Source organism: Aegilops tauschii, chromosome 7 (assembly GCF_002575655.3).
Source record: "Aegilops tauschii subsp. strangulata cultivar AL8/78 chromosome 7, Aet v6.0, whole genome shotgun sequence".
Classification (NCBI taxonomy): Eukaryota; Viridiplantae; Streptophyta; class Magnoliopsida; order Poales; family Poaceae; genus Aegilops; species Aegilops tauschii.
The window spans coordinates 598780087-598848639 of record NC_053041.3 but is presented as its reverse complement, the minus strand read 5'-3'; the positions used below and the strand labels follow the sequence as shown (position 1 = coordinate 598848639).

Below are 68553 nucleotides of genomic sequence, written 5' to 3'. Positions count from 1 at the left end.
GGTAGGTTTTGACCATCCTCCGCAAGTGGTGCGTCACCTCCCTCATTCCCTAGATCGACCATATCCTCTAAGGTTGTAAAACCTTATATTAGAGCACGAGGCTCTCATACCAATTAAAAGGATCGATATGGTCGACTAGAGGGGGGGTGAATAGGAGACTACAAATTTTACTCTTTCTTGTTAATTTTAAGGCTTAGCGGATAAAAAGGGTTCACTAGATATGCAACTAGGTGAACACAACCTATATGACAAGCAAGCTCTAAGCTAAATATGCTAGGCAACAAACTAATTAGCAAGCCAACAAGCATACAAGGCTAAGTAAAGTGCGGGAAAGGATTAACCACAAGTGAGACGAGGACGCGGATTTTATCCCGAAGTTCACTCTTCCTTGGGGAAGAGCTACTCTCCGTTTGGAGCGGTGCCGGAGCCAAAGCTTGCGAAACGCCACCGAAGGCTCACCGTAATCTCCTTCGAGTCACCCCCAACGGATGAGCCTCGAATCACTCGGGGTTGGTCTTGAAGGCGACCACCACACCTTTACAAACTTCTCCGGAGCACACCACAAGCAACGAAGCTTCCGGAGGAACCTCTAACCGCCTAGGAGCCCAAGCTCCGAGAGTAACAAGTCATGGTGGATGAATGTTGCGGGGAACGCGATTTGGTTTGGTCAAAGTGTAGATCGGGTCTTGCTCTCCCAATCCCCAAAGTTTCAACAATATTGGGTGGAGGGATTGAGAGTAGTGAGCAAAATGGGGTGTAGCAATGGAGGAGCTCAACAAGACATTAGGGTTAAGGGATGGAGGAGGAAGAAGGGGGCTTATATAGTGTTCTTGGCCGGGAGGGGATTTCTGCCCGTTGGACCCCGTGCGCACGGGCCAAGTCAGCCCCGTGCGCACGGGGTGTCCAGTGAGTTTCGAGGTACCCCGTGCGCACGGGGGTCAGAGACCCCGTGCGCACGGGGTGTCCCGAAATATTCTGACTACCCCGTGCGCACGGGGGTCAGAGACCCCGTGCACACGGGGTGTCCAAAAGATTTCTGATGAAGCATCACAGGACACCACAGAAAAGCACACAATAAGTGGAATATCTGAGGAGGTGTAGGAGGGCTGGTGTATCTGTCTTGGAGGCATTCCCACACGACACTAAATCCACGAAGACCCCTCTTGATAGTGCGGTTTTACCTACGACTCAAATCAAACCAAAACGAAAAACCTTCGAGTCGCCGGTAACCACGCCTTTGATCTTTTTGGACTGGGGGGTCGCACACCTCCATCAATGGACACCTTGGAACCAAAGTCCTGAGATAAACTTTAGCAACCAACATTAGTTCCACTAACCACATTGTCATCACACCAAAATATAATCTAAGTGATACTTGCACTTTCACCAGGACTGGCCGCCCAGTTGGCGCCGCGAGGTTCGGTGATGTAGAACCACTCCTGCTGCCATATCTTGACCATCTCCACAAAGACCCCTTTGGGCCAGGTAACGTTGGGGAGCTTGCTCACCATGGCGTTGCCGCAGTCCGTGTGCTGCCCGTCGACCACCTTCGGCTTCACGTTGAAGACCTTGAGCCATAGGCCGAAGTGTGGGGGGTGCGGAGGAGCGCTTCGCACATAACGATGAACGCCGAGATGTGGAGAAAGGAATTCGGGGCTAGATCGTGGAAATCTAGCCCGTAATAGAACATGAGACCGCGGACAAAGGGATGGAGGGGAAACCCTAGTCTGCGGAGGAAGTGGGGGATAAAAAACACCCTTTCGCCAGGCTCCGGGGTGGGTATGACCTTCTTCTTGGCAGGGATCCTGTGCGCAACGTCCGCACTCAGGTACCCCGCCTCCCGGAGCCCCTTGACGTTGTTCTCCGTCATGGAGGAGCCCACCCACTTGCCTTGAGAACCGGATCCGGACATGGCTGGAAAGGCTGGTGGCGGTGGGGAAGATCGGAACTTGGGTGCTGGAGCTTGAGGATGGGAATGCTGAGGGAGAAAGAAGGCGTGGGGTGAAAGGAAGGGATCTCTATCCGTTTATATAGGTTGTGGATATCAAACGCCCCCCTCTAGCCTTAATACTCGCCTGTTCCCAAGGGGTCGTGCGAACGGCACGGTTAGATTACCCAGACCCGTATTGATGAGAATCCCGCAATAAGGGGACACAATCTCTGCTTTGAAAAGACGTGTCAGTGGAGGCTGTGTCTCGAAACGCAAAGCGGGAGGCCGAAAAACGGTTCGAAATAATAAAGGGGCCAGACGTAACGTTTCGCTGAAAAAGCTGTCAGTAGACATGCCTTATTTTGATTAAGTATTGTGCCCTTGTGGTTGAGAGTTGTAACTGTTATACAGAGCCGGATACAACTCTCTTGCTCAGAAGACTGTTTCAAAGTATTTGGAGGAGGAACCCGCCTTGCAATGCCGAAGACAATCTGCGTACCGAACACATCGTCATCGAAAGACTGGTTCAGGGGCTACTGAGGGACTCCTGGACTATGGGGTCCTCGGGTGTCCGGGCTATGCGATATGGGTCGGACTGATGGGCCGTGAAGATACAAGGTAGAAGGCCTTCCCCGTGTTCGGATGGGACTCTCCTTTGCGTGGAGGGCAAGCTTGACGCCCGGATGTGTGGTTTCCTTTCTCTGTAAACCGACTCTGTACAACCCTAGGCCCCTCCGGTGTCTATATAAACCGGAGGGTTTAGTCCGTAGAGGCAATCACAATCATACAGGCTAGACATCTAGGGTTTAGCCATTACGATCTCGAGGTAGATCAACTCTTGTAACCCCCATACTCATCAAAGTCAATCAAGCAGGAAGTAGGGTATTACCTCCATTAAGAGGTCCCGAACCTGGGTAAACAACGTGTCCCCTGTATCCTGTTAACTTCGATCCTCAGACGCATAGTTCGGGACCCCCTACCCGAGATCGGCCGGTTTTGACACTGACACCCGTCCTCGTCGCCCTGCGGTGACCACCCCTCATAGCAGCGCTTAGGGGAGCAATGGAGTTGTGCTCTCGATGCAAAGAAAAGAGGGTGGACGAGAGAGCTCCAAAGAAAAGATAAGGAGCCGAGAAATAAGGTGGGCCTGGCTTGAGCACATGGCTAGTTGTTCCTCCCGAACGATGTGCGCGTGTGATGCGCTATCTCGACGCAACCGGCCCAATGTTCGTCCGTCCAGAAGGAAACGTTCCCTTTTGGGGAGCTCCTAACGGGTGCCTTCTGCGCCGGTTACCATACCTGGCGCCTACAGGGAAGCTTAGTGGGCTGCTCTTTCGAAGCCCAGTCAGAAGCTAAATCTCGAATAGAATTCAAAAAATTATGCTCCCGCTAGGAATCAAACTCGCACCCTTCGCTATCTACAGTCGTTCGGCTAACCGCTACGCCATGTCGTTACTAGTGATTGAATGCAGCTCGAACACTTTAAAAACTACCTACCCATACATGAGTTTCTTTAAAAAAATGAAACTTCACAGATTTCGGAACTTGCAAAAAACGTTGCCCCTATTCAAGGAAAGTTTATTGAATTTGAAAAACGTTCATCTCTTAAAAAAATAGTTACAAGGAAATGAAAAAAGTTCATGAAAAAATGAAACAAATTCATCAATTTTGATTTTTTTCACAAAACTGAAAAAAGTTCATCAATTTTCGAAAAAAGTTCATCTATTTTGAAAAAAGTTCATTGAATTTGAGAAAAGTTCATCAAATTTGATGAAAAGTTCACCGAATTTGAAAAGAAGTTCGTCGAATTGAAAAAAGTTCACTGAATTTGGAAAAAGTTCATCAATTCCAGAAAAATTTCACAAATTTGAATTTTTTTATTAGTTTTGAAAAACAAAACTCAATGACTTGAAAAAAGTTCACGGATTTTGATAAAGTCCACGGATTTAAGAAAAAAAAAGAGAAAAGAAAGGAAAAGGAAAAAAAACAATCAGACAAGTAAGAAGAAAAGAAGGAGAAAGTAAGAAATACGACAAGAAGCGGTGTGGGCGAGTGGTTAGCACAGGCTATATGGTACAGCGTCGCGGGATCGAATCACCGCGAACGCACGACGGGACTCGCTCTGTTTTACCGGGAAAAAGGAAAACTAAATGGGCCGGCCCAGCTCGTAGGGAAGGTGTGCGCCGCTTTGCGTTTAACACATTAACGGGCGCCAAATAGGAAACGCCTCCCTTTTGATATTGAGAGAATAATTGGGCATAGCTGGCCAAATGGGCCGGCCCGGCACATCCTACAGTACTAATCGTGCCTGGTACGGCACGACGCACAAGGGCACGATTAGTAAACGGACCGTGACGTGTCGGTCCACGTGCACGACCACTTAGCTAATCGGCTGACACACCAGTCCAGGTGTTGTCCGGCCTACTAGGCAGTTTTTTGGGCCACTTTCACAACACACACATATGTCTCTCTCTCTCTCTCTCTCTCTCTCTCTCTCTATATATATATATATATATATATATATATATATATATATATATAAAATAATAAGGATAAGGATAAAAAGATAAGTGAGTCGTGTCGTGTCTTCCCGCGTGCCCTGCCTAGCAGCCGGGGCACGGCCCACTTAGCATGTGTTGTGCCTGACCCGTGTCATGCTGGCGTGTCAACGGGCCGACCCAGCTGGCATGGCCCAGATGGCCAGCTTTGTAACTGGGGCGACAAAATCATTGTTTTGACCTTTATGGCAACTTCAGCATAGAATGAACCCTGTTTGAAAGAATAGCACAATCTGATTCCTTTTTGCCACGCTCGGCCCTCCGTCCCAAAACAGTGAAACATTGATCCCCACGGCGGTGTCCACACCACAGCATTCACATCACACTGCACCATGCCGAAGTCGTGGTTCTCTGTGTTGATAGGCGGCGACTCCGGGTCTCCTTCCGAGTTCGGATCTTGGCGTGCCGCCGGCATTCTCCAGGGCCCTCGACCTCCAGGACGATCGGATCCTCTGAGAAGGAGAAGATCATCGTCTCCTCAGGTGATGAGGAGGAGGAGCCGGCCCTCCTCGCAAAGGCGGCAGTCATAGACAATGAGTACGAGTGGCAAATGGAGCTCATGACAAGCGGCCGCTCCATGACCATGGTCCGCCGCCGCCGCGAACCCACATCAAGGAGGAGTCAGCATCGCCGCCTCTCCGGCGCGTGAAGGCAGAGCCAACATTCCTCCGCCCCCGCCCACGTGCAGCTTCTAAATCCAAATCGGATGTCGAATGAAGGAGGATCCAACGTTGCCGCCGCACCGCCGGTACGGCCACATCGACTAGCCAGCGTCGCCAATGCGCCATGTCTGGCGCGGCAAGGCCACGAAGAAGGAGGTACCACCAGCGATCGCGATGGCGCGAGGCGCCTCCTCCACTACCTCGGTTGTCGCAACAACACAGCTACTCGTCGTCGCGGAGCATCATGGCGGCCGAGGAGAGGACGACCAAGGAGGCGGCGCGGTGGGTTCGGTGCACAGCGACGCGCCACTCGGGTTCATGAAGTCCAACTGGGTGTTGGCCTGGGTCCGCGCAAACCTCGATCTCGCGAAGCTCTGGCCGGCGGCCACAGTGACTATGTTGCCTCGACGAGGAGTGGTCTCTCAACGAGACCGTCGCCGTCGCCAGCCAAGGGCCGCTGCGAGCAGTAGGAAATATCGTCCGGTTTATGTAAAAAATATATCAAACTTATGTCTGGTTGAATGAATTCCGTCGTCTTTGCATGAATTGTGTCCGGTTTATCGTACGGTGATAGCTTGTCCCGGTCGGCATATGGACATTTGGTAGCTGAGATCAAGCATCTTATGGTACTTCATGAGTTTATTCCACAGAAAATTAAGCATGAGCAAAATAGGGTAGCAGATCGATTGGTTTTGTATAGTCGTATTGAGAGTGTGACTGCGGTATGGCTACATCGTGGACCACCGTGTATAGAGGAACTTTTGCCTCTCAATTGTAACCCTATTCTTATGGAATAAAACTCTTTACCCTCGCAAAAAAATGTGTCTGAGGTTTATTTGTATTGCGGGCATACGCTTGCGACGAGCGTTGGATGGGTGACTCCCGTATCATTGTCCACGGACGGGCCCGAACGCGTCCGCGGACAAATGCTATGTCCGTTTTATGAGTCAGTGTTGGAGATGCCCTGACTTGACACCCCTCAAATAGTTTTAGGACTTACTTCCTCCGTTCCTAAATATTTGTCTTTCTAGAGATTTCAACAAGTGACTACATACGGAGCAAAATGAGTGAATCTACACTCTAAAATATGTCTATATACATCCGTATGTGGTAGTTCATTTGAAATCTCTAAAAAGACAAATATTTAAAAACAGAGGGAGTATGTTGTACTTTACTTCCAATTTATATGTGAAGGAATCCGAAAAAAAGGTAAATGAGGCAATCGTAGCTCCGCAGGACTCCTATAGTAGTTTAGCAAACGAACTCTTGCGAGAGTCCTATCTAGGTCGTCGCAAAAAAAGAATAAAAAAAGGAGAGGAAAGAAAGAGTCCTATCTAGGTACGTGCTGCCAAATAAGTTTTAGAGTCCAGCAAAAGGGCAAAAGATACTACTATACATATTGGCCCAATGCTGGTTTCTAGGGCTTAAGCAGAAAATAGCCACCCAATGCTTGCCTATAAATACACGGCAGGTCAAGAGCACCACCAATCCGTGCATATCTCATCGGCAGTTGGAGGAAGGGCAAACCCTCGTTGATGCAAAGCCAATCTACAATTACGAGTTCAATTGAGGTATGAGCCAAACTAGCATGTCTGGTCTCAAATTTCACTAGATTTGTTTGCTTCGATCTGTTTTGTTCCATGAATGCACATGTCTGGTCTCAAATTTCACTAGATTTTGCCAATTAGATGATCTCTCTCTCTCTTTCTCTCTTTCTCTCTTTCCCCAAGAAAGTCTCTCTTTCTCTCCAAGAAAGTCAATTAGATCTGCAAATTGCGACTTTGTCGCATGCCGGATCCGGATGAATCGCCTTCTCCTATATGTCAGGCGTCAAACATCAGATCCAATCTTTGTCGGATGGACATGATGTCTAGTTGTCGCGTTCACATTTAACTCAACTTTACTTTCTCATCGTTTTCTTTGAGCACTCCCCGACAATGATGATGGTCAGGATTCTTCTTATGACTTACTCGCGCGCACTTTGCCTAGTGGAAGGTCAGATGTCATGCGGAGCGGGTACCCTAAGATTGCGACAATGTCATTCCTCGTATATGCCTGACATCCAGGCTCCATCGGGTTTTAGACGTGGATCCAGGTTGCAACTATTTTAATTGATGCTTCATTGGTTCCTTTATGTAAGGTGTATTATTTTCGGCACGGTGATCAAGGCACATAATTATAGAGAAGTTAGGATGAAATTACCCTTGGCAAATTTGTTGGTTAGTGGCAATGAAATCATTTAGTACAGGAAAGTAAAAGATACCTGCAATCGGGAGAGAGATACTTTTCTTCTTTCCCTACAAGAGATACAGAGAATCGGGAGAGAGATACTTTCCTTTTAAAGGGCTAAAAAGGGATTATGAGAAACTTGAACAATGCATATTATATTATGAAATTTTATATAAATAAAATACACCTTATAAAGGAACGGAGAGAGTATTGTGTTGCTTGGGTCTAAACTTACATTTAGGCTTTAATACTTCCTCCGATTCATATTATTGGTCGCTGATTTAGTATTTCCTCCGATCCATATTAATTCTCGCTGATTTAGTATTTCCTCTGATCCATATTAATAGTTGTTGATTTAGTACAACTTTGTATTAAATAAGCAACAATTAATATGGATCGAAGGGAGTAGTACTATATTATCTTTCATGCAAGAGAATAAGAGTTAAGAGCCGGTAGAGAGGGCTGGACAATCCACCAAGACATCAATAGTCTAAGCAGAAGAAGTGTAGTACGATTGTGTCCAAGTTATTGTTTTTCTTGTTTGTTATCAGATCTAAGATGTGTTTTGGGTGTCTTTTTGTTCTAAAAAGTCAGACAATGAGAGTGAAGTTAGAAGTCACTAGGTCGTCGAAGCGGTAGCGTGTTAGAAGTCATTTATCCATTTTTTTTCTTTCTTCTTTTTGATAATGTCTTTTCCATGAGGGATTTGCACACAATAGGTGCATTAATCGCCTTATTTATACTCCCTCCGTTCCTAAATATAAGTTTTTGGAGAAATTTCACTATAGACCACATACGAAGCAAAATGAGTGAATCTATATTCTAAAATGCATCTAGATACATCCGTATGTGGTTCATAGTGTAATCTCTACAAAGACTTATATTTAGAAACAGAGGGAGTAGTAGATTAACTTGCAGTTCAAGCCACCCGGATTTATGCCTTAATTTAAGGAGCCTGTTTGCCTTATTTTCCTTACCTTGCCCGCCATCAGCTCTGTTTCCGCGGGGGCTGCTTTTTTCCTTTCTGTATCGATCTCCTAATTTATTTGCTGCCTATTTCACATCCTAGTAGTTCTTTTTATTCCCTGCTTCTTCCGATCCACCTGATCGCTTGCACCTTTTACCCTCTTTGAACTAGTTTCCCTGAACTCAGTTTCCACTGCTGTAATTTCTTCCGCTTCTCCATTGGCTTTTGTGTCCACTTGCACTTCGTCTCCTAGTGCATGGATTGGCATCTACTCCCTCTGTTTCATAATATAAGAGCGTTTTTGACACTACACTAATTTAAAAATGCTCTTATATTATGGGACGGAGGGAGTACATGTAAGTATGACTATGGTGCGTGTCATAGCATTAGGTTTAATGATGATTGAGTAGTCTTTCTTGTGTTTTGGCTCCATTATAATATGTGTTTAAAATCACCTATTCTTGGGCCAAGACACGAGAACCTTTGACCAAATGACATGTCTTTGTTTGGATTTAACAAATGACATGATATTGTGTCACTGACGTGTAGGGTCCGGGCCCTTGTGTCATTTGGTCACTCTTTTTCTTGGGTAATAGTGTACCTGGCAATATGAGTTAGTAGTATTATGTTTGAACTACATGGTGGAATTTGTCTTTTTAGTTTCTTGAGGTGTGGTCTGAATTTGATGTGAAATTTTGACATGGTATATGCGTGTTGTATGAATTTTGTCAATTTTTTTTTCTATTTTTAAGCGAACTTTGTCTTTTAAAATTCATCGAATTGTGGATAGAATTTGGATATGATTTTTTGTGGCATTCTATATACTATTGTATCAATGCCGTCAACTTCTATAGTTTAGTGGTCATTAATCCCAACTCAAAACAAACAAACCAATTTTGTCATGGAGAAGCTATATGTCAAATCAATGATTTTTTTGGTGCAACTACTGATTTTTTTCATAGCCCTTGGATCGGAAGCAGTTGCTCGACCCACATACCGACTTTTTTTTTTCTTGCAACTAGTAAACTTTTCTGTAACCCTTGGCTCCGCAAGCAGATGCTTGACCCACCTGTTGACTTTTTTCTTGCGACTAGTCAATTTTTGGGTAGCCCTCGGCTTCGGAAGCAGTTGCTTGGCCCACATGCCATCTTTTTTTCTTGCAACCAGTGAACTTTTCCGTAGCCTTTGGCTCCGGAAATAGTTACTTGGCCTGCATGCTGTTTTTTTTCTTTCAACCAGTGAACTTTTTGCTTGGCACACATACCGCCTCTTTTTCTTAGTGTACTTTCCGTAGCCCTTGGCTTTGGAAGCAGTTGCTTGGCCCGAATTTTTCTTTTCTTCCAACCAGTGAATTTTTCCGTACCCCTTGGCCCGCATGATGATTTTTTTTCTTCCAACCAGTGAACTTTTCGGCAGCCCTTGGCTCGGGAAGCAGTTGCTTGGCCCGCATGTCGACTTTTTCTTTCTTCCAACCAGTGAACTTTTTGATAGCCCTTGGCTCCGGAAGCAATTGCTTGGCCCACATGCCGACTTTTTTTTTCTTTGAAGCAATGAACTTTTTTGTAGCCCTTGCTCTGGAAGTAGTTGTTTGGCCCGCACGTTGATTTTTTTCCTTCCAATTAGTGGACTTTTTCCGTAGTCCAGGATGTAGTTGCTTCGCCCACATGCCGACTTCTTTTTGGTGCTAGTGATTTTTTCTGTAGCCTTTGGACCCGAAAGCAGTTGCTTGGCCCACATGCCCATGCTGAAGTCAGGGGTCATATGGGTTAGAGGATCCCAATTCCTTAGATCTAGATCTCAATCTTAACATCACAAACACACCAACTATATATACTTATGCACTAGTAAACCTAGCCCCACCATTCTCGACCCCCTCCCCCTCCCAAATCTCCGGCGGCGTGCCGACAGCTCCATCACCACATCTTTATTCCTGTCGCACGGCCGTTGACCCACTCTTCACAACCTAATTGCTCTCCATTCTTCCTCGACGATCAACCTAGGCCCCCGCTAGGTGAATTTGGCCCCGATTCGACACAAGAGACATCGAGGAAGGCTGAGTTTACAGGGGGCAAAGCAGAACACAAAGGTGAGAAACCAAATCTAATCAATTTGTGGGTGGCAAATTCATCTTTTTCCGTGTGTGTGCCTCCTACGGATACATAGGCTAAACAAAAGAAAAATTCCATTATCATGTTAAAAATTTCTTGAAGAAAAATCTATGTTTTTAAAGAGTATCCACGGTGGGAAAGCTCTTCTTGTTCTTGAGACACGCCATGGGGGTGGCGTGGCAGAGCACAGTGCCTTCCCTAGATATATAATATCCCCTCCGCTAGATTGCGCGAGCAGCGGCTGGTGCCGTGGCCGCCGATTCCAGAGTATCTTCCGCCGGATCCATGTTGGTTCATCTTCCCCAGCTCATTTCTTTGTTCCCCCCATTGCGAGTAACCACACCGTTCATTTCACTCTGCAGAAGAGGAGAAGACGGGAGGTACTCTTGCCGCTTGAAGATTAATACTTCTTTTATTGCCTCACTACTATAATCTCCCGGTATATCTTCCACCTCCGCCGCTTTACCTTCCGGTTCTCATCACGGATACGCCGCCGAGGAGTCTCAGGTAACCTCCCTTCTCCGTCCTCTTCCTCCTCCCTGCGATTTGCTCCGGATTCGGACAGATCCGTTCTTGTGGTCCGGCTCCTGTTTAGATTCGGATTTACAGCTTGCCCGGTGATGCTGTGGGCTAGAGCTGGTGGCAGAGCTAGCTGGCTGTCGGACTGGGAAACTTTGTTGTTGATGGCTGTGTTGGAATCGTGGAGGTGGGGGTCTCCACCCAATTTGGGGAAGAAATATCTAGGTGTGGAGAGGGGAACCCATGCTATTGGGGGGATAACAAAGGGATGGGGAAATTTTGTAACTTGGGTAATCGCAATGTTTGTCGATCCGGTCACCGGCCTGCGGGGAAGGCAAGATCTTTCTATAGGCTCCCCTTGAATAAGGAACCCTAGATCTACGCCGCAAGATGCGCCTGTGTGGCCCGTGCCTCAGATTTATCCGTCGCACAATGGCGTGCCCAGGTCGTGTCCCGACCACTCGAATTGCTTCGAAACTTGTACATTTGAATTTGTGTCAAATATGTGTATAGGATTATAGTTGGCCTTGTTATCAGCGGATCATAAGGTGTTGGAGTCAAACACCTGTAATTGGACCTATAATGTACTCCCTCCGTGCCAAAATAAGTGTCTCAACTTTGTTCTAACTTTAGTACAAATTTGTCCTGAAATTCAGACACTTATTTTGGGATAGAGGGAGTATAAAGGAACCATGGGGTAACAAAATAGAAACATGACACAAGGTCATGAGCGGGGTTGTATGGTCACCGTGGCAAGGGTGTCCAAACCGGCCATGGCGGGTGGTTGGAGACACTGATGAAGCCTTGGTGAGTTTCCTCGTCGGTTGTGTTATGTCGATTTAATGCACCGGGAGGAGCACCCGAGCAAGGGCTCCTAGAAATATAGGATTCGGCCCAACTCCGTCATCAAACATCGTCTTGCCATTGTCTACTCTTTGGAAATCCAATGTCTATTTACCGACATATTTGTTATACACTATGTTCACCGAGGCGCGTGCTAGTAGTATCCGCATAATTGGTAAGGCTTTTACGGATTCGAGAGGGGGGCAAATGAAACTAGAAAAGAGTCAAGGGGCTTTTCTAGCGTATTATGTTTGTTTTCTACTTCTACTTCAGTCATAAGCCCAAGAAATATGTCCTTGCAAATCGTTGGTTGACAAACGGTAATCTTCTAGTTAATTAAATCCTATAAAACTGCAATAGTTAGGACCATGAGAGAAGCTTGGGATTCTTCTAGAGGGCAATAGTATGAGTTGCTAAAAAAATGCAAGGTGGAAATATCCAATTCCTCGTACTCCTCATGAAATTGGTTAGATTTTCTCTTTGTCTTCATCAAATTGATCTCTCTTGTTGTGGTTACTTCGCCGGTCTTCTAGCTACATGGTGTACCAAGTCAAAATGTTGTGACTATTTTATTACATCTTTCGACTTTATAGTGATACAATATTTTCCTTGAAAAAAATGATTTAATGCTTCCTTATCCTTATTGAAGAGCTTGTGGGGCGCCGCAGGAGGGAAGGTTTCAAATTTGTTTTATGCCCAAGGATATTTGAAGTTGTGCTTGTTAAGAACTAGGCTCTTGCAGCCTCTCTATATCCAATTCTACTACTGAGTTCCTTGGCCCAAACATTTTTGTGTCCAAGACTGTGGTAGAGACGGTCTCATTCTTTTTACGGGAGAATATATGACTTTAAAATCTATGAAGAACACCTTTTTATGTCAGAAGGAGAAATCAAAGTCATCAGTAAATTTTTTGGATTTATCCTCAAGCTCGAGTTCGCCAGTTGTCGATGGTGTTTGTTTTGTTCCTACTTCAGAAGATGATCACCATTTGTATAAACGGAGGAGGACGGACCAGAAATGTGATTTTGTTCCGACAAATGCAAATGGAAATAAGAGTAGGAGTACAAACAGAAATGCGATCAAGAGTACAACAGATGGAAATGCGAGGAAAAGTACAACCAGAAGTTCTGCAACTTTTGAAGATATTTCGCCCCCGGTCCAAAAATTTGGGAAAGCACTTATTGTTCCTTCAGATGGAGAAGTTTTAAAATCTGAAACAAGCATTGTTGAATATACAAAAAAATATAAAGATACCGCAGAAGCTTCTAAGAGAAGTTCTTGGAAAAACTCATCGGTGTCACTTTCTACTGTGGATGATAGGAAGTCAATATCCATATCAAGCAGGCCATCTTATATAAAGCACAAGATAGAGGATTCCAGGGAGTCTGATACAGAATCACTTATGGAGTTAACATCAAGGGAGGTTTGCATATCCTTGCTCGAAAGGGATATAGTTCTCATCGAAAAATCAGAGCTCAGCAGCACATCAACTACATTAACCCATGATGATAATGAAAGCAACACTTTATTTGCATGCAAGAGTTGTGGGTCTTTTGAAGATCCATGCCGCATGTTAATATGTGATCGTTGTGAAGAAGCATTCCACTTGCTTTGCTGCCACCGTCGCATCAAGAAAATACCAGATAATGATTGGTATTGCCTGGATTGTTCAAGGAAGAAACCTAAGAGGCAGCGTGAGATGTTGTCGAGTACAAAAGGATCAGCCAAGCATATTCAAAGACCTCTCCAAGTTCTTGGCTCAAAAGGAGATATGTTGACGAATGCTGAACCATATGAAACTCAAGTAAGGATTGGTAGAGACTTCCAAGCAGAAGTTCCAGAATGGTCCGGTCCAATTTCTGGGTATGCTCACTCTTGATCAAATTTTACTTTAAGCCTGTCATTGCTACTGGGACAGGAGTAGCAGCTTCAACTTGAGGAGCAATTTCGATTCATGAAAAATTGTGATTTACGTGGGAAGTGTTATCTTTCCCATGGGTACTAAGCATCATCTAATGAAAGGCTGTTGGTCCAGTCAAGATTCTCCAACTTTATCTTTTGTTTACTAAAATTCCATGATATATATAAATAAACAATAACCAAGACTGTAAATCCTAAAATTGCATTTAAATTGTATGCCCTACTTCAGTTGTATATTTATTGTTTCTTCTTGCAACTTTGCATTATCAAATAAAATTTCTAATAGTAACTCCATCTATGCAGCAGTGATGACTATTTTGTTGAACCTGCTGAACTTGATGCCACTGAAATGCCAAATCTGAGTGTAGGTCTCCGCACACTCTGGACCTGTTTAATGATAATTGATAAAAAGATTTCCTTATTGATTATTTTCAGCCATGCATTTTGACATTCTGTGCTTTAGTTGCAGTTGTCACTAAGGCGTGAGGACAAGAAAACCAGCATTGGTAACTGGATTCAGTGCCAAGAAGTCTTGGACACAGGTGCTATTTGCGGCAAGTGGCGGAGGTAACACAGGTCACCCTAATTTCTTTCAATGTTTCTGTCACTTATGGATTGGTCCATGAGGGCTTGGTTTACCCTCTTGTTGTGTTAGAAGGCTCTTCTGTTTTCTGTGTTTTTGTTAACATCTACTCTCTCCTTTCCCAGTTATAAGATGTTCTAACTTTTTCTGAATCGGATGTATGTAGACGCGTTTTAGTGTGTTTGTTCACTCATTTCAGTCTGTATCTAGTCCATATTGAAATATCCAAAACATCTTATAATTAGGAACGGAGGTAATATCGTTAAGATATGCATTCATGTTTTCATTACCCCATGGGAATGTTTGCAGGGCACCACTTTTTGTTGTTCAGTCGAGCGATTGGGATTGTTCATGTTCAGTTCTTTGGGATCCAATTCGTGCTGATTGTGCTGTTCCGCAGGTTTGTTTCTGTTATATAGTTGCCTCTTTTTTGTGTGCCCTTGTGGGATGTACATGGTTGTCTTGCTTTATGTCATAACCATACACTTTACATGTTGACTGCATTCGGCTAGTCAAGCTCTTCACAAATGATGGTTGGTTATGTTTATATTATTTCTTGACCTCCGTTGTTCAATCTTTTGGATGTATTAAGCATGTGCAAGTATATTTCATTATTTTCATGCATGCATCTATTTGAAGTCGTGTTGAAACCACTCTGTAATAGTTTTTGCACCATTCAGTAATAATTAAAAGCACAATAGAAAACTGACATCTAGATTATCCTGTCCATTGTAGGAATTGGGTACCGCTGAAGTGCTTCAGCAACTGAAGTACATAAATAAGGTATGTTCATCTGATCTTTGAACGTGATTACACCACCAAATCTTTGCATGAGGTTCTTGGGTCTTATTACCCCTACTTTGCATGATAAGCAGTTCTTGGGTGTTTTTCCGATATCATGACCTGTTAGCAAAGAATTTGATTTCCACATGCCTCCAGATTTACAAGATTGATTTTGGCAAAACTAGTTTTTACCATCCCACAGGATGACAGATGATTTGAAACAAACATTCCAGCTACCAACTTATAGTTTTCCATACTCCAAAAGTATCGTCCAAAGAAAACCAAACACAGGCCTCATGCAAGATTGCCTGATCGTCATAGTTTTGCTCCACTGGCCTGTCTTTCACTGTTTGAATTCGAGCTGATCGATTCTTATCTCTGCAGCTGAAGCTGCGTCTGGACAGTTGTAAGAAGAAACGCTGAAAGCTCTACAACCGCCAGAAGTGAGTCGTGCATTTCCTGATACAACTCAGCACTTACTTTACCCTACTGCTCTATGCATGAAATTTGATGGATCTATTTATCATCTTGTACCAGGATTTTGTCGGCAAAGAAACCTGCAGAGAGGGAAATCGCCGCACCAGTCCCAGCCCCAGTCCCTCCTTCGCTGTACCGCTGATGGTTGAATCTCTAGCTCAGTTATCCCCAGTTGGCCTTGGAATGAGGAGAGGTTCTGTGGTGTCGCCTCCGAACATCTAGTTCTTCCTCCCAGCAATGTCTCCTTGCTTTGAAGCAAATGATCTTGCTGGTCGAGCATTAGAAGCGAGATTTTTTTTCTGTTCTTTTAGTGAGATGTAGAACTTGAAGGCTCCGTGACCGTCAGGCGAGTCTAGAGCCTTTGTCGCCTGGAGTGAAATCGTGATGGAATTTGTGTTTGACCCTGAACAGCAGGGGAGCCCCTGTCGAGTTTATTGATGCACTGATTGAATGGAAGAATCATTATGCATCACATTTGTTTGTTTATCGTGTGAATTATTGCATGCCGCAACTTGTCGAAAAGGAGAAGAATCTCAACCAGGCAGCCCAGGCTGCCAGCTTCATCCCAGCTCAGTTTTGTATTGGTTTAGAGTCTAAAGATTCACAGAAGAAATCAAGCAAGCAAACATTATTTTTGTTGTTTTCAAGTTTGAAACGTTCATCAGGATCGTTTGCTGCTTTACCAATGGTTTGTCGCAGTTTTAGTTATTGATCTTGTTGAATTGAATTGTTCCGGGACCGGCGACCATTTTGGTTTGTTTGTTTGATGATTTCAGATATATGATTACGACTAGGTTATATGATTACCAATGGTTAAAGAAGTCCCAAATGAAGATGCAGATTTATTTGTAGATCTTTTAGACCAATATTCTGTAGGTAAGAAAGTCTTTTAGACGAATATTTTGTAGGTAAGAAATGGAAAAGGTGCCGTTAGTACAGGCAAAAAAATAAAAAGAATTTTATGTCTGTCTATATGATTACGACTAGGTTATATGATTACCAATGGTTAAAGAAGTCCCAAATGAAGATGCAGATTTATTTGTAGATCTTTTAGACCAATATTCTGTAGGTAAGAAAGTCTTTTAGACGAATATTTTGTAGGTAAGAAATGGAAAAGGTGCCGTTAGTACAGGCAAAAAAATAAAAAGAATTTTATGTCTGTCTATATGATTACGACTAGGTTATATGATTACCAATGGTTAAAGAAGTCCCAAATGAAGATGCAGATTTATTTGTAGATCTTTTAGACCAATATTCTGTAGGTAAGAAAGTCTTTTAGACGAATATTTTGTAGGTAAGAAATGGAAAAGGTGCCGTTAGTACAGGCAAAAAAATAAAAAGAATTTTATGTCTGTCAGACAACCACTGGGCCACCCTGTTCAGGCGTGGAAAAGGTGCCGTTAGTACAGGCAAAAAAATAAAAAGAATTGTGTCTGTCAGACAACCACTGGGCCACCCTGTTCAGGCGTCAGCCAGGCAGGAACGATCATCTACAGCCGTATGATCCATCCATCAAGATGAACCCTGGCCGTTAATCACGCTCTGGCCCAGTGGTCAGAATGCATCAACCAGATTGAAGTGCTTGCCTCCTTATTGGTAAAGGATGCAGCGGTACGAGCCTATAGAACAGATCCTGTTCAAGTAAGGTCGTGCAACCATTCGCAGCGCCCCACATTATAAACCGGTTCGGCGCGCTGTAAACTTCCGAGGTGGGACTAATGTATGGCAAGCAACGCTGAAGCGCAGCGCAGCGCCTGGGGGATGAGAAGGGCTCGTGTGGGTCTCGGCCCGTGAAGCTGGGCTGGAGAATGAACGGAGCCCAGCCCATCTAAGAAACAGCCGTCGTCTCGTCTGGACTCCAGGGAGCTCCGCCGATCTTGCAGCAGCAATGGCCGGAGCAGGAGAAGATGACGACGAAGTAGCTCCTCCCCCTCCCTAGCCCAGCAAGTAAGCAGCAGTATGGGCGTTCCTGAGTAAATCGGTCAAGTGCGAAATCCCTTCCCCCTTGACCTGCCGTTCCTCCCTCCCTGCAGCCCATGGGCGACGCGGCGGCGGAGCACCACCACGGCGTCGGCGACGAGCCGTCCTTCCGGATGGAGAACCTTCCTGGGTAACTGCCATTCCGCCGGTCGCTCTCTTCACATTCTTCTCCTCACATGACAGGAGGGGGAAATAATATTATTACCCTAAGATCCAACCACTGCGTGAAAATTAGTCTTTTGATGTGATTCCTGGGGTGTTCCCCACGGATCTGAACCTTTGGGGCAAACAAAAAAAATCTGGTGTTTTATGGGGTTGTTGCCTGGGGCAGGGGCAGGGAGCTTAGGTTATGGCCCAATCCATGTCTTTTACTTTTTCAGTGAGCCTCAGTTTTAAGGTTTATTGCTCAAGTTGTTTGCTACACCAACAGGGAGGGTATCGGCTTGCTTGAGTTGCTAGAGAAAGGAAAATAATTGAATTACTTGCTGCCGAATGAGCGTATACACTACACACTTCTTCCTTGGATAAAAGGCGCAACGGCCACCTAATTTCGTTACTGAAATTGTTTCGATTTCGGTACCACAGGTTCCACAATGCAAACCAGGCTCCACAAGCCGCGGCCTAACAACAGCGTTGGAACGGCCAGAAGCACAACTAAGAATTGACACTGAGAAAACTAGTAGCAAAACTAAAGGCTTCATCAGGACACCACAGACTGGCACCTTTCTTCCGGTCTTCTGACCACCGGCCTACTACAGGAAGTAATTCAACGATTTTCCTTTGTCGAATGTGTTTCTTGTGTTCGTTCTTCTGGAAGCCAGCTCATAATTTCATCGGTCAGACAGATTGGAAAAGCCACAGTAGTAGGACCCCTAGGAAGAATACCTCAAAAACATGCTTCATTCCCCGTTTTCCAAATAGCCCAAATGGACAAGGTCAGGCACGCAACCCCTACTGCCAAATTGCAAAAATCCAAGAGGTACACTAACGATAAGTGAAAGCAGTAACAGAATTACGCCGAAATGGACAATAGACTGCACTCCATGTGTACTTGGCACCACTAAATTGTTGCAAAGAAGACTGCAAAACACCCATTGAAACTACACTACAAAAAGTTACAATTTGCATCTGGTTTGATTTCTCTTTTGTGCACTTTCAGGTCATTGTGTGTTTTGATTTGAGTAATTAGTGGCTATTACTCGTCTACCAGTTAGTTTTAGTTAAAATTGAACCTGACTAAATATCCAGGCCCTTTGCTGTCACATGAGTTTCAACCTGTTGTGATGTCACTGCTTCCACTTGAAGAGGCTGTGAGGACAAGCGTTGTTTCGATGAGTTGGAAAATGCTCTGGACATTCCACTGTAATCTGTGTTTTTATGGCCCAAGTGATCTGGATTTACAACTGATGAATGATCCATTGATGATCTTCTCAAAATAAAACGACCTAAGTTCATTAAGGCTGTAAATTGGCCTATTCAGTGGCATAGTGGGATAGGGATCGATAAGTTCTGCATCAGTTGTGGCTTGCACAAAGAGGACTTTTATAATCTTGACAGGTGGATTCACTTTGCCGCTTCATCGAAAACAAAGATCATAGCTTTTGGTCTGAAGAAAACTTATTCGCCATCCGAAGAAGTTCATCACTTTCCTCTTGAGGCCTTGGGTGTTCAAGGCAGCTCTTCTGTGCAGTCCTTGTCTCTCGCTGCTGTTTCTATAAAGCCACACCCGGTATATGTGGCTTTACAATATTCAGAAGACTTAATCTGGAATGTGTTCAGATATCTGAAGACTTTCCAGGCTTGCTAGCAAACTGTTCGGCACTTGAGGACATAGAGATCAGAGAGTAATTTGGTGTCGAGATGGTTGACGAGCAAACTTTCCAGGCTTGCTAGGAAAGTTGTACTAAAGCAGTGACAAATAATATGGGTTTGAGGGAGTAACTAATTTAAGCATACCACACCAACTTGACGAGCTTCAACATTTACTAATTGACAGAATGAATGTCGAGATAGTTGAGTTTCATGTTGCTGATCTTGCTCATTTTGAGTACGAAAGACGAGATTCCTAAACACTTCATGGTTGCTCAAAATTAGTGAAGGCTACAGTAATGTTTAAAGGCAGCAAAGGACTGGCCTGTGTATTCACTCACTGTTTCTGGCAGCGAAGGCTACAATTAGTTCCAATCATTTTGCCAGTGATGATACTAAATGTGCAATCTTATATGCATGGATATGAATAGGTTAGCTGGTGTTTATTTATTTATTCATTCTTGTTTGCGTACATTATAGTCCTGAAACTGGTTTTAGTGTCATGTTATTTGTCCTTGTCATGTTTCAGTTGCAGAAGCTGACAACGAAACCACATGGCATGTTTATGCATTCGAGGCATCTGAGTTGTCCAATTAAGTGTCTTCTCTAGACAGCCAAATGTTGATAATGAAGTTCTTCAGCTTGCCCGCTGCTTGGGTGTTGCACCCCGACTGGAGACGTTGCATTTGGATGTGAGTGCCATTTTATTAGTTTAGATAAACAAATACATGGATCTCAAGTATAATGATGCTGCATGATTGCATCATTCTTCAGGAAAGACCTGTGCTTGGACTACTTGCTCCGATTGATCGCAAACTTTGAAATGTAGATGGTATATCTGAACCTTGACGACGTTGGGAGTGATGGAAGGCTCCCATATGCGTCACCATGATCATCTCAAGACGGTCCACATGAGCGTGTTTCGGTGCTACATTGCTCAGGTCAAGCTGGGGTGCTGTATCTTACAGCCAAGGGTTGCGGCCAGTATGTTTCCCATCCAGGATCATGGCGTCGGGTGTGCTGCCCGGGAGGTCAGCAGATGGGCACAGCTACCTCGGAGCGCTTCCATATAAGGTGATCAGAGTCTCAGGTGCCCCTTCACAGTGAGTGAGTAAGCCGATCCTTTGACTGTCCCCATCTGTGTACTATGTGCTGTGACCATGCCATCTTTTTTTTCTTTTTTCTTTTTGCTTACAAGAGGTCATTATTTGTCCCTGTCAGGTGCCGCTGAAGCTACTACTGACTGCTGAAAGAACTTGAGTGATGAATGCTCAAACAAAGTTTGGGGTCGATTGGGGTCAATCGAGTGCCGATGGAGGCATCATGTAATACTGATGATGGCGGGTCCCGTAAGCCAGTTCGCTGGGTTCTTGAGAGCCTGTCGTGCAAAGAGATAATGATGTCAATGTGATGGTTAAACTGGCTGTGTTTTATTCTTCTGGGGCAAGGATCACACTAAACACACATCTTAAGTCTGATATATAGAAGGAGCACTGGTGAACCATTTGTCTGGCTGTACTGACTGCCGTTGCAAAAAGTGAATCGGAGCTGTGTGATTGCAAAAAGATTCTGTGGTTGGAGAAGCTAAAAAATGAATCAGATTTGTGACTACAAACACCCTCTGACTACAAATAGATTATGCGGCTAAAGAAGTTAAAAATACATAACTGCAGATTGTTTGTAGGTGCTTCAAAACATAGATTCTGTAAGGAAAATGAGCTAGATTACGTGGGTAAAGAAGTTCGAAAATGAAACTGCAGATTATTTGTAGATGGTTTTGAAGGTGACTACGTTGGTAAGAAGAAAAATGTTGCACACAAGAAAGAAAATAAAAAAGATTTTTTTGTCTGTCAGACAACCACTGGGCCACCCTGCACAGGCTTGCCAGGCAGGAACGATCCTCTACAGCCGTCGGATCCATCCATCAGATGCATCCTGGCCGTTAATCACGCTCTGGCCCAGTGGTCAGAATGCATCAACCAGACTGAAGTGCTTGCCTCCTTATTGGTAAAGGATGCAGCGGTACGAGCCTATAGAACAGATCCTGTTCAAGTAAGGTCGTGCAATAATTCGCAGCGCCGCGCCTTATAAACCGGTTCCGCCCCCGGTAAACTTCCGAGGTGGGACTAATGTCTGGGATGTAACGCTGCAGCGCAGCGCCTCCCCCTGGCGAGGGATGAGAAGGGCTCGTGTGGGCCTCGGCCCGTAAAGTTGGGCTGGAGAATAAACGGAATCCAGCCCATCTGTCTCTCCCATTGCTTTCCTTTTTCGACTTCACTAATTGCTCCACGGAGCTCCGCCGATCTTACAGCAGCAATGGCCGGAGCAGGAGAAGATGACGGCGAAGTAGCTCTCCTCCTCCTCCCGCTCCCTCCTCTAGGTCAGCAAACAAGCAGATCGATCGACTGCGAGATCCTTCCCCCTTAACCCGCCGCTCCTCCCTCCCTGCAGCCCACGGACGCCGCAGCGGCGGAGCACCGCCACGGCGTCGGCGACGAGCCTTCCTTTCAGGGTAACCACCATTCCGCGAGTCCCTCTTTTCTCTTTCTTCTCCTTGAACCACAGCAGGGGAAAAAAAAAATTTGCTTAAGCATTTCACTGTTACCCTGAGGATCCATTCCAATCAGTGCGTGAAAATTAGTCCTTGATGTGATTCCTGTGGCGTTCCCCACGGATCTGTACCTCTCGGGAAAAGTAATAAATTAAAAATAATTGTGTTTTATGGGGTTTGTTGCCTGGGGCAGGGGCATGGAGCTTAGATTATGGTCCAATCCATGTCTTTACTTTTTCAGTGAGCCTCACTTTTAAGGCTTATTGCTCAAGTTGTTTGCTAGACTTGCTTGAGTTGTTGGAGAAAGGAAAATCGTTAGAGTTACTTGCTGCCGAATGAGCCTCTACACCACAGACTTCTTCTTTGGATAAAAGGCGCAACTGCCACCTAATTTTGTTACTGAAATCGTTTCGGCTTCGGTAAGACGGTAACACCACATTCGGGTTTTATTATTCAAATCAGACTGCACAAGCCGTGAACTGACAACGCCAGACGCACGGCCCAAAAAAAATTGACACCAAGAAAACTAGCAAACTAAAGGCTTCATCAGGACACTGCAGACATGACATACATACATCCTGACGCGGTGACGCCCTCAGCCTGCTTCCGGTCTTCTGACCACCGGCCTACTGCAGCCGTGCTGGCTAGAGAAATCTTCAGACGCCACCGGGGACAGCTTGCCGGGCTGCTTCCTGTGTTGGTTCTTCAAGAAGCCAGCTCATGGATTCATAGTAGGATCCCTTGGAAGAGTACCTCAAAAACATGCTTCATTCCTCGTTTCCCATATAGCCCAAATGAACAAGGTCGGGCACGCAACCCCTACTGCTAAGTTGCAAAATCCAAGAAGTACATTAATGATAAAGTGAAAGTAGTAACAGGATTGCACCGAAATGAACAATAGACTACACTCCACGTGTACTTGGCACCACTACAAAACACCCATTGAAACTACACTAGAAAAAGTTGCAATCTGCATCTGGTCTGATTTCTCTTGCACGTAGTTTCAGGTCATTGTGTGTTTTGATTTGAGTGATTAGTGGCTATCGCTTGCCTACCAGTTAGTTTTAGTTAAAGTTCAGCCCGACTAAAAATTCAGGCTCTTTCTTGTCACAGGAGATTCAACCTGTTGAAGTTGGAAAATGCTCTGGACGTTCCACTGTAATCTGTGTTTTTATGGCCCCAGTGATCTGGATTATCACACTGATGAACAATCCATTGATGATTTTCTCAAATAAAACGAGCTAAGTTCCTTGAGGCATAGTGTGATAGGTATTGATAAGTTATGCATCAGGTGTGGCTTGCACAAAGAGGACTTTGATCATCTTGACAGCTGGATTGGCTTTGCTGCTTCATCAAAAACAAAGCAAAGATCATATCTTTTGACCCGAAGAAACTTATTCGCCATCCGAAGAAGTTCATGTTCATCACTTTCGTCTTGAGGCCTTGGGTGTTCAAGGCAGATCTTGTGTGTAGTTCTTGTTTCTCGCTGCTGTTTCTATAAAGCCACACTCAGGTATATATGGATTAAGTATACCACGCTAACTTGACAAACTTCGACATTTACTAATTGACAGAATGAATGTTGAGATGGTTGAGTTTCATGCTGCCGATCTTTGCTCATTTTTAGTAGGAAGGACAAGAGATCCCTATAGTACTTCATGGGTGCTCCAAATTAGAGAAGGCTACGATAATGTTCAGAGGCAGCAATGGACTGGCCCCTGTATTCACTTTAGTTCCAAGCATTTTGCCAGTGAAGATACTAATTGTGCAAGCTTATATACATGGATATGAGCAGGTTACCTGGTGTATTTATTTATTCATTCATTCTTGCTTGCGTACATTATAGTTCTTGATTGAAACTGGGTTTTAAACTCATCTTATTTGCCCTTGTCATGTTTGAGTTGCAGAATCTGACAACACCACCACATGGCACGTTTATGCATTTGAGCCATATGACTTGTCAATTAATTGTCTTCTCTGGACAACCAAATGCCCATAATGGAATTCTTCAACTTGCCCGCTGCTTGGATGTTGCGCCCCGACTGGTGAAGTTGCATTTGGATGTGAGTGCCATTTTATCAGTTTAGATAAACCATTAAGTATACTGCTGCTGCATGATTGCGTCATTCTTCAGGAAAGACCTGTACTAGGACTATTTTGGACCGACTGATCACAAACCTTGAAATGCAGATGGTATATCTGAACCTTGACGACGGTGGGAGTGATGAGGTGATGGAGGAGGAGGAAGTGGTGAATGCTCAAACAAAGTTTGGCGTCGACCGATCGCCGATGGTGGTATCGTATATTCATATGTAATACTGATGATGGTGGGTGCTGTAAGCCAGTTCGCCGGGTTTCTTGAGAGTCTGTCGTGCAAAGAGATAATGATGTCAGTGTGATGGTTAAACTCGCTGTGTTTTATTTTTCTGGGGCAACTATCACACTCAACACACATCTTTAAGTCTATGATATATACTAGAAGGAACCTGGCTGTACTGACTGTTCTTGCTGTATCATGATTCATGAACCACTTGTCTGGCTCTACCGACAGTCCTTGCTGTATCACGAAGTGAATCACTGATAACTTCAGCTATATGATTGCAAATAGATTATGTGGTTGGAGAAGCTCAAAAATGATTCAGATGTATGACTATATAAATACATTATGTGGCTAAAGAAGTTCGAAAATATAACTGCAGATTATTTCTGATAATACATAGAAGGAAATTCTGTAGGCAAAAAAAATAAAAAGAATTTTTTGTGTCTGTCAGACAACATAAATACATTATGTGGCTAAAGAAGTTCGAAAATATAACTGCAGATTATTTCTGATAATACATAGAAGGAAATTCTGTAGGCAAAAAAATTAAAAAGAATTTTTTGTGTCTGTCAGACAACCACTGGATAAATACATTATGTGGCTAAAGAAGTTCGAAAATATAACTGCAGATTATTTCTGATAATACATAGAAGGAAATTCTGTAGGCAAAAAAAATAAAAAGAATTTTTTGTGTCTGTCAGACAACCACTGGATAAATACATTATGTGGCTAAAGAAGTTCGAAAATATAACTGCAGATTATTTCTGATAATACATAGAAGGAAATTCTGTAGGCAAAAAAAATAAAAAGAATTTTTTGTGTCTGTCAGACAACCACTGGGGCCACCCATGGCAGGAACGATCATCTACACTACAGCCGTCGAATCCATCCATCAGATGCATTCCTGGCCGTTAATCACGCTCTGGCCCACTTGTCAGAGTGCATCAACCAGACTGAAGTGCTTGCCTCCTTATTGGTAAAGGATGCAGCGGTATTAGCCTATAGAACAGATCCTGTTCAAGTAAGGTCATGCTATCATTTGCAGCACCCCGCCTTATAAACTGGTTCTGCTCCCTGTAAACTTCCGAGGTGGGACTAATGTGTGGCAAGCAACGCTGCAGCGCAGCGCTTCCGGTGGGAGACGAGAAGGCCTCGTGGGTCGGCCCGTGAAGTTGCGCTGGAGAATAAACAGAGCCCGGCCCATCTAAGAAATACATGTCTCGCATTGCTTTCCTCTTTTGTTTTCCATCTGTTGCATCGGCTTTATTTTCCTTTTTGTTCAACACATCTGTTAAAATGCTCAGATTAAAAATAAATAAATAACATCTGTTAAAATGCTGCCTTGTCTATCACTGCTCGTATTCTTTTGCTGGTTCTTAATTACTCCTCCGTTCGATATTATTTTAAAAAAAGTGCGGGGTCTATATTATTTGAATTGAAGCTTCTAAATTTTTCAAAAGTTCTCGTCTAGAACGAGAAAAAAAGGCCAACGCTGTTACACTGGTTCTGTGCCAAACAAATTTATTTGAACTGAGGCTTCTAAAAATTTCAAAGTTCTAGTCTAGAAAAAAAATGCCAACACTGTTACACTCGTTTTGTGCATGTGCACACAACACTTAATTTGTAGGTGACCTGTACAAATTCTAGTCAATTTCTAATTTGTTTAAATGAAATCTTTTTTAAAAAATGGATTTTTGAAATGAACTCTAATCTGTTTTTTTTTTCAGGAAATTCTAACCAATTTCTATGGAGTTTAGTTGTACAAGTTACCCTGCGAGGTAAATGAGGTAGCATGATGCCGACGATGGCGGCACCGGTCAAGAACAACATCAAATAATTATATCCTTTCTATCCATGGGCATGTAAGCTTTTTGTGATGAAACCACACCATGGATTTCTTCCTTCGTTCTTTTCATTTGGGATTGGTGGGTATATCCATCGATTAAGAAGAAGATAATTGCCCATTTAATTTTTGAAAAAAAAATTAGGAACTGGTACGTCATGCCCATAAGGCAAGGCACCTAGCCGATCCGGCTACCCATAAAGACCACACACCATCGAAGAGGAGGAACTTTGTCGAGTCATTACCTCTCCTCGAGCAAGCGGCCTTGATTTTATTATAAATGGCCAACAACGGGCCTTCATCGTGGATCTTTCATCAACCCGAAACAATAGTGGAGGCGAACCTGGATGCAGAGATAGATGGATGAATGATCTACCCACACATCCTATGCCAAACAATCGACGAGACACATGGAGGATTAGGTGGCTCCAACTTTGGAAACGGCCTTTCTCACAAGAGAGAGAATCACACCTTCTATCAACAACGTCATCTATGGCCATCAAGTTGCCAAGCATTGAACCAACCTTTCACATGGCCAGATATGGCGCCCTATCACTGTCGCTCTGCGGACCAGAAGCCACCTTGAGCGGGAGCACCCCACCCCATCGAGACAGAGCCTTCAAATCCGCATCGACTGAGCAGCCATCAGTCGGGCATACAACCACAAGACTCTTGATCTTGAGGACCACTTCCTTGAGTTTGACTTCTGCTGCGCCTCACTGATTCACTATGACGCTAGGACTAGTCCCTCTTTAATCGCCGGGGTTAGCTCCATGATCCTGTGGAATTTGGACCCCTTGACCCACAAATACACAATTATGTTACACCAGTAGAAAGACTTCGTAAATGACTCTGCCTCGATTTGAATGTGACATCATGAATGTGCGAAATGATTCATCATTCAAACGCGAAGTTTCCAACTCTTCACGCCATCTCTTACAACTACTAGAAGAGAATGGCAGGCTCTTCCCTTGCCTCGTGGGATATCTAGATAGAAAATAAGGCCTTGTTCGGTAGATCCCGAGCTGTCAACTCCTCTAACTCCACGGCTGCGAAGTGAAGATGAAGAAGTTGGCTGCCAACATAGTGCAAGTTCGAGGGAGTTAGGGAAGCTGATTATCTGGATCTCTCATTTTCATGAGGAGCTAGAGTTGGGATATTTCCACCGCCAAGTGAATCATGTCTTGTTCGAGCGCACCAACCCCAGCCGATGACTTGTCCCCTCCTCCTCCCACCCACACTAGTCATCCCCGACCCTAGATGCCATGAGCACCCGATGACGTGGGGCACCGGCCACCTCCCTTCCCATTCACCGCAACCCAGTCTATACCCCCGCCATCACCCTTTGTCGATGCCCTCCCGGACAGTGTAGGACTTCGCCAGCAGCCTCGACCTCCCTGACCATCGGAGCTCGTCCTCGACATCCCCGACCATTGGAGCACGTCCCCTGCTTTGCTAGCTCGTTCCCCGACCAACAGAGCACCTGCAAGGCCTCGTCTCTTCCAGTAAGAGACGAGCCACATCGAAGGAAATAGGTTGTCAGCCTGAGTAGTTATTGAGTGAGGATCTCTCTTGCTGAATGCTTTTCAACTCCAGTCTTTTATGGTTAAAAGTCGACGCTGGAAGCTGGCATGGATTGTCAAACACGCCCTAAACGTACACTTCAACCTGACTTTTAGTACTCCATCCGTTTCAAAATGTAAAGTGTGTTATTTTTCACAAAGTCAGGATAGTTTTATTTTCGATCAAGTTTATACAACAGATCAAAGCCGGATGGTTTTCCCTCGATTTTTTTATTTACAAAAGATCAATATCTACAACCAGACAAACGAAATATAAAAACACATTTTTGGTGGATCTGACAGTAATTTGGTGGTGCCTGATCAACAAGCATCGTCGGAGTACTCACGGCACAGCAGGCCCCACCCGACTGTTCGTCATCGGCGTCTCCGGCGAATCGGCGGCGCACCCGCCGCCCCCAGAGCTCCAGCTCCAGCTCGCCCCCGACACCTCCGGCCCGATGCCTCCCTCCCTCCCCGCGCGCGTTGTGGGCGCCGAAGTATCCGGCTCCTCCCCTACGCACACCTTTTTTTTTTTTGGCCAACGCGCGCCTCCCCTCCCTTCCCCTCCTCCTCTCCCTCCATTGGCGCCCCCTTGCTAAAATTGGCGCACCGGGCTAACTTCCATCGTCCGTCGTGCGTGCGCGCGCGGCTGCCGAAGCTGGACCGCGGGCGCGGCGGGGCGGGGCGGAGCGGGGGCCGGAGCCGGGGCGAGGGCGACGATGGCGGTCATGGGGTCCGGCACCTGGCGCAAGGCCTACGGCGCCCTCAAGGACTCCACCAAGGTTGGCCTCGCCAACTTCAACAGCGAGTACAAGGTAAGCCCCGCCCGTCCTGCCGCCAACACCTCGCCTTGCATCTCCTCCCGACCTGCATTTCAACCTCTGATTGTCCTGCAAATTGACACATCAATTGCCAGTGCGCCCTCTGTAATAATTTCGTGGTCGTTGCAGGATTTGGATATCGCCATCGTGAAGGCGACGAACCACGTGGAGTGCCCGCCCAAGGAGCGGCATTTCAGGAGTGAGTGGTTTCCCCCTCCCTGACCATGCAATGCAGCATCCATGCGGCCTTGGTGAAATCTTTTTTGCTGGATGCAGGGATAATGTTTGCGAACTCGGCAAATCGCCCGCGGGCCGACGTCGCCTACTCCATATGTACATTGGCCAGGAGATTGTCCAAGACCAAGAACTGGATAGTGGGTCTTGTTCCCTGCTTCCTTATCTATGTTGATTGATAATCCTTGATTCAGTCATCTCTATACCGTTTATCTTGGTTCTCCTAATTTTCCTTTCTGTCCATTGTGAGATGCATGAACAACTAGCAAGGAGTATTCATTTGGTGCATAGAAAAAGGTGTGCATTGACTAATAATGTTTGCTACAGGTTGCGCTTAAAACACTGATAGTGATACATAGGTTACTGAGAGAAGGCGACGGGTCATTCAAAGATGACTTCCTGAGCTATTCGTACAGAGGAAACATTTTGCAGCTTCCAAATTTCAGGGATGACTCGAGCCCATTAGGTTTGTTCTATCGCGCATCATTCTGAACTGCAGCAACCAACGGAAGCTCCCGCTCTTCTGTTTCGGTACCTGACGCGACGCTCTCCTCCACCCCCTTTTGTCAGCATGGGATTCCTCTGCTTGGGTTCGCCTGTATGCATTCTACCTACATGAACGCGTCGAATGCTTTAGGGTTCTAAAATACGACGTCGAAGCCGATCGTCTGGTGAAATTACCCCAGGCTTCTGGCAAGGTAAATACTGATTTCTCATACAGTCTCAACAGTCGACACCCATTATGGTTTGCTGATTTGGTTGTCATGACTGTAATGTTGGAGTGTTGGCACATTTACCCCAGGCACACAGTAGAACAAGAACCCTTCCATGTGAAGATCTTTTAGATCAGTTGCCTGCATTGCAGAAGCTACTACTCCGGCTTATTTCTTGCCAGGTTTGATTATAGGAAGATCGCACTCCTTTGATACCATTCTTTCCTCTTGTTCATCTTCTTCACTGTCGCAGCCTGAAGGTACAGCCTGCACAAATCACCTTATACAATATGCATTAGCCCTTGTAAGTACCAAATTTGTTATGCTTTTCTCCTTTTAATTCACAAATAGTATGTATTTCCTATTGATCGTATGTACGTTTTATGGGCCTCAGGTTCTGAAGGAGAGCTTCAAAATATACTGTTCGATAAATGACGGCATCATCAATCTTGTTGATATGGTACTCTATACAATTCTTCTGGATGTCATCCTACGTGTTCCGTGTATGCCCATAATCAATTTGTGAACATAAGTTCAGTTCTTTTTCTCTTGTCTGGATAGTATTTTGATATGGCAAAAATGGATGCTATCAAGGCCCTTGAAATTTATAAAAGAGCTGGCCAGCAGGTACAGAAAGTCAGGTTTTTTCTTCTTCTTCTCCTCCTTCTATATTGTTGGTAAACTAACCAGTTCATGTCACTCCATGATTTGATTTTGCCTATTTCACAGGCAGAAAAGCTTTCTGCGTATTATGACTACTGCAAAAATCTTGAGCTCGCCAAGACATTCCAGTTTCCTACTTTGAGGCAGGTGTGCTTATTCATCCATTCAATATTCATCAATGTCTTAAGAGAATACAGAGGGAATATTTATGTATATAGCAGTCAATAGCTCCCAATTGACCACGACCTATAGTTGTATTCACAACTACTCCCTCCGTTCCTAAATATTTGTCTTTCTAGAGATTTCAGTAAGTGACTACGTACGGAGCAAAATGAGTGAATCTACACTCTAAAATATGTCTATATACATCTGTATGTGGTAGTCCATTTGAAATCTCTAAAAAGACAAATATTTAGGAACGGCGGGAGTATTATTTTCTTGGATACTCCTGATTATACATGTCAATCAATTCATGTGCACTAAATCTCTGGGTGCGAGGATTTAGACATATAGTGATATATGTTGATGCGTTACTGATATGCAGCCACCTTCTTCATTCCTTGCAACTATGGAAGAGTACATCAGAGAAGCACCCAGTGTCAGCATCACGAGAAAGAGTGTGGTGAGTGCGTTCACTGTCAGTAAAATTGTAAACAAAAAGGAAATCAAGATACTCAACATAAATCTACTATTGTTCTATTAATTCTTGCTGTTGCTAGCAGAGTTCACCTAGTGACCACGAAGATGAAGCTCCACAGGAAACCGAGAAACCGGTTGAAGAGGAGAAAGAAGAGCCAGCAGAAGCTGCACCTGAAGAAGAGCCACCATATACCACTCTCTCGGAAGAAGATGAACCCCCACCATTGCGGCCAACCACTGGGGATCTACTAGTAATTCCGGTCCACTATGTTCTGCCTTCATGCCAAATTAGTGCCTGCTTCTTTGAATCTTACACGCTTGCTCCTATGCCGCTCGCAGAACTTGGATGAAGAATTGCACCCCATGATTGCAAACCTTGAACAAAGCAACGCACTTGCTCTTGCCATCGTGGAACCAGGTATGTACTGGATGTAATCAGCAAAACCACAAGTAGCAGTTATGTTGTGATCCAATAAGTTTCACCTGCATTGGTGCTATTTTATATTTCTAGAATGTTTATAATCTTTAAGGTTGTATCTGCTGCTAAATACCGCATCATGACGTCGTGAGTAATGTAGGGAGTGAGAACAATGCCTCGGCCCCTCTAGACTTGTTTGCCATTGACAAAGCTGGGTGGGAATTGGCACTGGTCACTGCCCAGAGTAACCACGCAAGCCAACCAGCTGTCAGCCAAGTGGTATGTATATCTTGCTATATCTTTAGATTCAATCTGTTTATAAGATTTTACACAACTCACTAGTAAGACTATGGCTCAGTTTGCGTTTGTTGAGCTGTGATGTGCTGAGCTGCAGAATCTAGATAGTTGCGGGCAATTTTATCGGTTCTCGTGATATTCTACTGTTACATTCAAATTAGTAAAAAAAATCTTTCAATCCTCAAAAAACAGAAATTATTCAAATTAGTAAAAAAAAACTTTCAACCCACAAAATCAGAAATGAAAGAAGTGCTTTTGAAAAGGTACCACAATGCCGAACGCAGCATATAACTGAATGCAATTTTACTTATTCATCTGCATTTGCTCAGCAAGCCGGAGGGTTCGACAAGCTGCTGCTAGACAGCCTATACGAAGACGACGCGAGGAGGCAGCAAATTGCCAGTGTGACCTACACCGGCGGCGTCACGGTGAACCCATTTGACCCCAATGACCCGTTCGCCATGTCCAACAGCTTCGCGCCGCCATCAAACGTGCAGTTCGCCATGATGGGCCAGCAGCAGCAGCAGTACTACCAGGCACAGCAGCATGGCTACTTCCAGATGCAGCAGCAACAACAACATCAAATGCTGGCGATGCCGTCACAGACATACCAGCAGCAGCAGGCTCAGTACGCCGTGAATGCCGGATTATCCAACCCGTTCGGCGATCCGTTCAGTGCTCTCGTCACGACGGCGAATCCGCCAAAGCAAAACAATCAGATTTAGCCTGAATTGCGCAATCTTTGCTGTATCTTACTCTAATCAGATTTAGCCTGAATTGCACAATCTTTGCCGTATCTTACTCTAATTTCGGTCAGTCGTATACCCCTCTTCTAATTCTGAGGAGCAACTTGTATAGTTTGAACTTTGTTGACACTGTAAACCTTATGGAAACTGTGTAGCATGTTTGGGAAATGATAAAATCGTTTAGATGTCATGACACAGTTTCGACCATCGAGCACATCTCAGCAAACACATGAGCATGTTTATCATCATCATCACACAGCCTAGAAAAATCACCAGTAACTGAAACTGTTCAATTCACCCAAAAAGTCAGGCAGTAGCACAAGAGATGGTGATCCAAGACACAGTACTACTGATCTCGATATTGACGAGTGTTGCACATGACAAGAAAAGGTTACACGAATTCAGTTAAGTTCTTATTTCCTCATGAAAGGGCATGAATTCATGTGTTCTACATATGTACAGTAGCAAGAAACCATAGATAGGTAATAATAAAAACATAAAACAGACAGGTCTTTCTTGATCCCCCACTTCACCCAGTGCAATGAAACTAGTGGTTCCAGTTCAGTCCTCTTGAGCTAGATCTGCATCCTCTACGAATCCCTCCGCCTCTTCATCCGGAAAGCGTCCTGCATAACGATTAATCCAGGTTTAAGCAAGGATGCAAGTGCAAGAACACAGTCTGTGATCAACTGATAAATGTTTTGTTTACAATTTACAATGAAAACCGTCACTCCAAGAACTCAGAGTCAAAGCATCTGGGTTTGATGCCAGGATGAGAACTAGAGATGGAATGCGCGTGATTTATACTTTGTTAAATTTGTCGCAGCAATGGCTTCGATCAATAAGCCCGGAAGAACTGAATTTTACAGTAAATTGCTAAACAGGGGAGCCGCATGAGCTTGGATTGCAGAGCAAGACTATTGTGGGGCTGTCCTTGCGCTGCAAATACGTGCCTATTCCGGGGAGTTTCGGGAATTGTTTTTATTTTTATTTTTTATTGTTACTTGGAGAGGGGGAATGAAATGGGGGATCTGGGACGGGACGGCCGCTCACCGTCGACGAAGTAGGCGGAGCAGGGGTAGCCGCGGGAGGAGGAGGCGACGGCGCGGGCCTCGTCGTCGGAGAGCGGGGGCGGGAGCACCCCGATCCCGCCGCCGCGGGTGACGAGCTCGAGCAGGCCGAGGGCGGCCCCCGCGGGGCGGGGCGGCGCGTAGTAGGAGGTGCCGGGCCGGAAGGGCGCCCACTCGGGCTCCGACATGCGGGCCATGGCGCCGTCGATGGCCTCCTCGAGGCGCCGCTTGAGCGCGCCCGCGGAGCCCTCCGCGGCCGCCGGCGACGCCCCCGCCGCGTCCAGCTCCAGCACCATCGCGCCGCCCGGGCGCCGCGTGTGGTTGGCGCGCCGGCCCAGGGCCGCAGCCGCGGGCCGGGCCCCCAGCCGCCGGGTCAGGGTCGCCGCCGCCCGGGAGGAGAGCGCCCGCGCCATGCGACAGTCAGGCGCCGGTGGTGGCCGGAGGGGAGCGAGGCGTGACCGGTGGAAGAGGCGCGTGGGTGGGGTGGGGTGGGGTGCGTGGTGGTCTCGCGAAGGTCTGGGAAGGTGGGTGCGGAGCCGGAGGTAAATATAGCTCTCGGCCTGGGGGCCTATCCGCGAATAGGTCGGCGCGGTTCCGTCTCGGGCTGGGAACTGGTTTAATTTTTTTAAGACGGTTTTGCCCACCGGAAAAGACCAAACCACGGGCAAGTGGGCGTCGCCGACTGTTTCACGGTTTTGACGCGTTTACCCCTGGGAATCTCTTTTCGTAAATGTAGTGAATTTTCTTTTAAAAAAACTTCATATCTACTCCGTTCGTCCCATAATATAAGAACATTTTGTACTCTACACTTCCTTCGTCCCATAATATATGATAAGAATGTTTTATTTTTTTTAAAACAAAGACGCAAGGAACGTCCGGCTTTAACTTAATAAAGCCCACGAATAGGCAGCATCCAACAAACATGACAGTCTAAAACAAAAGGAAATGCGGCCGAAGCCTAAATTTGAACATGCAACCGGTCTAGGCCTGAGAATGATAAGGCAAAAGTCTAAACATGCCAACACCGGTAGGAACGGAAACGATCCTCAACATCCAGTGACGGGCAACAATCTGGATCAGTCGAATCCGCTCCATCGCCTCCTGCATCCGCTCAGCGTCCCGCCGTTTCCCCAACGGCATCCAAGTCTGGAGGAACAAATGTCATTTGAAAATAATGTCAGCGGATAAGAATACAAAACGCTCTTATATTATGGGACAGGGAGTATTCATCAAACATCAAACATCATGACGGTACAAAGAATAAGAGAAGTAACAAAAATTACATCCATATATGTAAACCACCTAGGACATTTACTACACCAGAACGAGTAGAAGGCGCGCCGCCATCATCGCCCCTCTCGCACCGGAGCCGAGCAAACATTTTTGTAGTAGACAGTTTGGAAGTCGTCGTGCTGAAGCCTCAAAGGACCAGCACACGACAACAACAATCACGGTCAATGAAGAGAGGCATACATCGAAAAGATCTAAATTGTAAACTTATGAACACAGACGAACAAAGACTGGATCTACACAGATCAATCAAAAACAAACACCAACCAAAACACGAGATCCGTCGGAGACATACCTCTACATGTCCTCTGGTGACGTGAGACGCGCCGTCGGGACGGGGGCTGAAGGAAATTTGCCCTAGAGGCAATAATAAAGTTATTATTTATTTCCTTATATCATGATAAATGTTTATTATTCATGCTAGAATTGTATTAACCGGAAACATAATACTTGTGTGAATACATAGACAAACATAGTGTCACTAGTACGCCTCTACTTGACTAGCTCGTTGATCAAAGATGGTTATGTTTCCTAGCCATAGACATGAGTTGTCATTTGATTAACGGGGTCACATCATTAGGAGAATGATGTGATTGACTTGACCCATTCCGTTAGCTTAGCACTTAATCGTTTAGTATGTTGCTATTGCTTTCTTCATGACTTATACATGTTCCTATGACTATGAGATTATGCAACTCCCGTTTACCGGAGGAACACTTTGTGTGCTACCAAACGTCACAACGTAACTGGGTGATTATAAAGGTGCTCTATAGGTGTCTCCGAAGGTACTTGTTGGGTTGGCGTATTTCGAGATTAGGATTTGTCACTCCGATTGTCGGAGAGGTATCTCTGGGCCCACTCGGTAATGCACATCACTTAAGCCTTGCAAGCATTGCAACTAATGAGTTAGTTGCGGGATGATGTATTACGGAACGAGTAAAGAGACTTGCCGGTAATGAGATTGAACTAGGTATTGAGATACCGACGATCGAATCTCGGGCAAGTAACATACCGATGACAAAGGGAACAACGTATGTTGTTATGCGGTCTGACCGATAAAGATCTTCGTAGAATATGCGGGAGCCAATATGAGCATCCAGGTTCCGCTATTGGTTATTGACCGGAGACGTGTCTCGGTCATGTCTACATAGTTCTCGAACCCGTAGGGTCCGCACGCTTAAAGTTTCGATGACAGTTATATTATGAGTTTATATGTTTTGATGTACCGAAGGTTGTTCGGAGTCCCGGATGTGATCACGGACATGACGAGGAGTCTCGAAATGGTCGAGACATGAAGATTGATATATTGGAAGCCTATATTTGTGTTGGAAATATGCCCTAGAGGCAATAATAAATTGGTTATTATTATATTTCCTTGTTCACGATAATCGTTTATTATCCATGCTAGAATTGTATTGATAGGAAACTCAGATACATGTGTGGATACATAGACAACACCATGTCCCTAGTAAGCCTCTAGTTGACTAGCTCGTTGATCAATAGATGGTTACGGTTTCCTGACCATGGACATTGGATGTCGTTGATAACGGGATCACATCATTAGGAGAATGATGTGATGGACAAGACCCAATCCTAAGCCTAGCACAAGATCGTGTAGTTCGTTTGCTCAGAGCTTTTCTAATGTCAAGTATCATTTCCTTAGACCATGAGATTGTGCAACTCCCGGATACCGTAGGAATGCTTTGGGTGTACCAAACGTCACAACGTAACTGGGTGGCTATAAAGGTGCACTACAGGTATCTCCGAAAGTGTCTGTTGGGTTGGCACGAATCGAGACTGGGATTTGTCACTCCGTGTAAACGGAGAGGTATCTCTGGGCCCACTCGGTAGGACATCATCATAATGTGCACAATGTGACCAAGGAGTTGATCACGGGATGATGTGTTACGGAACGAGTAAAGAGACTTGCCGGTAACGAGATTGAACAAGGTATCGGGATACCGACGATCGAATCTCGGGCAAGTAACATACCGATAGACAAAGGGAATTGCATACGGGATTGATTGAATCCCCGACATCGTGGTTCATCCGATGAGATCATCATGGAACATGTGGGAGCCAACATGGGTATCCAGATCCCGCTGTTGGTTATTGGCCGGAGAACGTCTCGGTCATGTCTGCATGGTTCCCGAACCCGTAGGGTCTACACACTTAAGGTTTGATGACGCTAGGGTTATAGGGAAAGTATGTACGTGGTTACCGAATGTTGTTCGGAGTCCCGGATGAGATCCCGGACGTCACGAGGAGTTCCGGAATGGTCCGGAGGTAAAGATTTATATATGGAAAGTTGTTGTTCGGGTTCCGGGAAAAGTTCGGGTTTTTCGGTATTGTACCGGGAAGCTTCCAGAAGGTTCCGGAGGATTCCAGAGGGGTCCGGAGGTCCGGAAAATGTTCCACCACGTCCAATACAGCAGCATGGGCTGTAGGTGCCCTAGCCTTAATGGGCCAGGGGCACCAGCCCCCCCAAGGCCCATGCGCATGGGAGAGGGGAAACCCTAAGTGGGAGGGCCTCCACTTGACTTGGGAGGCACTCCTCCCCCCTTTGGCCGCCGCCCCCAACCCTAGATGAGATCTAAGGGGGCCGGCCCCCTCTCTCCCCACCTATAAATAGTGGAGGGGTGGGAGGGCAGCGATGACCCAAGTTCTGGCGCAGCCCTTCCCCTCTCCCAAGTCCTCCTCCTCTCCCGCGGTGCTTGGCGAAGCCCTGCGGGATTGCCACGCTCCTCCATCACCACCACGCCGTCGTGCTGCTTCTGGACGGAGTCTTCCCCAACCTCTCCCTCTCTCCTTGCTGGATCAAGGCGTGGGAGACGTCACCGGGCTGCACGTGTGTTGAACGCGGAGGCATCGTTCTTCGGTGCTTAGATCAGAATCAACCACGATCTGAATCGCTACGAGTATGACTCCTTCATCAATCCCGTTCTCTTGAACGCTTCCGCTCGCGATCTACAAGGGTATGTAGATGCACTCCTCTCTCTCGTTGCTAGATGACTCCATAGATTGATCTTGGTGATGCGTAGAAAATTTTGAATTTCTGCTACGTTCCCCAACAATTTGGATATCGGAAGTGTTCCGGGTGAAATCAGGATTTTACCGGAGTACCGGAGGGGTTACCGGAACCCCCCGGGGGTTAATGGGCCATAGTGGGCCTTAGTGGAGATGAGGAGAGGCGGCCAGGGCAAGGGCCGCGCGCCCCTCCCCCCTAGTCCGAATAGGACAAGGAGAGGGGGGCGGCGCCCCCCTTTCCTTCCTCTCCTCCACCTCTTTCCCCCTTCTCCTATTCCAACAGGGAAGGGAGGGAGTCCTACTCCCGGTGGGAGTAGGACTCCTCCTGGCGCGCCTCCTCCCTGGCCGGCTGCACCTCCCCCTTGCTCCTTTATATACGGGGGCAGGGGCACCCCAAGGACACAACAATTGATCGCTTGATCTTTTAGCCGTATGCGGTGCCCCCCTCCACCATAGTCCACCTCGATAATACTGTAGCGGTGCTTAGGCGAAGCCCTGCGTCGGTAGAACATCATCATCGTCACCACGCCGTCGTGCTGACGAAACTCTCCCTCAACACTCGGCTGGATCGGAGTTCGAGGGAAGTCATCGGGCTGAACGTGTGCTGAACTCGGAGGTGTCGTGTGTTCGGTACTTGATCGGTCGGATCGTGAAGACGTACGACTACATCAACCGCGTTGTGCTAACGCTTCCGCTTTCGGTCTACGAGGGTACGTGGACAACACTCTCCCCTCTCGTTGCTATGCATCACCATGATCCTGTGTGTGCGTAGGATTTTTTTTGAAATTACTACGTTCCCCAACAGTGGTATCCGAGCCTGGTTTTTATGCGTAGATGTCATATGCACGAGTAGAACACAAGTGAGTTGTGGGCGATACAAGTCATACTGCTTACCAGCATGTCACACTTTGGTTCGGCGGTATTGTTGGATGAAGCGGCCCAGACCGACATTACGCGTACGCTTACGCGAGACTGGTTTTACCGCCGTGCTTTGCACACAGGTGACTAGCGGGTGTCAGTTTCTCCAACTTTAGTTGAAACGAGTGTGGCTACGCCCGGTCCTTGAGAAGGTTAAAACAACACTAACTTGACGAACTATCGTTGTGGTTTTGATGCGTAGGTAAGAACGGTTCTTGCTCAGCCCGTAGCAGCCACGTAAAACTTGCAACAACAAAGTAGAGGACGTCTAACTTGTTTTTGCAGGGCATGTTGTGATGTGATATGGTCAAGACGTGATGAGATATAAGTTGTTGTATGAGATGATCATGTTTTGTTGAAGTTATCGGCAACTGGCAAAAGTCTTATGGTTGTCTCTTTATTGCATAAGATGCAAGCGCCAAATAATTGCTTTACTTTATCGCTATGCGATAGCAATAGTTGCAAGAGCAATAGTTGGCGAGACGACCATGTGACGACACATTGATATAGATCAAGTTGATGGAAATCATGGTGTCATGCCGGTGACGATGGAGATCATGACGATGCTTTGGAGATGGAGATCAGAGGCACAAGATGATGATGGCCATATCATGTCACATATTATGATTGCATGTGATGTTTATCTTTTATACATCTTATCTTGCTTTGATTGACGGTAGCATTATAAGATGATCTCTCACTAAATTATCAAGGTATAAGTGTTCTCCCTGAGTATGCACCGTTGCAAAAGTTCTTCGTGCTGATGATCGGGTGTGATAGGCTCTACGTTCAAATACAACGGGTGCAAAACAGTTGCACACGCGGAATACTCAGGTTAAACTTGACGAGCCTAGCATATAATAGATATGGCCTCGGAACACTGAGACCGAAAGGTCGAGAGTGAATCATATAGTAGATATGATCAACATAGTGATGTTCACCATTGAAACTACTCCATCTCACGTGATGATCGGACATGGTTTAGTTGATATGGATCACGTGATCACTTAGAGGATTAGAGGGATGTCTATCTAAGTGGGAGTTCTTAAGTAATATGATTAATGGAACTTTAATTTATCATGAACTTAGTCCTGGTAGTATTAGCATATTTATGTTGTAGATCAATAGCTCGCGTTTAGCTCCCATGTTTATTTTGATATGTTCCTAGAGAAAACTAAGTTGAAAGATGTTAGTAGCAATGATGCGGATTGGATCCGTGATCTGGGGATTATCCTCATTGCTGCACAGAAGAATTATGTCCTTGATGCACCGCTAGGTGACAGACCTATTGCAGGAGCAAATGCAGACGTTATGAACGTTTGGCTAGCTCAATATGATGACTACTTGATAGTTCAGTGCACCATGCTTAACGTCTTAGAATCGGGACTTCAAAGACGTTTTGAACGTCATGGACCATATGAGATGTTTCAGGAGTTGAAGTTAATATTTCAAGCAAATACCCGAGTTGAGAGATATGAAGTCTCCAACAAGTTCTATAGCCAAAAGATGGAGGATAATAGCTCAAGCAATGAGCATGTGCTCAGATTGTCTGGGTACTACAATCGCTTGAATCAAGTGGGAGTTAATCTTCCAGATAAAATAGTGAGTAACAGAATTCTCTAGTCACCATCACCAAGTTAGTAGAACTTCGTGATGAACTATAATATGCAAGGGATGACGAAAACAATTCCCAAGCTCTTCGCGATGCTAAAATCGGTGAAGGTAGAAATAAAAAAAACATCAAGTGTTGATGGTTGACAAGACCACTAGTTTCAAGAGAAAGGGCAAAGGGAAGAAGGGGAACTTCAAAAAGAACGGCAAGCAAGTTGCTACTCAAGTGAAGAAGCCCAAGTCTGTACCTAAGCCTGAGACTAAGTGCTTCTACTGCAAAGGGACTGGTCACTGGAAGCAGAACTGCCCCAAGTATTTGGTGGATAAGAAGGATGGCAAAGTGAACAAAGCTATATTTGATATACATGTTATTGATGTGTACTTTACTAGTGTTCGTAGCAACCCCTCGGTATTTGATACTGGTTCAGTTGATAAGAGTAGTAACTTGAAACGGGAGTTGCAGAATGAACAAAGACTAGTTAAGGGTGAAGTGATGATGTGTGTTGGAAGTGGTTCCAAGATTGATATGATCATCATCGCACGCTCCCTACACTTTCGAGATTAGTGTTGAACCTAAATAAGTGTTATTTGGTGTTTGCGTTGAGCATGAATATGATTTGATCTTGTTTATTGCAATACGGTTATTCATGTAAGCTAGAGAATAATTGTTGTTCTGTTTACATGAATAAAACCTTCTATGATCATACACCCAACGAAAATGGTTTGTTGGATCTCGATCGTAGTGATACACATATTCATAATATTGAAGCCAAAAGATGCAAAGTTAATAATGATAGTGCAACTTATTTGTGGCACTGCCGTTTAGGTCATATTGGTGTAAAGCGCATGAAGAAACTCCATGCTGATGGGATTTTGGAATCACTTGATTATGAATCACTTGATGCTTGCGAACCATGCCTTATGGGCAAGATGACTAAAACTCCGTTCTCCGAAACAATGGAGCAAGCAACCGTCTTATTGGAAATAATACATACTGATGTATGCGATCCGATGAGTGTTGAGGCTCGCGACGGGTATCGTTATTTTTTGACCTTCACAGATGTTGAGTAGATATGGGTATATCTACTTAATGAAGCACAAGTCTGAAACATTTGAAAAGTTTAAAAGAATTTCAGAGTGAAGTGGAGAATCATCGTAACAAGAAAATAAAGTTTCTACAATCTGATCGTAGAGGAGAATATTTGAGTTACGAGTTTGGCCTTCAGTTAAAACAATGTGAAATAGTTTCACTACTCACGCCACCTGGAACACCACAGTGTAATGGTGTGTCCGAACGTCATAACTGTACTTTATTGGATATAGTGCAATCTATGATGTTTCTTACCGATTTACCACTATAGTTTTGGGGTTATGCATTAGAGACAGCTGCATTCACGTTAAAAAGGGCACCATCTAAATCCGTTGAGATGACACCATATGAACTGTGGTTTGGCAAGAAACCAACGTTGTCGTTTCTTAAAGTTTGGGGCTGCGATGCTTATGTGAAAAAGCTTCAACCTGATAAGCTTGAACCCAAATCGGAGAAATGTGTCTTCATAGGATACCGAAAGGAAACTGTTGGGTACACCTTCTATCACAGATATGAAGGCAAGACTTTTGTTGCTAAATTTGGATCCTTTCTAGAGAAGGAGTTTCTCTCGAAAGAAGTGAGTGGGAGGAAAGTAGAACTTGATGAGGTAACTGTACCTGCTCCCTTATTGGAAAGAAGTTCATCACAGAAACCGGGTCCTGTGACACCTACACCAATTAGTGAGGATGTTAATGATGATGATCATGAAACGTCAGATCAAGTTGTTACTGAACCTCGTAGGTCAACCAGAGTAAGATCCGCACCAGAGTGGTACGGTAATCCTGTTCTGGAGGTTATGTTACTAGACCATGACGAACCTACGAACTATGAGGAAGCGATGATGTGCCCAGATTCCGCGAAATGGCTTGAGGCCATGAAATCTGAGATGGGATCCATGTATGAGAACAAAGTGTGGACTCTGGTTGACTTGCCCGATGATCGGCAAGTCATAGAAAATAAATGGATCTTCAAGAGGAAGACGGACGCTGATAGTAGAGTTACTATCTACAAAGCTAGAATTGTTGCAAAAGGTTTTCGACAAGTTCAAAGTGTTGACTACGATAAGATTTTCTCACTCGTAGCGATGCTTAAGTCTGTCCGAATCATGTTAGCAATTGCCGCATTTTATGAAATCTGGCAAATGGATAACAAAACTGCATTCCTTAATGGATTTATTAAAGAAGAGTCGTATATGATACAACCAAGAAGGTTTTGTCAATCCTAAAGGTGCTAACAAAATATGCAAGCTCCAGCGATCCATCTATGGATTGGTGCAAGCATCTCGGAGTTGGAATATACGCTTTGATAAGTTGATCAAAGCATATAGTTTTATACAGACTTGCGGTGAAGCTTGTATTTACAAGAAAGTGAGCGGGAGCACTACAGCATTTCTGATAAGTATATGTGAATGACATATTGTTGATCGGAAATAATGTAGAATTATTCTGCAAAGCATAAAGGAGTGTTTGAAAGGAGTTTTTCAAAGAAAGACCTTGGTGAAGCTGCTTACATATTGAGCATCAAGATCTATAGAGATAGATCAAGACGCTTGATAAGTTTTTTCAATGAGTACATACCTTGACAAGATTTTGAAGTAGTTCAAAATGGAACAGTCAAAGAAAGAGTTCTTGCCTGTGTTACAAGGTGTGAAATTGAGTAAGACTCAAAGCCCGACCACGGCAGAAGATAGAAAGAGAATGAAAGTCATTCCCTATGCCTCGGCCATAGGTTCTATAAAGTATGCCATGCTGTGTACCAGATCTATTGTATACCCTACACTGATTTTGGCAAGGGAGTACAATAGTGATCTAGGAGTAGATCACTGGACAGCGGTCAAAATTATCCTTAGTAGAATAAGGATATGTTTCTCGATTATGGAGGTGACAAAAAAGGTTCATCGTAAAGAGTTACGTCGATGCAAGTTTTGACACTGATCCAGATGACTCTAAGTCTCAATCTGGATACATATTAAAAGTGGGAGCAATTAGCTAGAGTAGCTTCGTGCAGAGCATTGTTGACATAGAAATTTGCAAAATACATACGGATCTGAATGTGGCAGACCCGTTGACTAAACTTCTCTCACAAGCAAAACATGATCACACCTTAGTACTCTTTGGGTGTTAATCACATAGCGATGTGAACTAGATTATTGACTCTAGTAAATCCTTTGGGTGTTGGTCACATGACGATGTGAACTATGGGTGTTAATCACATGGTGATGTGAACTATTGGTGTTAAATCACATGATGACGTGAACTAGATTATTGACTCTAGTGCAAGTGGGAGACTGAAGGAAATATGCCCTAGAGGCAATAATAAAGTTATTATTTATTTCCTTATATCATGATAAATGTTTATTATTCATGCTAGAATTGTATTAACCGGAAACATAATACTTGTGTGAATACATAGACAAACATAGTGTCACTAGTACGCCTCTACTTGACTAGCTCGTTGATCAAAGATGGTTATGTTTCCTAGCCATAGACATGAGTTGTCATTTGATTAACGGGGTCACATCATTAGGAGAATGATGTGATTGACTTGACCCATTCCGTTAGCTTAGCACTTGATCGTTTAGTATGTTGCTATTGCTTTCTTCATGACTTATACATGTTCCTATGACTATGAGATTATGCAACTCCCGTTTACCGGAGGAACACTTTGTGTGCTACCAAACGTCACCACGTAACTGGGTGATTATAAAGGTGCTCTACAGGTGTCTCCGAAGGTACTTGTTGGGTTGGCGTATTTCGAGATTAGGATTTGTCACTCCGATTGTCGGAGAGGTATCTCTGGGCCCACTCGGTAATGCACATCACTTAAGCCTTGCAAGCATTGCAACTAATGAGTTAGTTGCGGGATGATGTATTACAGAACGAGTAAAGAGACTTGCCGGTAACGAGATTGAACTAGGTATTGAGATACCGACGATCGAATCTCGGGCAAGTAACATACAGATGACAAAGGGAACAACGTATGTTGTTATGCGGTCTGACCGATAAAGATCTTCGTAGAATATGTGGGAGCCAATATGAGCATCCAGGTTCCGCTATTGGTTATTGACCAGAGACGTGTCTCGGTCATGTCTATATAGTTCTCGAACCCGTAGGGTCCGCACGCTTAAAGTTTCGATGACAGTTATATTATGAGTTTATATGTTTTGATGTACCAAGGTTGTTCGGAGTCCCGGATGTGATCACGGACATGACGAGGAGTCTCGAAATGGTCGAGACATGAAGATTGATATATTGGAAGCCTATATTTGGACATCGGAAGTGTTCCGGGTGAAATCGGGATTTTACCGGAGTACCGGAGGGGTTACCGGAACCCCCCGGGGGTTAATGGGCCATAGTGGGCCTTAGTGGAGATGAGGAGAGGCGACCAGGGCAAGGGCCGCGCGCCCCTCCCCCTAGTCCGAATAGGACAAGGAGAGGGGGCGGCGCCCCCCCTTTCCTTCTTCTCCTCCACCTCTTTCCCCATTCTCCTATTCCAACAAGGAAGGGAGGGAGTCCTACTCCCTGGCGCGCCTCCTCCCTGGCCAGCCGCACCTCCCCCCTTGCTCCTTTATATACGGGGGCAGGGGGCACCCCAAGGACACAACAATTGATCGCTTGATCTTTTAGCCGTGTGCGGTGCCTCCCTCCACCATAGTCCACCTCGATAATACTGTAGCGGTGCTTAGGCGAAGCCCTGCGTCGGTAGAACATCATCATCGTCACCACGCCGTCGTGCTGACGAAACTCTCCCTCAACACTCGGCTGGATCGGAGTTCGAGGGACGTCATCGGGCTGAACGTGTGCTGAACTCGGAGGTGCCGTGCGTTCGGTACTTGATCGGTCGGATCGTGAAGACGTACGACTATATCAACCGCGTTGTGCTAACGCTTCCGTTTTCGGTCTACGAGGGTACGTGGACAACACTCTACCCTCTCGTTGCTATGCATCACCATGATCCTGTGTGTGCGTAGGATTTTTTTTTGAAATTACTACGTTCCCCAACAGTGGGGTCTCGCCGGTTAATTTTGACATCACATGGGATATTTGGGGTCAATTTACTACTAGTAAAAATATGGTTTTATGACTAATAATAGTAACTCCAAAAATGTGATCTTTTTTTTTGCCATGTTCCATAAAGTTGGGGTTATGTGAAATTCGCTCTCGTAAATAACAAGATAAGCAAGGGGGACAGCAGAGAAACGTCCTCCACTTTGCCCCCTCGCACGCGGCCTCTCGCTTCCTTCCTTCCTTGCGCTTGTGGCGGCGGCGCGAAACCATCGGAGGACTTTCTGCCGGAGCCAGCTAGGGTTTGGGCCGCGGCGGCGCGCGACGATGTCGGCGTACGACGAGGTGGAGATCGAGGACATGGAGTGGAGCGAGGAGCTGGGGGCGTACACGTACCCGTGCCCCTGCGGCGACCTCTTCCAGATCACGCTCGCCGACCTCCGCCTCGGGGAGGAGATCGCGCGCTGCCCCTCCTGCTCGCTCTTCCTCACCGTCGTCTACAACGAGGAGGACTTCGCCGACGCCAAGGAGCCCCCGCAGAAGCCGCCGGCGGCCCCGCAGCCCGTCGCCGTCGCCTGAGGAGCGCGCCGCACCCCCCGTGGGTGGCTCGTCGGCATGGACGGTAAGCTTTTTGGGCGATTGAAGTTTTAGGAACTGACTGCTTCCGTTGGTTATCAGAAAGAAATCATTTGGCCGTGTAGTTCGTGCCGAGGGTTTCCGTTGATCTGCTGTATGATTTTGGATTTCAGTAATTAATAACTGTGCTGAGATTTTAGCTTTTCATGAAGGCCATGGGTGTATGTTTCAGTTTGTCCAAGTGGGAACTATGATCTTGGTGCTTGGTACCATGCCAATACATACTACTTTCTTCAGTTACAAAGAAGTATGGATATTTTGTTTCCTGAAAGTGTAGTGCTAGGCTTAACCGACTGCTCATCTATGCCCAATATTTTGATCGGTCGAGGAGGAAGGGGCGGGGAAATTGAATGCTTGGGATTTGGTGTGCCCTTCAGATTGAATTTCCAATTCCTCGCTTTAGTAGATTCATTTTTTTTGCATTACCCGAGTAAGTCAAGTATAAATACACTGCAAAGCTGGAACTCTGGTTATAAGTGGTAGGTTGGTGGTGAGTCCCAGAGGCTTCCACCAGCCGATTGGTTGATTAGCATAATAACTAATAGGTTCCTGTTTGGAAATATGTTGGTGTGATTAACTGAGTATTAGCCTTTTAAATTGTTATTATCCCCTGGCATATCCTGTAGAATTAGAACAACTATGTTGTTCAGCAGCTTTTGGTTTGTGTGTGACAAGACACATTAAGAACTTAGATTCTAGTCACATCTCAACTTAGATTCCTCCTCCAGTCTTTTGTCTCTGGGAAGAATAAAAATGTATGATGTTTGATACCTGTTAGAGGAGCAGTTTGTATGCCACCTTTGGATGTTTCTGTTTTCAAACTCTGTTGTAATCTGGTGCTGGGACCTGCTTTGAGCCCAGGCCTTAGATCTCTTGGGGGTCCTGCTTTGGGGGCTAATGGGAGGGGAAGGGATGGCTTCCCCTCTTCCTCAATAGCCAGTGATCTCCGAGAGATGCCATAGTAGCTTTCATGTTTCTTTTTTACTTCTGTAAGACCTGGTGATTTCTCTTAATGGAAATCGGAGAGAAAGCTCTCTTTTATCAAAAAAAAAATAATAATTTAGCTATAGTTTACCTAGGAGGCTGAGTTCACTTGAATCGGAGCCTTCTGAGAATTCATTTTTGTACTTGTCCTTATGTGTTGTTCTTTAGAGGTAATTGTAGTTCAGCTTTCCTGGTTACTCATTCTCAGGGGCAATCCCTGTAAGAACTATCCTGATGCATCCATGTATTGAGAGCTTTTATGAGGACGACCTGCTGTTTATCTACGATTGCATATTGGACATAGGTTGTTGGAGCTGGGAGACCATGCCAATGTCCCTCACATGCTTCCAAGATCACTAAGAGATGTATAATCTGCCTAGTTTGATTTATACCATGAACTTCAATAGTAGCTTTCCTCAACTAGTTTGGCCAACGCAAAAATCAGGGTCTGCAACTTCCGTTCCATAAGAATCTTTCGGTGGCATCTGTCATGCTTCATCTTGCAATCATTTTGGACAGAGTTGACCTTTGCATCCACTGCTTGCAGGACGATGGGATCAGAATCATAGCTTGGAGAGGAAGAAGATTGTTTGGCATACGCGGGAGCATCTGTACTTGTACTTGTAGAATGAGAAAAATTGCAGCATCGTATCAACTTTTGGTTGTTTAACTGAATTTATCTGTGTGTACCCACTCAGTTGTTACAAAGGCACTGTCCATGACTGGTCCTTCGAATTTTTGCTATCCCAGTTTTTGTAATCCCGGTGACTCTGATCTCATTGCTGCGCCTTGTGGGTAACCTGTGAATCTGTGGTGTGGCTTGGATGAGAAGTGGCTTAAACATGCTCTTTTTTACAGGAGTCATTAAATGATTTAAATCAAACCATCTTGCCATATGTGTCCAAGCTCAATGTTTACAGAACAAATGGCTTGTAATGCCTGCTAGCACTAGTTTCTTAATTTTGTTCCAAATAATCTGATGCGGCCACAATGGCCACCAGCAGCAGGTTCTTAGTTCCCCCAAGAATCAGATACATATTTTTTAATAAAGACACCCAAAGGGCATCTTAGATCTGATTAATATCGAGAAAAATAAGCCAGTGCAATGGATAGACAACTGGACTGATGAACAATGTAACACTTTTTGATAATGAATAAAAGCACCATATTGCTTTCTCTCAAAAGAATATGAAATGGAAAAGGACACCGGCATTTTTTTGCAAATCCATCATTGGTCAAGAGCAGGCCAAAGAAAAGCTGAGCAATAGAGAAAATCATTGCAGCTCCACTTATTTACAGCCAGCCAAGATTTGATCAAATGTACAGTCATTATTTACAGCCAGCCAAGATTTGATCAACTATACAATTATGTTTTTTATCAGGTTACTGGATCATGTACACACTACTTAGAAAAGATGTATTCTGCACCACTAGCCAATTGATTTGGAGGTCTTGTCAAATGAAAGTTAAACGTGTACAAAAGAGATAGTTATACTGTACTAGTTAAGATCCAAAACAGATAAACGTTGTACTAGTTAAACACGACGTAAAAGATCACTGATCTTCTTGAGTTCCTCGAGGGCTGCAAGCGCCTTGGCTTGCTCTGTGCTTCCGGGACCATTTTGCACTGATGCCATGTGTGAATTTGGTCGAAAGTGTAGTTCAATAACCTGTTGAATAAAAGCACATTAGAAACAGATGAACACACTTATTATTCAGAGTGATATTCATGATCTGAGCTTCGGGTTGTAAACTTAACAACAGATACAATTCAATTTTATTATTCTGTATAAGAGACTCAACAGGGGATTTATAGATGAAGTGTACTGTAAAAATGAATCCACCACTATCTAAAATTAGCAGAATATAGATCTATAGAGCACCAACATAAAGTAGGAGCTTTAGCAAAACCTTCAATTAGGTATGAGCTATATATGTCATTGACTCGTTACGAAAATAACAGTGATGTGTTGCAGTAAGTTCAGGTGGCAGTAACATACTTTAAATTTTACGATCAGCAGCTTTAGTCAAGCATGCTTACCTGAATATTTTCAACCATTGATTCGCCAAAAGACCTTAATGTTCCGACCAACTCCTTATCAGCCACCTTCAAACTTGGGCCTACGTCAGAACATATGCTATGCTCCTGATTTGGTTGACAATCCACCGATTCAAATGTTTGATCTGTAATTGCTGATTCATCAGTCTTACCATCACTCTGACAGGGTTCGTCAGTCTTATCATTATGCACAGACAGTGGGTCTGGCTCATTAACCACCTTGGCGCCATGGGAAACGCATGGTTCTTCCTCATGACGGGTATCATGGTCATGATCAGTACGACGCCGAAAGGATGGAGGCCTATTCCTTGATAAATACTCACGAGCTCCATCAATACGATCTCTAATTTTGGCAGAAGTTGTACGGTAACCATCATGCGGGCCTGCCTCACATAGACTGTTTGAGGTACTTCTAACGATCTCTGCAGTACCTTGACCAACACAATCCTTTTGGTGTACTATAGGCATGGTTGGTAAACTGTTTATCAATTTGACAGGAACTATATCAGTGGTGTTCAGTTCATCAATAATAGGCTCAGGCTGGCTAGTTGAAGTTGAATTGCTGTTATCAACATTGGCACCCTTTGTTCTAGAAACATTTGATTCGGTGTCGGACACGCTTCTTCTTAAAAATCCCCGTCCTTTTATCCTAACAGTTGAACCACCACTTCGTTTGTCTCCTGACATCTGAAGCATCTTCCATGTCTCTTCCCAATAATTGGGTGGAGTCAAGGGAGATTTTCCTGTCAGAGGAGACAACGGAAGATTTGCTTCTAGAGCTAATGACTGCAATAACTTGGCCTTCTCAATCAAGTTCTTCAAGTCAATATCTTGAGGGAAATTTAATAATCTCACCAGGCAAGAAGTCGCATGCTCACTTCCCAGCAAGGAGGATCTGAGATGAAGCATCATTGAGACTGCCATTGACAAAATCAGGGCACCACGGGGAGAACATAAAACCTTAAACTGATAGTCTCCCCGATTTTTTATGTCTGTACAATATGAATGGTTTGGAGAAGAGAAGATTTCATCCCAAATAAACAGAAGATTGTCGAGTGTAAATTCACGACCAAATAGGACTCGAAGCCATCGGAGTGCAAAGTACTGAGGTTCTACTCCCAACTCCACAAGATGACTGTGAAGAGAGGAATCCACACTAGCAAGCAAGTGATATATCGCAGCTGATGCCTCCCTTACAGGTGTTAAACCCGTGCTTGATTCTGATGCAGGACTGAGAGAATAGAAATCAGTAATAGCAACCACACCTTGTGCACCATTCATCAACCCGTTCATCAAATTCTCAAACATACAATAGGCATCATGCTCCATGAACTTTTCAGATAAAATGATACCTAGCTCACCCTCTGCTCCATATGCATCATTTATCAAGAGGAGGTCCCTAGTACCAGCATCAAGCTCGTCCAAACTTCTAATTTTAGCTGCACCACCCTCAGAATTGTTAGCCCTGTCACTCCTGTTCAGCAAAAACCTATCTGGAAATGTCTGGCCATCAAAATCGTCACCAAGAAGCTCTTCATGAAGCTCCTTAACTTGTTTAAAGTGCTGCACATCAATGTGAAGGACATAGAACAGAGGAGCTAAGAGTTCATGCATTCCTGTAAGTGAGAAGTGATTTCTGTTGTCAATTGTGCAACAAAAATAGATGGGTATTAGTGCAATTAGGAGGTAACATGAGGAACCCCTAGTAAGTTAAAACATTATGTAGCAGCTAAAATAGCATGCTGAGTTACACATGTGGGAAAGATGTGCACCTACACAATTATTACCTATATGGCAAAAATAATGCTACTTAATTTAATAAACAAACTTAAGTTCAATGTGCTTATGTCATGGAATCTACCAGTATTACATCATCAATATATTACAGATATCTAAGAAACAGTTTGTGGTTGCAAAATATCTTGAAAAGAATGGCTCAGCATTAAATACTACTCCATCTGTACCAAAGTATAAGATGTTTTTTTGGTTTTGCATAGGGCATAAAAAACGTCTTACATTTTGTCACGGAGGGAGTAATAAATAAGAGCCCTGTGAAACCAATTCTCTTAGGTATAACATATTGTAGGCTCTGCAGCCTTAGTTGGATTCCACAATGTTAGGCCATATGAGAAGTGCACGATAGCTGAATACGCACCGATGACTTACCTTGTTTATATCCAAACTCTGGGTATCTAAGGCTCCATACTAGCAGTATGCGTTCAAGCATGGACTGACATGTGGTTGTTTGGAAAAATTCCCCCAATTCAGGATAGAGTCGGGACAGGTCTTGGTTCAGCATTTTCTCTAGTTCCGCATTCCTGAAATATTGACCCCAAGTGCTTTCTGCATCCATGATGTACAAAATGATTAGAAGAAGAAAAAAGAGCTGATGCAACTGAATGTTTTCATGCTATTCGTGAAAATTGCAGAGAACGCGTGAAAGATATATTTTTCTTGTATTGCCGAGGATACACGTGGAACCAAGAAAATGAATAACTGCTGAGAAGAACAACAGCATGTTCTGTTGGTTGTAACCGGTCAATTATCAGCTGAGGGCTTGCGGTGAGACATGGTTGTTGGCAACTCAGATAAAAAGGGCTATCTGAATTAACACGTTACCACTTTATCATCCTGATCCCACCCTGCCTCCCCTGAGTCATCTAGCACCAACCATTTAACCAGAGAGATGGTGACAGATCATCATCAATTTTTATCAGCAACCATTGTGGTGTGAGCAAGGTGCTCCAGAGTATCTGATGTAACAGCCTAAATCTACAGGAATTTAAGTGGAAGCTCGGTGCCGCAAGCAACGTCAAGTTGAGGAAAAGCTTACCCACCTGGGTTCTGTGATAGTGGGTTCTCCACAACAAGATTAGGAGCACCGTCTTCATCCTTGGAGAGATGGGGATCTATCAGCAGCCGCCGCCGCAAATTAGCATATCTACAACAACAAGCACCAATTGCAGGCCAGGAGTCAAAACCCTCGAAGCTCCCTCGCAAAAAAAAAAAAAAAAACCCTCGAAGCTAACAGACTTGCACATTTCCCCCCTACGATAACAAGTGATCTACAAATTCCTTGAAACAATAACTAGGTAAATGAATCTTCAGAGAAATGTAACTTCTCACGATGAGTAGCACGTATATAAAGCCTACGCACGTAGCTTCACTACAGTCCAGCACCGCAATGGCGAGCTCCTTAACATTGAGCCGAATCAAACACTGAGGCAGGGTAGCAATAGCCCGTTCCCAGAAAGACCGGGCCAATGCCTGAATTTTGATCTTCTTCTTTTTCTCATACGCGCCGATCAAAGCAGAGGATTCGGTCGGTTGATCTGACGACCACAGGCGCCGTGAAACGGAAGCGGACACACTCTCCGCGTAGCCTAGCGTTTCAAGAAACCGAGCCTTCCGCCGGCCGTGACCGGAAGCATTGCGGGAAACGGGGAGGGGGGGCTGACCTGCGGCGGGAGTCGGCGGCGGCGCGGCGGAGCTCGGTGGTGGGGACGTCGGGGGAGCCGGGCAGGACGCCGAGATCGGCGCGCCACCGCGCGCCGCGGAGGCCCGAGAAGCGCTGGCCCGCCGGCGGCTCAGGCATTGCCGCCCGCCTCGGCCTCGGCTGCACCCCGGCCCTCCGGGCGAGCGCCCCGCGGCGAGGGGAAGGCCGGGGCGATGGCGGGCGCGAATGGCCGATCCGCGGCCGCGGCGGGGGCGGGGATCGAGCGGGGAGGGGCCGGGAATTCGGATCGAGGAGGGCGGAGGGAGGAGACCTTCTTGGCGTGACCGCCCGAGGATGATGGGAAAGGGGAGGGAGCTGACAGGGGGAAAGCGAGGGAGGGAGGGAGAAAACGTCTCGGCGTGTTGCAACTGTCGCTCGTATGCGCAGTGCAACGACCTTTTCCAGTTCGATCCGTTCCCTATGGCATATGCTTTTTTGTCTCTGTGTGGCAAATGCACTAAAATCTCTAAAACATCATCAATTTTTGCACAAAATCAGTGGTGTCTTTAAAAATTCCTGACTCACAACTAACACATAGAACCGTCACCGGGGCCGTTATGTTTCCCCGCGGAGTGTCCGGTTACAAACAATTTACCGGATGCTTTTCACGGTTCGAAAAAGATTGTTCAGCTTTATCAATCTTTATTTATAGAGGATTCGGCTTGCGTTCCTCGGTACGTCCACAATGCAACAGATGATGATCTCTGAAGGCCTCTGATACCACATGATCCCTCTCATGATTCATAACCCTTGTTCAGTTTTACACTTTCAAAAATATTGCCTGGCCCATTTCCTCTCAACCCCGGCCCTCTTCCCTGACGCAACACGACATGCGCTGGATCAAACTATCTCACGACTAGGCGCTTGCAATGACAACAATCTCTACGACGTTGTGTGGATTTAAATTTTTTTGATCTGATTGTAACCCATCGTCAACCGCCCCTCCTTCTCCCGACAACATGGATTTGGAGGTGGTGTGGCAGTGGCTAAGAATTGTTGAGTAATTAGGAAACACTAGTAGAATGGCCGTGCGTTGCTACAGGCTCGTAACATGATCATGATACAATATTATTGACAGGTAAATCACAAGCTAACGTATTACAATGTTTAGCAACGCACGGGGCATTGTTCTAGTACAATTATAGTGACGCAGCAAAGCGCCTGCCCGTTTCCAGTAATATTTGTTTACAGAGGGTGTATTTTTGAATAAGCATCCGAGAGAAGAAGATGGAGGAGCAAAGGTGAACTGAGTTGTCCTTGGCGGGGACCTGCATAAAAAAGGCCACTCACTCCCCCGAGACTCCCCCCACCCACACGGCCACAGCTACCACTCCGCCGTCGTTCGCCTTTGACCGGTTGACCCCATCCGCGCGCGGTCTCTGCCTCGACCCGACGCTCGGGCCGGCGGCGCGAGCCACCCGGCCTCCTCCTCTCCGTCCCGTCGAGCTCCTCTCTCTGACCACGCGCAGCTAGAAGGCCGGCCCACCGCCGAGCGCACGGGGCAATTTCTTGGCGGCCGCGGGACGGAGATGAGCGAGCGGAAGTTGCTTTGCCGATTCTCTCCACACCCTAGATGAATGCCGAACTCTGGACACGATTTGGTGAGTCCAGATCTTTGGGCACCGGCTGGATCTGTGTTTTGGGGCACATGTCCTCCTGAGCTCTCCCTCTGCTCCCTTGGTCCAACTCTTCTTCCACCTTCAGCGCAGCCCACCCCAGGTAGGCAAGCTCTTGCTTCGGCTGTACCTTGTTATGTCATAGAGTACATACCATGCCCATTGTTGTGGACCAGTGGTACAATTTCACCATGTTCTTAGTTATTAGCTTGATGCTACATCTGTCTGAATTGCTGAAGAATCACTTCATTTTTAAGCTACCGCGACATGCCAATTCCTTCTTGTCTTCCGATAATACATACATCTGCTTTGTAAATGTTACTTAGAGTAAATGAAAGTTTCACCCTTAAAATACTTATTATACCACTTACCCCAATTAAATTTTTATCACATTTTCACATTTGTGACACTACCGACCATTTTTTATACTACTTGATACATTTGAGAAATTTATTGCATGTACCCCTTATCCATATGCGTACACATGCACTTACCACATGCTCCAAGTCTTTGTGGTACTAGGAGATAGAGAATACAATGTTGAACAGCACAAGTGGGGCGACATCGCCATTCTCGTTCGAGTTGTTAAGACAGATTACTGATAATTTTTCTGACGACCGCGTAATTGGTCATGGTGCGTATGGAGTGGTTTACAAGGTATCATTGTTACTTGCTTCTTTATATTTGGGAATTCTATTTTATCAAACAAGATGTCCGCTAGTTACAAGAGCCCATGCACGATATTAATAAGAGATCTTTACCAGGGAGTATTGGACAACGGGGAAAAGATTGCTGTGAAGAAGCTTAAATACATGCCTCCAGAATACGACAGTGATAAGCAGTTTGAGAATGAGTGCACTAATCTCATGAGAGTCCAACATCACAATATTGTGCGGTTAGTTGGCTACTGTCATGAAACACGGCGTGAATATGTTGAACACGGTGGAAAATACGTTTTTGCTAGCGAGGACAAACGAGTTCTCTGCTTTGAATACTTGCAGGGTGGAAGCCTTGACAAACACGTCTCTGGTAAGATTGTGATTCACTTAGACAATATTATGGTGCAGAAAGAGAAATACTTGTTTCCCCTAATTTATGATCTATTTTAATTAATCTCTTCATTTACTTTTTGGTAATACACTTCATGTTTATGTCTGCAGACGAGTCATGCAAACTTGATTGGGACACGTGTTACAAAATAATTAAGGGAGTCTGTGAGGGTTTAAATCATCTTCATAATGATTCCATTTTCCATTTGGACTTGAAACCAGCGAATATATTGCTGGACAACAACATGATGCCCAAAATTGGCGATTTTGGTTTATCAAGATTCTTTCCGTCAACAGAAACCTACACCACAACAACATGTTATGGAACACTGTGAGTTCATACCTACCGAGAAGTAATCAACTTCTATATAATTTCCTTACAAAAGTAATTGTATTTGATACCATGCAGCGGATACATACCACCAGAACACATCAACAACCATCAAATCTCGCCAAAATATGATGTATTCAGTTTGGGTGTTATAATTATACAAATAATGGCAGGACGCAAAGGCTACAATGATCATGGAGATACTACTTCACTCAAATTCATTGAGTCTGTAAGAAAATAATTTCTGAATCGTGACCACTTGCTTTTCCATATAAAGTTACGCCGTGACTTACTCTTGCTCTCTAGGGATGCAACATGTGAACATTTCGTTTCATTTTGCAGGTATGTGAGAAGTGGCAAAAAAGGGTACATGCAACGATGTGGTCACACATATCACAAGAAGTTAAGACATGCATCGAAATAGCTTTAAGCTGTGTGGAATCTGATCGGCAGAAAAGGCCTACTATAAGCCAGATTGTCAATGCACTTAAGATGATTGATATTGAAAAATTGTCACTTACGTGTGAGGTATTGAAAAATAAGCGATGTTTTCTTTTTCACTCTAGCCATTGCAAATTATTTTGATGAACAATTTTTTAATGAACCTTTTGGCTAAAAATAAAGCTACCCTGGTGAAAAATCTCTTTTGGTCATACTCCATCCTTTCCAAAATATGAGGTGTATTAATTTTCGGAAAAGGCACTTCTCTATGTTTGACCGAGCTTATAGAACAAAATATGAATAACTAGAATGCCTAATCTATATTATTAGATTCGTCATGAGATATCTTTTCATATTTTATTTGGTCAAATGTAAAAACTTTTGACTTCTAAAAAAACTAATACACCTTATATTTTAAAATGGAGGGAGTATTACTTTTGCATATTGTATTTGATATTAGGGTTTTACAGTATTTATATCTGTAAGTAAGTATATAATAGGGTTTGTACTAATTCAGCGTAACATTTTCTCATGACTAAACGTGGATCTCTAGCTACTGTAGCTTAGATAGGCATCTAGCCAGGTTGTGCTATAGTCCACGGGAGCAAGGTTCATTGTTTGGTTGCGAGATAGACGAGCATGTTTGACTCGGTTAGTTGAGATGTTTAACAATTAAAATTATAGATAAGACATGTGGACACCTATACGCCTTGGATGCATAGCAAAACCAGATGCTTTGTCCGTGCTTGCCCACATGAGACAGCCAATTTGGCTCGCATCATCAGCAACCTTTTTTTGCATTTAAGGGCAAAAATGCCATAAAAAACTAGGATTTTTTAGCAATACCAAACAGCAAGTCCTTGCCTGAGATCCAAACGCACCCTAAATCGTGTTGTTTTCATGGCCCATAAAAATTATACAAATTAGTAACCTTAATATAGAGTAATATAAATGCAAAATTCATTTATGTACATCTCCCATTAAATATTTTGTAACTAGCGCGCTAGCATTTGTTTGGTGTGCCAACTTCCAATAAATAATTGATTATCAAAATCTGATTTATGTGTCTCTTAATACATTACTGGAGTATATGACTACAAAATTTTCAAAGAGTTTTGCTACATGTATATCACTCCATTACTATTTTCTTATGATGGATGAAATCAGCTCGTTAGCTGTTTTCCTTGGTGCAACCGGTGTGGTGCAGATCCCCATGGTAACAATATCATAGTCCGAAGTATCAAACACATAGCTATTACTCCTAAACCTTTGCAATTTTGTTGTTTGTAGGCCCAAAGCATGCAGGCCTTGGTCCACAACCAATATACGACCTCCTCAGGTAAGCATCTCATTTAAAACATTTTTTTGTCTGTTTAGAAAATATTCAAATTTCACTACGGATCAAATGGAGGGGATTCTAACCCTCATCATCTATGGATTATGTTTGGCTTCTAAGGATGCCTACTCCTCTGAGGCAACCAGGTTTCAGTGGGGATCAACGTGCCAAAAGAACGATTTTATGCAAATCAACAAAATGTGCGGGCACACACACACACAAAATAGCACTTAGTGTTGTGTCATTCAAAATTCCCAACTACAGATTTTGAAAAGATATAATTATTTGTTTTCAAATTATCAATATTACAAATGATTTTCCAATAATATGAATTTCTAAACGAAAATACCGTAAGCTGTACATTTTTCAGGTTTATGTTTTGATAATCAAATATTTGAAATACCTTCAAAACCAAGTATTTTGTCATAGTAATTTTGTTTGAGTGAGGAATTGACTATTTTAAATGGCTTGTCCAGCGTATTGCAGTAACATAAAGGAATACTCCCTCCGTCCCATAATGTAAGACGTTTTTTGAGTAACGTCTTACATTATGGGACGGAGGGAGTACCATTCTCCTTTATCTAAAAGGTTGTGATATGTTGGTGATCTCCTCAGCTTCTATGGGGGTCCATGATGGTGGCACTAGATTTGAGTCAACACCTGACGAGGTGGGAGGGGATGATAGATCGACGCATGCAAGTATGTACCAGGAAACTGCTGAACCCATCGACTATGAATACAAGCCTATCATTAGGTAAACATATTATATCTGCCCCTTTTCCTTTCCAAGGAGTACATATCATGTGATTTTACTCACCCTATACTTGTCATTTGAATGTTTTAGGAACCCAGCGCCTAGTGCTATTGGAGGGCATGCAGATAGAGATATTTGGGAGCTTCAAAATGTGACCCAGACAAGCAAGGAGAACATCCTTGACTATGGCCCGAGGAACTCAAATATAAGGTTATCTTGTGACACAAATTTGCCATTTAATATATCATGAATTAGAGCATTTTCATTTAGCATTCTTACTTGGATGTTTGGCACTACTCGTGCCAAATATGTAAGGTTGTATTTTAGAGTGTTGTCATATTTCAGTTATGGTATGCACATTATTTCAGCCTAAAAATTATTACTCCTTCTGTTTAAAATTGATCATAATTTAGAGAGGATGTACAACTATTCAAGTTTGTTACACAAATATTATTATCACAATCAGATGATAAGTAGCTTCAGTTTCTTTTTGCAATACGTATTTCACTTATTTGTGTAAATATATGATGGTCAAACTTTGCGTAAATGAGATTGGTAAAATTGTGAAAAATCCTATCCACATTCTAAGCAAGGGAGTGAAGGAGATTTGGACTAGAGAGGAGAGTGAATATACAACTACCATTTTTAATATCTTGTTATTTCTTTTAGAAATTGTAGAATAATAAGTTTTCTAAGTGTGCAACTAAATGAATCGCCCCGTATGACATGATACAACTAGCACAAGGAAACCACAAGATATGCAAGCTAGCAACACCAAAACGAAGTAAAGGCTTGGGAACGAAATAACTGTATGATGGAGACAAAGTTTTTATCTCGAAGTTCACCTCCTTGGAGGGGTGTTAATCTCTATTGGGAAGGGGGAGGCCAACAAAGCACCTCACGTCGCCTTGTCTCTTCCTTCTTCTCCTCGAGGCTCGGCCAACACTAGTAGTTGAGGTTGAGGTGGTCACAAAACTTCACAATTTTTCTTGGAGCACAAATCTCCAATTGGAAGCTTTCGGGCAACACCAACCGTTTAGGGGTTCCAAAGGGGTTGGCTCTTTCATTTCCCCTCGAAGGCACGAAGGCTTTAGAGCACCGGGGGAGGATCTCATCAAGCTTTGAAGATTCAAAAATGGTGAGAAGAGGGAGTTCTTTATGGCTCAAGTTGGACTCCAAGTGGGGAAGAAGGCGTGGACCATTTGTATGGTGCCACTGAATCTGCCATTTTGCTCTCTGCGAACTAGTCTATAGTTTCTCTATGGAACTTCTAGGTTGAACTCCTGCCTGAAGTTCCAGAACGTATCCGGACCGAGCCTCCGGACGAATCCAGAGGCTACATGCCTCATCTAGAGCCCCGTTTGGTTTACCAGATGAACAATCTGGTCACCCGGAAGTCCCATCCGGGACCTCCAGGTTCAGTAGGAGTGCAAAGACCGGGTTAAAACCGTGGCTTCTCTCTAGATCTTCTCTTGGGGTTCTCTCTTTCAAGCAAGATATGAATCTCACACCCTTGTTCACCACGTAAACCCTCCTCAATAGTCTGGCTTTCCTTTTACTCAAGCATAATATAAGATGCATAATTTAAACTAGCTATCTTTTTTTTCTTAGGGGGTCCCTGACAGCCTTTTCTTTTCAGCCATGGGACTAACACCTATTCATACAACTTGTAAACTTCACTAGTCCGTTAACCACTTGTCATTTACACCAGAATCCACATAGGGGCTTAGATGTCCCTTCAGAGAGTGTATTAACACATATAGCTTATGCATGCGTATGGGTTATTGACCACTATTGCAAATTTCTAGATGCGTATGCGTATGGGGACAAACCTTGGAATCGAAAGGGTTTAGGCTTAGTAGGACTAAAACCGAGTACATGATGTGCGATTTCAATACTACTAGGTGTGAGGAGGAGGAGGTTAGCCTTGATGGGCAGGTGGTACCTCAGAAGGACACCTTTCGATATTTGGGGTCAATGCTGCAGGAGGATGGGGGTATTGATGAAGATGTGAACCATCGAATCAAAGCCGGATGGATGAAGTGGCGCCAAGCTTCTGGCATTCTCTGTGACAAGAGAGTGCCGCAAAAGCTAAAAGGCAAGTTCTACAGGACGGCTGTTCGACCCGCAATGTTGTATGGCGCTGAGTGTTGGCCGACTAAAAGGTGACATGTTCAACAGTTAGGTGTGGCGGAGATGCGTATGTTGAGATGGATGTGTGGCCACATGAGGAAGGATAGAGTCCGGAATGATGATATGCGAGATAGTGTTGGGGTAGCACCAATTGAAGAGAAGCTTGTCCAACATCGTCTGAGATGGTTTGGGCATATTCAGCGCAGGCCTCCAGAAGCTCCAGTGCATAGCGGACGGCTAAAGTGTGCGAAGAATGTCAAGAGGTTGGGGTAGACCGAATTTGACATGGGAGGAGTCCGTTAAGAGAGACCTGAAGGATTGGAGTATCACCAGAGAACTAACTATGGACAGGGGTGCGTGGAAGCTTGCTATCCATGTGCCAGAGCCATGAGTTGGTCGTGAGATCTTATGGGTTTCACCTCTAGCCTACCCCAACTTGTTTGGGACTAAAGGCTTTGTTGTTGTTGTTTGTTGTTAGAATTTTTACCTTTTGTCATTGGGAATTTGGGATATTTTTGAATTGTTGCAACTTAAGTACTTACAATATTATAGCTTGAAGAACGGTTTACCGAACATAATCATATATTAATCAAATGTTGAAACCATAATATTATTGAACTGAGAAAGTAATTTTGGGTGCATAGCAAGTTATATATCAGGTACTGCCATCATTTCAAAATATAAGGCATATCCTTATTCTTATATACATGTCATATGTCCATATTCCAAAGAAAAAACTAAGTGTCTGACATATAGCTCTAATAAATATATAATTAGTTTTACCTTAATATTTCCTACATGAATCTATTGAACATGTTATTGTAGGGATCATTTCATTGTAAAGTTTCGGTATTTAGTTCAAAATTTTGACCTAAATAGGAAAGATTTACCAAGCAATACCCCTCCAAAGTCCAAACTGGCCCTAATGGTGCTGTCACCCAACAAGTCCTTGCTAACATTTTGGGCTTTTGGCGCGACATGCATCAAGCGCTGCCTCTAAATTGGGAATTTGCTAAATGTAGACAGTATGGAGTTTTACTCAGCTAGGTTTTAGTTGCCATGGCAGCAGTCGCCGAATCTATTCAGTTGTCAGGAATGACGTTGACGGTTTGAAGAGTTCTCTTGGAGACACCTCATTCCATGAGTATTATTACTCTCAGCTAGGCCTAAGCACCGCAGCTAGCAGAAACCAAAGTGTATGCACTTTCTTAGTTCTGACATCAACGAACTCATGAGTGTTATTGGGGAGGGCCTCCGCTACCACTACACAATCCAGCATGTCGGTGCTAATGTTGGTTGCCCTGTCTGATAATACTTAAGAGAGACTGAGTCTCATCTTCCGCAACAGCTAATATCAGCTAGTTTCCACTTTCTCTCGTGTTCTGCCAGTAGTATATTTGATCGTTTGATCGACCAGCATATCTGCTTTCTAATATCCGTAGTGCCAAGCAAGTCAGACCGCTATATCATGTGCCACAGTAGCTGATCAAGTTGAAATTTATCTTCTCTTGTCTAGCATCCAGACTTTATGATTATGATATGTGCTCTTTGCATGTGGTTTATGCTGGCCAACTACTCAGACACACTGTTTGTTTATCTTCCAAGGGAGGAAATAGTTATGTAGATATCAACAGGGAACGCTTCACTCGATACATATTTAGGAAGTTGTGCCTACTGATAATAATTACTCCCTCCGTCCCAAAATAAGTGCTAAGATTAAGACACTTATTTTGGGGCGGAGGGAGTAATATTCTTAACCCAATCTTTATAAGTCAGTTTCATGAGTTGGAGTGCTAAGATTTTTCCTCATTTTTTCTGGTTAATTTTGGAATTTCTAGAGAGTTTGTAATTAGCATAGTAATAGATATGTGACATTTATCATATCCAGCTACCATTGCAGGATTGGTTTAAGGACATACATTAACATAGTACCTCTTTTTAAAACATACATGTTGAGGTTAATTAAATCAGACTGAGACTGTATCAACTTAGAATGATATCCATTTTTATTTCAATCCATTAGTTCCAAATTCAAGGAACACATGTTTCAGTGTCATGGGTTAGTTGGGCAGCAAATAAATTTTTCGACGGTAACCGGGCACTAAACATCGTCCAGCTACAAGAAGAGAATAATTTTGTTCGTTAAATGTTGCCCTAATTCTGTTCTTGTATAATTCTTGTTTTCGAACAAGTTGACCTTATTCTTAAAAATATTTTGATTATCAGTGACTTATTTAAAACACTCTCAAATTCGTAAAAAATGTTGATTATCAGTGACTTATTTAAGACACTCAAATTCATAACACCTTCTTTATACATGTAAGCTAAGGGTAACTGCACAACTATGCTTTTCTATACTAAACAATATGTGGGAAAATACCCAGCTATGCTCATTCTCTCCACTTTTTTGTCAACAGGGTGGAAGGCAGCCTTCATACTCCAGTCACCATCGGTATAATGGATGCTATTGGGGTTATTAGTGGCTTCAAAGAGTGTGACTATCTTTTTCAGTGGGCTAGATCTACTATTTTATCACAATTTAGCGGTACAAACGAGCAAGGGCTCGATGAGGAATTATTTCGATTGAAGAATGGCCTACAATGCCTTAGGGATACTCTTCCCGCAATGTATGAACTCATTGATCGAGCAGAGTGGAGGAGCCACAAGCATTATGTGGCAGAGCTCCTTCCAAAACTCAGGGATGGAGTGTATGATGCAGAAGACCTTCTTGATGAGTTCAGATGGTACATGCTGAAGGTGAAAGTGGATGGGAATGGAAGCCAATCTTCATTCATGGACTTCTTCAATAGTGTCATTCGTGGAAGCTTTAACAAAGTGGATAGTATTCAGAAAAGGCTAGATAATATTTCCATGCACCTCCGTGGTATGGGGTTACATGATATCACAATACGGTTTGACAAATCAGTCAGGCCAGAGACTAGCTCTTTCCCAGATGAAACAAAAATATTTGGTCGTGACATGGAGCTAAAGCAGATCATTGAGTTGTTTTGTGCACCGAGAAATAGTAGCGATGCTCATCCCAAACGCCAGAAAGGAAATAGTGCACTTGATGTATCAACTAGCACATCAGCAAGAAATCAAGTTGGTAATGAATCAAGAATATCAGATCTTCTTGTTCTACCAATAGTTGGAATTGGGGGTGTTGGAAAGACCACTCTGGCTCAACATATATGCAGTCATGAAGAAGTGGAGTCCCATTTTGACAAAATAATTTGGGTTTGCGTGTCAGATGACTTTGATGTGAAGAGGTTAACTAAAGAGGTTATACAGTCTTGTTCTGAAAAATATGCAACTACAGAAAATTTGAATTTGCTTCAGAAGATTTTTTCTGATATTGCGAGAACTGAAAAGCTATTGATTGTTCTGGATGATATGTGGGACGATGTTTTGAAGGAAAATAGGAAGCACTGGAACAGGTTTTGTGCACCTTTAAGGAATGTACTGCCGGGAAGTATGATGTTGATTACTACTAGAAGCCCACAGGTTGCTGACAAAGTGGGCACGATGGACCCCATTACATTGGAAGGTTTAGAGGATGATGCGTTCTGGAAATTTTTCGAAGTATGTGTTTTTGAGTCTGGGAGTTCCAGTAATAATGATCCTGAGTTAGAGCACATTGGTAGAAGGATAGTTCCTAAGTTACAGGGTTCTCCTTTAGCTGCCAAAACTCTTGGGCGAATATTAAGAATGAACCTTCAAGTAGCACATTGGAATGATGTACTAGAGAGTGAACTGTGGAAGTTGAGCCAGGAGGAGACTGAAATTTTGCCAGCTCTTCGGTTGAGCTACATGTACTTACCATTCCGTCTGAAGAGATGCTTCTCATTTTGTGCAGTGTACCCCAAAGATTACCAATTTCAAAAGGATCGTTTAGCTGAAATTTGGGTGGCAGAAGGCTTTGTTGAACCTCAAGGTGATACTCCACTTCAAGATATTGGCTGTGAATACTTCAATGACCTTTTAAATAGGTCCTTTTTTCAAGAAGTACATGGCAAATACTTAATCCATGACTTGCTGCATGACATGGCACAGAAAGTTTCAGAGCATGAGTGCTTCATCGTGGAAAGAGAGAGTGACTTCAATGATATTCCTCCTAATGTTCGCCATTTGTCAATCCTCTTTGGCGGAGACATCGACAACGCCAGTTTGTTGAGTCTATACCACTTAACAAAGCTACGTACCCTTCTTTGCGAAAAGCCTTTAGCGAACAAAAAAACTCCAGCTAGTTTAATGGAAAAATGGTTGAGTAAACTTCTGTATCTGCGTGTGATTGTTTGTGACTCAACTAATGAGTTACCAGCTATTGGCAACTTGAAGCATCTTCGGTACCTTCAAATCTTGAGCGCTTCACCTTTCAAGAGTCTCCCCGCCGAGTTCTGTCGGCTCTATAACCTGCAGATTCTGCGTCTAGAGAAATGCATTCTAGAAAGCTTGCCAGATGACTTCAGTAGTCTGATATGCTTACAGAGATTGGAATCACATGGATTTCAATGTAATTCAAGGTTTAGAAGTTTCCAGAGAGAACTTTATTATGAAGTTAGTGTTGATGTAGCCAATGGTGAGCAGGGATCAGCATTTAGGTGTATAAAGAATATTAACCAACTCGGTGAATTGGTGATGTATAATATTGACAAGCAAAGCAAGGAGCATGCAGCAGAAGCCCAACTACAGAATAAGAAGTATCTTGAGATGTTGAACCTGTCATGGTATGGGTTGAGGTCTCCAGAGGACAATGACATAGAAGTGCTTCGAGTTTTACAACCTCCTACCTGCCTCAAGATTCTGCTCCTCAATGGTTATCCAGGTGTGTCACTTCCAAGGTGGTCAGCATCGAGTCTCTCAGATCATATAAACCCAAGTGAGATACTTGAGGTGTTAGTTGATAACGCTAATGATATCACTGGTATTTTTCCAGTCCTGACAGAGCTGGTCATTGATAAGTGCCAAAATTTATCATGCCTCGAACATATTCTACATCCAGATTGTGTACCCGCCATTAGGGAAATCACAATTAAAGATTGTAAGAACTTAGTTTCAGTACCAGCTGAAAGATTTGGGGATCTCCGTTGCCTGGAAGAATTCACGGTGCAAGGGTGCCCAAATATATCTTTCCGAAGTTTGGTTGCACCTTCTCTCAAGAGGCTTGTGCTGGGTAGGGGGGATGATTATAGTTATGAGCATAGTTGTGGCAATTTCGCAGACAATATCGACTGCTGCTCCCTCACTTACTTTTTCTTGTCAAGCTACCATCTCACATCCATCCAACTACAAATGTGGAATCTTCCAGCACTAGAGGAGTTGGAGATTTCAAATTGTGAATCTCTTACATCTATCATTGGACAATCAGGACAGGTCTTGAAAAACACTGGCGGCTCTAGAGCATTCCCATCTCTTGCTTCCCTATCAATTGTTTGGTGTCATGAGCTGTCAACTATGGACGATCTCCTAGCAGAAGATTATATACCTGCCATTGAGAAAATTTGTATTAAATTTTGTATCAGTTTAAAGTCCCTGCCCGGTGAAAGGTTTTGGAAATTTTCTTCTCTGAGGGATTTGGAAATCTCTGGTTGTGGTAGACTCAGCTGGAAGAACGGATTCTTTTTACCATCTTCCCTCCAAAGGCTCGCCTTAGCTCAATGTGGGGATATCTCTGCATGGGTTCCCGACTGCCTAGAAAACCTTACGTCCCTTGTTACATTGGAGATTTCTCTATGTCGGCATATAACATCCATTCCGGGCAGCCTTTGGAGCACTAACCTCACATCACTTGAGAATTTATCGATTGAGAACTGTGCAGATATCGTTTCAATTGGTGGAGAAAATGCAATTTCAGAAATACAAAATGTATGGATTACAGGCTGTCCTGGGATGGAGGAACTAAAGCGGCCCATGGTAAGAGGCAAACGGATACCATGAGAGTGGAGCCAGTCTTCCCCAATGGTACGTGTGTTTACAGAAACTTTTTCCAGATTTTACTTGTATTTTTCTTACACTCCTGTGATGTATGATGAAACACGTCTATATGCACATGTTTTTTCCCACAAATTTAACCATCATTTGTTTAATGATCAATTCTTTCTTTTGTGTAGTGGTTTGTTCAGTCAACAATCTACTGGGATCAAAGATCTGAGCTTTTAGCTGAATCCACGTTACGCCATAGCAGCTTATCCTTGTTACTCAAGGTTTACTCCATCCATCATTCTGTCGGCAAATCCCATATAAATAATGCAGTTATGGAGTTTACCAGTCTCCCCATTTCATCATGCGCCATTTTGCACTTTCTAGTACTTGTGGAATAAATGAGGGCAAAACATACATGTTATTGTACCTTGTATGGTGTATATGTGCCATTACTTTGATTTTTCTCAGTCAACTATTAAGAACAATTTTAATCAGGATATTCTCCTCGTGTGAGAGGTCTATACTAGTAGATGTTATCCTGTTAATGTTGTAGCAGTTCAATATCTGAGGAACTTCTTGATGCTTGATGTGATGACTAGATATCTGAATGATGTGTGATATTTCTAAAGAGTGGTTCTTTAGAAATATCACTCTTTTTATTAATTTATGATTGATACAACACTCACATTCACAAAGTTTGGAGATGTTAGGAATCAGGCATGACCTCCTACACCACAACCTAAAACATTCGCGTGATGTTGTGAGCCTAGATCAGGTTTGCTTCTCTGACTTGATGTTCATGTCAATACTGAACTTGTTCAGACTCCCTTGCTCTGCTCTGCTTCGGATCTCCAAAGTTATTGCACCATGAGCTCCCCTGTTGTGCTGAGAGAACCCTGATGGCATTGACACCTGAGCGGCCGGAGGCGGCCAAATTTTGTGTTTTGACCCTTTCGGCGTATAAAATCGGGATCTGACCCCGGTATGGAAAATTTTCGAGATTTGACCCTTTTAGCTACGCCGGAGGCCCTGGCGGTAGAGATGTACAGGCTACCGCCACCACCCCTGGCGGTAGGTTGCGTTGACGGCCGTCCGGCCATTAACGGGCGCTGACGAGTGTCGGCGTTCTGGGAACGGGGGTCCTCAAACTTGCCTGCCTGCGGCCCACGGCGTGGCTATGCTAGCAGGCCGTACGGCCCATCTTCATCGACAAGGCATTTGAGACCCTCGCGAGGGGCCAAGCCTCGCGAGGCGGACGACGCAAGACCTCCTCAGGAGCGGCCTCACCAGGCTGCCTCGCGAGGAGCGGAGATATCAAGGCGGGGCAAACCTCGCGAGGCTCTCGTGACGTGAGCCATGACGATCGACACCAGGCGGGCGCCAGCGTCCTTGTTTCCTCTTTGGTGCCAAGGGGGCAAGCGCAGGCGCGGAGTACCAAGGCATCAGACAAAGGTTTCCATATCAGTGCAATAAGACCAAGACCAGCAGGCCAGCAGGACGGAGGTCACCATGGAGCCCAAGACGGCGTCACCACCAGAGCCTTTCGCAGGCGAAGACCGCTTTTATCAGGATAGCTTGTACTAGCTGTCCCCTTACAAATTGGCCGCCGTTGTTGGCTCCCTTCCCGCTCAATATTTGGGGAGAGGACCAGGGCCTATATAAGTAGGACTAGCCACCACAGTGGGGGGGGGGGGATCTGATAACTCATTCAGAGGCATCTCACCCACACAAGTTCGGCAAGCACAAGAACACCTCAACCTCAGGAGGCTGTTCTTCCCCTTGTACTGTTCATCATCAGCCCAAGAGGCAATCTACCACCACCACACTGGAGTAGGGTATTACACCACAACGGTGGCCTGAATCAGTATAAATCTCGTGTCTTTCTGTGTTGCGAGTCCGTCGAGTTCATCCGCGAGATCTTAGCGAGCTAGGGCGTGGATCGGTAAGAGGAAAAGAACTTCACGCGCACCCCAGAGTTCGAACCTTAAGGGTTTTGCCGGAACCCGAGATTCGACATTTGGCGCGCCAGGTAGGGGTGCGCCGGAGCCTCTTCCTCGCCGATCGATCCACCGACGCTCCGCGCCCCGATGTCCGGCAATCCAAGGCCAGACTCCGACCGCTGGGCAGCTTGGCCAGCCCGAGCGGTGTTGCCTGCCCATGAAGACCACGACCCCGCGCTCCAGGCGGCGCGAGCGCCGTCCAACGCTGCGGGGCGCGGGCGGCGCGGCCAGGCGTCGTCCACCCTCACTCCATGGCAAGTGCGAGCCGCTGCAAGGGCAGCAAGCCACGCCGCAGCAACGGCGCCGCACTCACGGCAGGAGCAGGCAAACATGCGGGCAGCGCTCACGGTGGCGCGAGAGCTGCTGCGGTGCCGGCTGATGGAGAGCGGCCGGGATGCACTCCTGGAACGCGTTGCCGAGCTGCTGGATGCGGCGGCGGTGGGAGCGCCGCCCTTCTGCTGTCAGCTTCCTTCTCAAGCCACTACGGGGTCTCACGGCGGGCCTTGCCGCAACCACGGGCCACCGGGTGCGCCTGGGGGCTTCGTCAACACCAGCACGGTCGGCGGCGCCGGGGGCTCCACCGCCCCCATGCCGCCCGCGACAAGCATGGG

At 44.6% G+C, this 68553-nt stretch overlaps 6 protein-coding genes, 4 non-coding genes and 1 pseudogene across 18 annotated transcripts; 6 read left to right on the top strand and 5 right to left on the bottom strand.

The window, feature by feature from the left end:
* The first annotated feature begins 10212 nt into the window (after positions 1-10212).
* Positions 10213-16054, top strand: LOC109781757 (uncharacterized). 7 transcript variants are annotated; one of them, XM_045231030.2, is made up of 9 exons: positions 10213-10432; positions 10817-10961; positions 12466-13679; positions 14040-14100; positions 14200-14303; positions 14629-14719; positions 15055-15102; positions 15487-15545; positions 15640-16054. In XM_045231030.2, the coding sequence occupies exons 3-8, from the start codon at positions 12658-12660 to the stop codon at positions 15523-15525; spliced, it is 1365 nt and encodes a 454-aa protein (XP_045086965.1). In that variant the 5' UTR covers positions 10213-10432; positions 10817-10961; positions 12466-12657; the 3' UTR covers positions 15526-15545; positions 15640-16054. The 7 variants fall into 7 exon arrangements, with proteins under 7 accessions (XP_045086965.1, XP_073361464.1, XP_020195954.1 ...); XM_073505363.1 differs by lacking the exon at positions 10213-10432 and adding an exon at positions 10570-10741 and having other exon boundaries at positions 12485-13679; positions 14206-14303; XM_020340365.4 differs by lacking the exon at positions 10213-10432 and adding an exon at positions 10570-10741 and having other exon boundaries at positions 12485-13679.
* Positions 16055-17009: 955 nt separating this feature from the next.
* Positions 17010-17230, bottom strand: LOC120970183 (small nucleolar RNA U3). The gene has a single exon (XR_005764921.1). It is a non-coding gene; the product is annotated as a small nucleolar RNA U3 (small nucleolar RNA).
* Positions 17231-17391: 161 nt separating this feature from the next.
* On the top strand, positions 17392-20872 carry LOC109781768 (putative F-box protein At3g44060; annotated as a pseudogene).
* Positions 20374-24414, top strand: LOC109781747 (uncharacterized). Its single transcript, XR_012189196.1, has 4 exons — positions 20374-20471; positions 23052-23714; positions 23827-23982; positions 24110-24414. It is a non-coding gene; the product is annotated as an uncharacterized protein (transcript).
* Positions 21213-21430, bottom strand: LOC120970181 (small nucleolar RNA U3). The gene has a single exon (XR_005764919.1). It is a non-coding gene; the product is annotated as a small nucleolar RNA U3 (small nucleolar RNA).
* A 644-nt stretch (positions 24415-25058) lies between the features above and the next one.
* LOC120970186 (small nucleolar RNA U3) lies at positions 25059-25270 on the bottom strand. Its single transcript, XR_005764923.1, has one exon. It is a non-coding gene; the product is annotated as a small nucleolar RNA U3 (small nucleolar RNA).
* Positions 25271-27974: 2704 nt separating this feature from the next.
* LOC109781755 (putative clathrin assembly protein At5g57200) lies at positions 27975-32365 on the top strand. Its single transcript, XM_020340363.4, has 15 exons — positions 27975-28459; positions 28595-28664; positions 28742-28839; positions 29027-29165; positions 29270-29397; positions 29502-29594; positions 29666-29716; positions 29807-29872; positions 29974-30039; positions 30142-30222; positions 30620-30697; positions 30798-30965; positions 31054-31132; positions 31293-31411; positions 31759-32365. Exons 1-15 carry the CDS (start codon positions 28364-28366, stop codon positions 32152-32154), a joined length of 1728 nt encoding a protein of 575 aa, XP_020195952.1. The 5' UTR covers positions 27975-28363; the 3' UTR covers positions 32155-32365.
* A 139-nt stretch (positions 32366-32504) lies between these two features.
* On the bottom strand, positions 32505-33757 carry LOC109781754 (uncharacterized). The gene is made up of 2 exons (XM_020340361.4): positions 33229-33757; positions 32505-32801 (listed from the first exon to the last, which is right to left on the bottom strand). Exons 1-2 carry the CDS (start codon positions 33656-33658, stop codon positions 32737-32739), a joined length of 495 nt encoding a protein of 164 aa, XP_020195950.1. The 5' UTR covers positions 33659-33757; the 3' UTR covers positions 32505-32736.
* An 11611-nt stretch (positions 33758-45368) lies between these two features.
* Positions 45369-47564, top strand: LOC109781753 (diphthamide biosynthesis protein 3). Its single transcript, XM_020340360.4, has 2 exons — positions 45369-45807; positions 47353-47564. Exon 1 carries the CDS (start codon positions 45513-45515, stop codon positions 45762-45764), a length of 252 nt encoding a protein of 83 aa, XP_020195949.1. The 5' UTR covers positions 45369-45512; the 3' UTR covers positions 45765-45807; positions 47353-47564.
* Positions 47565-48063: 499 nt separating this feature from the next.
* LOC109781752 (TBC domain-containing protein C1952.17c) lies at positions 48064-52747 on the bottom strand. 2 transcript variants are annotated; one of them, XM_020340357.4, is made up of 5 exons: positions 52323-52747; positions 51702-51805; positions 51031-51207; positions 48847-50480; positions 48064-48475 (listed from the first exon to the last, which is right to left on the bottom strand). In XM_020340357.4, the coding sequence occupies exons 1-5, from the start codon at positions 52457-52459 to the stop codon at positions 48341-48343; spliced, it is 2187 nt and encodes a 728-aa protein (XP_020195946.1). In that variant the 5' UTR covers positions 52460-52747; the 3' UTR covers positions 48064-48340. The 2 variants fall into 2 exon arrangements, with proteins under 2 accessions (XP_020195946.1, XP_020195947.1); XM_020340358.4 differs by lacking the exons at positions 51702-51805; positions 52323-52747 and having other exon boundaries at positions 48847-50500.
* Positions 52748-53597: 850 nt separating this feature from the next.
* LOC109781751 (putative disease resistance protein RGA3) lies at positions 53598-66529 on the top strand. Of its 2 annotated transcripts, none has more exons than XM_020340355.4 (11): positions 53598-54079; positions 54499-54633; positions 54741-55005; positions 55137-55356; positions 55435-55585; positions 55699-55884; positions 57088-57136; positions 57749-57887; positions 57978-58097; positions 62438-65981; positions 66131-66529. In XM_020340355.4, the coding sequence occupies exons 2-10, from the start codon at positions 54514-54516 to the stop codon at positions 65955-65957; spliced, it is 4770 nt and encodes a 1589-aa protein (XP_020195944.1). In that variant the 5' UTR covers positions 53598-54079; positions 54499-54513; the 3' UTR covers positions 65958-65981; positions 66131-66529. The 2 variants fall into 2 exon arrangements, with proteins under 2 accessions (XP_020195944.1, XP_020195945.1); XM_020340356.4 differs by having other exon boundaries at positions 53620-54079; positions 54484-54633.
* The last annotated feature ends 2024 nt before the right edge of the window (positions 66530-68553 follow it).

What these genes read in the sequence shown, in the direction of transcription:
- LOC109781752 (XM_020340357.4), bottom strand. Translation starts at nt 52,459, where the DNA reads ATGCCTGAGCCGCCGGCGGGCCAGCGCTTCTCGGGCCTCCGCGGCGCG. An exon ending in GCCGCCGACTCCCGCCGCAG is followed by an intron (nt 51,806 to 52,322) that starts GTCAGCCCCCCC and finishes TTGTTGTTGTAG; the next exon opens with ATATGCTAATTTGCGGCGGC. An exon ending in CAATGGTTGAAAATATTCAG is followed by an intron (nt 48,476 to 48,846) that starts GTAAGCATGCTT and finishes TTTATTCAACAG; the next exon opens with GTTATTGAACTACACTTTCG.
- LOC109781757 (XM_045231030.2), top strand. Translation starts at nt 12,658, where the DNA reads ATGACTTTAAAATCTATGAAGAACACCTTTTTATGTCAGAAGGAGAAA. An exon ending in CTGAAATGCCAAATCTGAGT is followed by an intron (nt 14,101 to 14,199) that starts GTAGGTCTCCGC and finishes TCTGTGCTTTAG; the next exon opens with TTGCAGTTGTCACTAAGGCG. An exon ending in AACTGAAGTACATAAATAAG is followed by an intron (nt 15,103 to 15,486) that starts GTATGTTCATCT and finishes TTATCTCTGCAG; the next exon opens with CTGAAGCTGCGTCTGGACAG.
- LOC109781754 (XM_020340361.4), bottom strand. Translation starts at nt 33,658, where the DNA reads ATGGCGCGGGCGCTCTCCTCCCGGGCGGCGGCGACCCTGACCCGGCGG. An exon ending in CTCCGCCTACTTCGTCGACG is followed by an intron (nt 32,802 to 33,228) that starts GTGAGCGGCCGT and finishes ATCGTTATGCAG; the next exon opens with GACGCTTTCCGGATGAAGAG.
- LOC109781751 (XM_020340355.4), top strand. Translation starts at nt 54,514, where the DNA reads ATGTTGAACAGCACAAGTGGGGCGACATCGCCATTCTCGTTCGAGTTG. An exon ending in CCTTGACAAACACGTCTCTG is followed by an intron (nt 55,006 to 55,136) that starts GTAAGATTGTGA and finishes TTATGTCTGCAG; the next exon opens with ACGAGTCATGCAAACTTGAT. An exon ending in CCGAGGAACTCAAATATAAG is followed by an intron (nt 58,098 to 62,437) that starts GTTATCTTGTGA and finishes TTTTGTCAACAG; the next exon opens with GGTGGAAGGCAGCCTTCATA.
- LOC109781755 (XM_020340363.4), top strand. Translation starts at nt 28,364, where the DNA reads ATGGCGGTCATGGGGTCCGGCACCTGGCGCAAGGCCTACGGCGCCCTC. An exon ending in ACTTCAACAGCGAGTACAAG is followed by an intron (nt 28,460 to 28,594) that starts GTAAGCCCCGCC and finishes TGGTCGTTGCAG; the next exon opens with GATTTGGATATCGCCATCGT. An exon ending in CAACCACTGGGGATCTACTA is followed by an intron (nt 30,966 to 31,053) that starts GTAATTCCGGTC and finishes TGCCGCTCGCAG; the next exon opens with AACTTGGATGAAGAATTGCA.
- LOC109781753 (XM_020340360.4), top strand. Translation starts at nt 45,513, where the DNA reads ATGTCGGCGTACGACGAGGTGGAGATCGAGGACATGGAGTGGAGCGAG.